The 72,089-nt window shown below is 37.9% G+C and overlaps 1 protein-coding gene across 1 annotated transcript; it reads left to right on the top strand.

Moving 5' to 3' along the window:
- The first annotated feature begins 30,221 nt into the window (after positions 1-30,221).
- On the top strand, positions 30,222-65,431 carry LOC150018892 (uncharacterized). Its single transcript, XM_090267337.1, has 4 exons — positions 30,222-30,301; positions 30,396-30,837; positions 54,009-54,091; positions 65,082-65,431. The coding sequence occupies exons 1-4, from the start codon at positions 30,222-30,224 to the stop codon at positions 65,122-65,124; spliced, it is 648 nt and encodes a 215-aa protein (XP_090123463.1). The 3' UTR covers positions 65,125-65,431.
- The last annotated feature ends 6,658 nt before the right edge of the window (positions 65,432-72,089 follow it).

Raw genomic sequence — 72,089 nt, 5'->3', positions numbered from 1 at the left:
ACACTGTCAGCAGCAAATGAGCCAGTATTAATATAGATGTAAAGAGATTAAAACTATTATACTAAAGGAAAAACATATAAAGGATGACTAACTGAAAGAAAGAAGATTTTTGATAGGGGAGGTGGAGGAGTAATAATAGTAGTGTTTAGGGACAAGCCAATGCAAGACAGTAAATAGAATTTACATTGTATTTTGAAAAAGGGAGGGAATAAAGCAGAATGAAGTAAGAGAGGGGAAGCATATATTAGGTAGGTTTATATAGAAGTTATGAAATATATATTTAGTGTGAGAGGGAACATAAGCAAAATAAATAAATAAATAAATAAATAAGAAGAAAAGAAAGAGAAAGTAGGAAAAAAATTAGAGAAAAAGTTTCTCCTCAATACTATGGAAAACCTTTGGTCTATGATTGATGTAGGTGGAATGGGAATAAAAAGGAAAAAAAGAAAGAAAGGAAAGTTTATGAGATGTCCAAAGGAAAGGGAAGTGAATTTGAGATGATATAGTGGATAGGTATACTAAGAATGAGGAATAAAAACAAGTTCAGAGAGGGGAAAATTTTCAAATTTAACCTGAAAGAAGGAAAGGGTTGGAGGAAGTTTTTAATGGAGTAGGAGAAGGGGCCTATAGGATTCGAGATTTGAAATACTAAAAGAGTTATAGTAAGAGAGAAGATAGAATTTAAGACAAAAATAAGAAGAGGAGATCAGCGGGGTAATAAAAGGGATGAGCAACATATGATATTTGGAATAAACTACAATATAACAACTAGTGACTTAAAATGCATAAACCAGGAGGACAAGAAAATAACTCATAAAGAATACTGTAGTGGAATTCATCTCAGCAATATCTGTTTTTTACCACTTCTCTTTCTGGATCAAAGTTCCATGGGTTTCATGCCTTCCTTTCTGACTGTCTGTCTGTGAGGAGATCTAGCTGGATTCCGGGGGTGCTATTCTCTTGCTCGTAGGTCTGCCAACATCTCTCCTTACTGAAGCTCTCCATTGTGAGCCGCACTGAGTTGGGTCCCCCAGACTGGTCCTGTGGTACCCTCTAGCCCTCTTCATTTTTGTTTAGCACTACTAGGCCAGTGAGCTGGTGTACATGCCCATAGTCCTTACCAAGTCTTGGGTCTTGTTTCAGCTCTTCTTCCAAAAAAGTGTCTGTGTGGCTTCTAAATGGCAGCACCGATTTGCATTTTGTTTAGCAGAGCCTTTGTGTGCACATGTGCAGGCTTGCCAGCCCTGGGGGCGTGGGAACAGCCTACCAAGTCTGGGTTCTGCTTCAGCTTCCCCCTGTGTGGGCCTCTCTTTGTGGAACCGTTCTGCTTTTTTTTTTTTTTTTTTTTTTTTAGCAGAACCCTTTTGCAGGCGCACACCGACTTGCCAGCCTGGAGGTCGCTATCAAGTCATAGGCCCCATCTCAGCTTTCCTCTGTGTGTGCTTCTAGACCCCTTGTGCACATGCATAGGCTTGTCAGCCTGGGCATTCCTACCAAGTCTCAGGTCCCACCTCAGCTTTACTTCTAAGAGTCTCAGTTTGGCCCTCACACTTCAGCACCAGTCCCTGTGGGCCCTGCTCTCTGTGCTCTCCCCCATTTCAAAATTCACAGTCTCTCACATTCAGGGCTGGCCTCAGTCTTCCTGCACTCCTTCGACTGTTATCACCAAAACTTCTCGCTGACTCCCTCCTGGACGTCACTGGACAGGGTGCCTACAGCAGGAGCACAGTTTCCAGGAAGAATCCAGCTAATGAGCCGGTCAGCAGCTGACCCTATGCGGTGCAGTGGAGACGCTGGGCTGGGAAGCCTAGCAACTCTGCTTGGAGAGTGCAGGCCGTGGTTTCTGCCCTCTCCCACACTACTCCCATGCTCCTGTCCCTGTTTGCCCTATCTGAAAGCCACTCTCACTCACTCTCCACTCTGTGTTTGTACTCCAAGTCTTTCCATGATGGGAGCAAGCAGACAACAGTGCTACTTACTCCACTGCCATCTTTCCTCCCACCACTGATCTTTTGATTACCTTCATAGTTTTGTCTTTCATGAATGTCATATAGTTCAAATCATATAATATGTAACCTCAGATTGGTTTCTTTCACTTAGTAATATGCATTTACACTTCCTCCATGCCTTTTCCTGATAGCTTGTTTCTTTTCAATACTGAATAATATTCCATTGTCTGGATGTACTGTTGTTTATGTATCCATTCACCTACTAAAGGACATCTTGATTGCTTCCAAGTTTTGACAGTTATGAAAAAAACTGCCATAAATAATGGCATGCAGTTTGTGTGTGTGTGTGTGTGTGTGTGTGTACATAAGTTTTCAACTCCTTTGGAAAAATACCAAGAAGCATAATTACTGGATCATATGGTAAAAATATGTTTAATTTTGTAAGAACCACCAAATTGTATTCCAAAATGACTGTACCATTTTGCATTCCTAACAGTAATGAATGAGAGTTCCTGTTGCTCTGCACCCTCATCAGCTTTTGGTATTCTCATTGTTCTAGATTTTAGCTATTCTTAAAAAAAGGTGTAGTGGTAGCTTTTTTCAATGTGCATTTCCCTGATGACATATAACATGGAACATATTTTTATATGCTCAGTTGCCATCTGTATATGTTTGGCGAAGTACCTGTTATGGTCATTGGCCTATTTTTTAATCTAGTTATTTATTTTCCTTTTGTTGAGTTTTAAGGTGTTTTATTTTTGTGTGTGGATATTTTGGATAATACTCCATTATCAAATGTGTCTTTTAGAAAAATTTTATCCCAGTTTGTAACTTATCTTCTAATTCCGTTGATATAGTCTGTTTTAAAAGAGAAGCTTTTATTTGTTTGTTTATTTACTAATTAATTTATTTATATTTTTTAAAGCCCTCGCCTTCAGATACATTTTTCGACTTTGGAGAAAGAGAAAGGGGGGGAAAGAGAGAAAGTGAGGGGGGGAGAGAGGGAGAGAGAGAGACATCATTGTGAGAGATAAACATCAATCACTTGCCTTCTGTACATGCCCTAACCTAGGATTAAACCTGTAATGTTTTAGAGTATGGGACAATGCTCCAACAAACTGTGCCATCCAGTGAAGGCAGAGGAGAAGTTTTTAATTTTAATTAAGTCTAGCTCTTTAATTATTTTTTTCATTGATCTTATGCTTGATATTGTATTTAAAAGGGCATCACCATACCCAAGATCATATAGGTTTTATTTTATATTATCTTCTAGGTGTTTTATTGTTTTGCATTAAACATTCAGGTCTATGATCCATTTTGAGTTAATTTTTGTAAATAGTATATGATCTGTGTCTATATTCCTTTGTTTTGAATATGGATGTTCAGAAGTTTCAATGCAATTTGTTTAAAAAAAACCATCCTTGCTCTATCCTTTCTCCATCATATTGCCTTTTCTCCTTTGCTAAAGATCAGTTGACTATATTTATGTGGTTATATTTCTGGGTTTTCTATTCTATTCCATGACTCTATTTACCTATTCTTTTACCAAGAGACAGTTTTTTTTTCAACTTCAGGTGACATTCAATATTATACAAGCATTACTTTCAGGTGTACAGCATAGTGGTTAGGCATTTATATAATACAAAGTGATCCCCTATAAAAATTTAATACCCACCTGGCAGCAAACAACAGTATTGACTATGCTGTACTTTACAGCCCCATGACTATTTGCTTGCTGCCAATTTGTACTCTTAATCCTCTCACTTTTTTCAACTAGCCTCTTAAACCCCCTCCCATCCAGCAACCATCACTTTGTTCTCTGTATGTGTATATGTGTCTCCATTTCGTTCGTTCACTTATTTTTTTATTTATTTAGATTCTACATGTAAGTTAATAATATGGTATTTGTCTTTATCTGACTTATTTCACCTTCTAGGTCCATCCATGTTGTCACAAATGGTAAGATTTCATTTTTTATGGTTGAGTAATGTTCCATCGCATACAACGGTGGGCAAAAGTAGGTATACAATTATTCATATAAAGAGAGATATACAGGTTATAATGTTTACAATAGTTTTATTCACTCAAGAATGTCACAACGGCACAGTGCACTTAGATATAATCTTGTATTGCTCAAATTGTCATCCTTCATTATGGTCTACTTGCTATATACTCAAGCATACTTTGGTACAAAGTTCTTTATTGTCATCAATTTCTTGATGTGCTTTTCTTATGCAGAAAATTATATCACCCACAGTATCTGACTTTGGTAAAAAAACTTTATGTCTGATAAATACCAAAAGAAGAAGTCCATTAGGGTGAGAAGTCTGGTGATTGTGGTGGCTATGCTACCAGCCCTCATCATCCTATCCACCTGTTGGTTACTCAAGGCTGGTAAACCTACTTTTGCCCATTCCTGTATATGCACCACATCTTTTTTATCCAATCATCTATTGATGGGTGCTTAAGATGCCTCTATATTTTGGTTGCTGTAAATAGTGCTGCTATGAACATAAGGGTGCATATATTCTTTTGAATTAGTGTTTTGTTTTCTTCAGATAAACACCCAGAAGTGGAACTGCAGGGTCATGAGGCAGTTCCATTTTTAATTTGTTGAGAAACTTTCATGCTGTTTTCCATAGTGGTTGCACCCATCTCTGTTCCCACAAACAGGGGTCCTATTTCTCCACATCCTCACCAGTGCTTGTTTGTTAATTTATTGATGATAGCCATCCTGACAGGTGTGAGGTGATATCTCATTGTGGTTTTAACTTGCATTTCTCTAATAATTAGTGATGTTGAGCATCTTTTTATATGTCTATTGACCATCTGTATGTTCTCTTTGGAGAAGTGTCCATTCAGGCTGTCTGCCCTTTTTAAATGGATTCTTTGTTTTTTTGGTTGAGTTGTATGAGTTCTTTATAAATTTTGGATATTAGCACCTTATCAGATGTATCATTGGCTAATATCTTCTCCCATTAGGTCTTTTCATTTTGTTGACGGTTTCTTTTGCTGTGCAAAAACTTCTTAGTTTGATGTAGTCTCATTAGTTTATTTTTCCTTCTGTTTCCCTTGCCTGAGGAGATATATCAGAAAACAGAAAACATGACTAAGAGCAGTGTCAGAGTTTTCTATCAATGTTAGTTTCTAGGAGTTTTATGTTTTCAGGTTTCACATTTAAGTCTTTAATCCATTTTGAGTTTGTTCTTGTATGTGGTGTGAAAACATGGTCTAGTTTCATTTTTACATGTATCTGTCCAATTTTCCCAACACCATTTATTGGAGAGACCATCTTTATGCCATTATATATTCTCACCTCCTTTGTCATAAACTAATTGATCATAGGCATGGGTTTATCTCTTGGCTCTCTATTCTATTCCATTGACCTATGTGTCTGTTTCTATGCTGTTTTAATTACTATAGCCTTGTACAATAGTAATGTTTGATATCAGGTTAGTGTGGTACTTCCAACTATGTTGGTCCTTAATAAGATTGCTGTGGCTGTTTGGGGTCTTTTGTGGTTCCATATAAATTTTAAATTATTTATTCTAGTTCTGTGAAAAATGCCACTGGTATTTTAATAGAGATTATATTGAATTTATAGACACTTCAGGTAATATGAACATTTGAATTATGTTAATCCTTTCTATCCATGAAGATGGTATGTGCTTCCATTTATTTGTCTTTTCAAATTATTCCTTCAGTGTCTTGTAATTTTCTGAGTGCAGGTTTTTTACTTACTTGGTTAAATTTATTCCTAGGTATTTTTTAATAAAATTATAAATTGGATTAGTTTATTTTTTAAGTATACTTTATTGATTATGTTGTTACAGTAGTCTCAATTTTTTCCTTTTTCCCTGCTCCACCCAGTAAGCACCTTTCCTCCAGCAATCCCAATCCCCTTAGTTCATGTCTATGGAGCATGCATATAAGTTCTTTGGCTTCACCCTTTCCTATATTATTCTTAAATTCCCCCTGTCTATTTTGTACCAACGAATTATGTTTCTTAATCCCTGCATTATTTCCCCATTTCTCCCCTTACCCCCGCCCAGCTGATAACCCTCCAAATAATCCTCATACCTATCACTCTGTTCCTATTCTGGTATGCTTAGTTGAACGTTGTTTTTATTTTTTAGATTCAGTTGTTGATAGTTGTGAGTTTGTTGTCATTTTAATGTTCATAGTCTTGATCTTCTTTACCTTAAATAAGTCCCTTTAACATTTCATATAATAATGGCTTGGTGATGATGAACTCCTTTAGCTTTACCTTATCTGGGAAGAACTTGATCTGCCCTTCCATTCTAAATGATAGCTTTCCTGGATAGAGTATTCTTGGCTGTAGTGCCTTGCTTTTCATCACTTTGAATACTTCTTGCCAATCTCTTCTTGCCTGCAAAGTTTCCTTTGAGAAATCAGATGATAGTCTTATAGGCACCCCTCATAGGTAACTCTCTGCTTTTCTCTTGCTGTTTTAATATTCTCTCTTTATCGTTAACCTTTGGCATTTTAATTATGATGTGTCTTGCTGTGGTCCTCTTTGTGTCTAGCTTGTTTGGGACTCTCTGTGCTTCCTGGATTTGTATGTCTATTTCTTTCACCAAATTAGGGAAGTTTTTCTTCATTATTTTTTCACATAAGTTTTCAATTTCTTGATCTTCCTCTTCTCCTCTGGGACCCCTATGATTAGAATGTTGGCACATTTAAAGTTGTCCCAGAGGTTCCTAAGCTTCTCCTCATTTTTTTCAATTCTTGTTTCCTCATCCTGTACTGGCTGACTGTTTTCTTCTTCCCTATGTTCCAAATCATTGATTTGAACCCTGTGTTTCTTCCCTCCACCATTGGTTTTGTGTAGATTTTCCTTCCTTTCATTTAGCATAGCCTTCGCTTCTTCCCTTATGCGTTTGCCATACTTAAGCATATCTTTCAAGCCTGTGAGCATCTTTATCTTTTAAACTCTGCATCTATTAGGTTAGCTATCTCCTCATTGCTTAGTTCTCCCATTGGAACCTTGATCCTTTCCCTCTTTTGTGCCATCAATTTCAATCTCCTTATCTTGACTGGTGCCTGTGTTTGTTTGCCTCTGTGTCTTAGGTAGAGCTATTACACCTGTTACATTGCGAGGGGCAGAGCCTTAAATATTTATCAGTATGGGTGACCAGTTTCACCACATTGTGGTGCTGTATGTGGGTGAGGGATATGAGTGGGAACAATGCCATTTGCTCAGCATTCGCCCATTTGTTCATAAGCTGAATTCGTTCTGATGGGTGAGACCCCCCCGCCCCCAATCCATTGGAGCCCTAGTGATCAGTATGCTGTCTATTTAGCATCCCAACTAACAATAAGAGTAAGCTATAGGGGAGAGTGTCAATATTTTGTGTGGCTAGAAAAGCCACAATCATTTTGTCTTTGCACTTTGGATGCTGAAATCTTCCTGTGTAACATAGCCACATCTAGATAAATATGACTATTTTCTTTTATTAAAATTATTTCCAATGTCTGTAAAAATACTTTCTTCTATAGAACGTTTATGACCCATATTGACCTTTGTCTGTAAAACACATATTTGGAATATATGTGGAAGTGCCATTATCCAGGCACTTCTCCCACATTCTATATGGGACTGGCACCTCTCTAGCTGTTTCCCTAGCTGTGGATCCCAGAATGGGTGGGTTTGCAGATGTTCTAGGACTGTGGGAGCCCTTTAAATAAGCAGACTCTGTTGAGAGACCAGCAATTTCTTCCTCCACCCTCACCCCCACTGCTTTGCACAGTCAGAAGCAGTGAAGCTTTATTTTTCCCCGGCACTGGAACTGTGAGCTGTGCGATCTGGTCTGGTGGTGGGGGTGCTCCCCAGGTGTCCCTCCCTACTTTTTAAAACATGTGACTGCGCTTTCCATCCACCTGCCACTGCTGATGCTTCTGCTGCCACTACACCATGTCCTCTCTGCCCTGGCTCCGCTCCTCCTACCTGTCTGGCTGAGTATTTCTTCTTTATATCTTTGTTTGTTGGACATCCATGCAACTTGATTTTCTGGAACTTCTGGTTGTCTCTAGTTGTGAGGTAGTTGTATTCCTTCTTAGTTATGGAGGGAGATGCAGTGTGTCTGTCTAGGTCTCCATCTTGGCCAGAAGTCTATAGATTATTTTCTTAATTTGTATTTTTGATAGCTCATTATTTGTATAAAAATGCAACTGATTTCTACACATTTATTTTGTATCTTGCTACTTTATTGAATTTATTTATCAGTTCAAGTAGTTTTATGGTAGAATCTTTAGGGTTCTCTATAGTATCATGCCATTGGCAAATAATGACAGTTTTACTTCCTTCTTCATAATTTGGATGTCTTATTTTTCTCTTTTCTGATTGCTATGGCTAAAATTTCAAATACTACATTAAATAAAAGTGGTAAAAGTGGACATCCTTGTCTTTTCCCTGATCCTTTAGCTTTTCATTGTTGGGTATGATGTGAACTGTACATTTGTCATATATGACTTTTATTACGTTGAGATATTTCCCTTTATTCCCACTTTGCTAAGAGATTTTTCATCAATGTTGGATTTTGTCAAATGCGTTTGCTGCATCTATTTATATTATCATGTGTTTTTTATCCTTCAATTACATTAATTGATTTGCGGATAATGCACCAACCTTGTATCCCAGGAATAAATCCTATTTGATCACGGTGTATGATCTTTTTAGTGTATATCTGAATTCAGTTTGCTAATATTTTGTTGAGGATTTTTGCAACTATGTTCAACAGGAATATTGGCCTCTAATTTTCTGCGTTTTTTTTTTTTTTTTTTTTTGTAATATCTTTGTCTGGTTTTGGAATCAAGATAATGCTGGTCTGGTAAAATACTCTTAAGAGCTTTCCCTCTTCCTCAGGATTTTTTTTTTTTATTTGAATAGTTTAAGAAAGATGAGTGTTAATTCCTATTTGGATATTTAATAAAATTTTCCTGTGAAGCCATCTGGTCTAGGACTTTTGTTTGTTCTGAGTTTTTTTATTACTGATTCAATTTCATTAGTAGTTAGCAGTCTGTTCAGATTTTCTGTTTATTCTTGATTCAGCAATAAAAGATTATATGTTTCTAAGAATTTATCCATTTCTTCTAGATTGTCCAATTTGTTGGCATACTGTTGTTCAAATAACTTTCTTATAATCTTTTGCATTTCTGTGATGTTTTTGTCACATCATTTTAATATCCGATTGTATTTATTTGGGTTCTCTCTCTTTTTTTCTTGATGAGTCTCATTAAAGGTTTATCAATTTTGTTCCTCTTTTCAAAGAACCATCTCTTGGTTTCATTAATGTTTTGCATTTTATAGACTCTATTTCATTTATTTTCACTCTGAACTTTATTATTTCCCTCTTTCTACTACTTTGAGCTATGTTTGTTGTTCTTTTTCTCATTCCTTTACATGTAAGGTTAGATTGTGTATTTGAGATTTTCCTTGTTTCTTGAAGTAAGCCTGTTGCTATAAATTTCCCTCCTAAAACTGCTTTTGCTGTATTTGAGATTTTGGGTCATTGTGTTTTCATTTTAATTTTTCTCAAGGTAACTTTTACTTCTTTCTTGATATCATTGTTAATCCATTCATTGATTATTAGCCTGTATTTCTTTTTGCCTTTATGCATTTGTGTGTATTCAGTTTGTTTTTACTTGTAATTGATATCAAGTTTCATACCATTATAGGAGAAGATCCTTGATGTGATTTAAATTCTATTAAATTTGTTGAGACTTATTTTCTGGCCTAACATGTGGTCTGTCCTGGAAAATGTTTCATGTGCACTTGAAAAAATGTACATACTTTTGGATGAAATTTCAAAATCTATCAATTAAGTCCATCTGTTCTAATATGTCATTAAGGTTGCTATTTCTTTGTTGGTTTTCTGACTGGATGATCTACCCATTAACATCAATGAGGTATTGCAGTCCCCTACAATTAATTATTACCATTGATCTCTTTCTTTATGCTCATCAATATTTCCTTTATATATTTAGGTGTTCCTACATTGGGTACAAAAATGTTTACAAGGGTTACATCCTCTTGTTTGATTTATCTCTTTATCATTATGAAATATCCTTCTTTGTCTCTTATTATATACTTTGTTTTAAATTATATTTTGTTTGATACAAGTATTGCTACTCCAGTTTTTTTTTTCATTTCCACTTGCATTAGATATATTTTTCTATCAATTTACTTTCAATCTGTGTATGTCTTCTGATCTGAAGTCGTCGTCGGCAGCCGTCCGTCTCGAGAGACGATGGTGTAGCTTCTTAAGTGTCTATCTGCACCGCCGAGAATGGCTGTGCAGTCCGACTCGGGAGTGACACAGCATCTGTCTCCTCCTGTGTTGAATCGACATCTTGCGATGACGCTGGAGTGTCCTCTCCAGTGGAGCTGAAGCTACAGAGCCTGGGCAGGGTGATATGGAGGGTCTGCTGTTGCCCATGCAGCAGACCCCCCCTCTCTTCGCAGCTGAAGGGTCCAAGGGAAAGACGGAGTCGATACAGCTTGGGTTTTCTGATCTGAAGTAGATCTCTTATAAATAGTATATTTTTGGATATTGTTTTCTTATCCAGTCAACCACACTAGATTTTTTACTGGTGCATTTAATCCATTTATATTTAAAGTGATTACTAATAGGTGTTTGTTATTGTCGTTTTATTATTTATATTTACTTTTTAAATTTTTTTTCTTAAAATGTCTTTTCACATTTCTTGTAATACTGGTTTAGTGGTGATAAACACCATTAGCTTTCTCTTTTTATTTTTTTAAATATGTTTTATTGGTTATGCTGTTACAGTTGTCCCAATTTCTTTTCCTTTTGTTCCCCTTCACCCAATGACCCTCCTCCTTCCAGTTGTTTCCCCCACTTAGTCCATGCTCATTGGTTGTGCATATAGTTCTTCTCAACATCTTCCTTTCTACTCCACTCTCTCCTACTATGCTTCTTAATTCCTGTACCATCCACCTCCCTTCCCTCCGTCCCTCTCCCTGACCTCCCCCCATAATGTTCCCCATACCTACAATTCTTTTTCCACCCTCGTTGCTTACTTAGTTTGCTTTTGTTTCGGTTCCCTAGTTTCTGTTGTTGGTTGTTGTGATACAGTTTTCATGTTAATGTTCATAGTTTTGATCCTCTTTCTCCTAAACAAGTCCCTTTAATATTTCATATTTCAGTGTTTTGAATCTGATAAACTCCTTCAGTTTTACTTTGTCCTGGAAGCACTTTCTCTGCCCTTCTATTCTGAATGACAGCTTCACTGGATAGAGTAATCGTGGTTGTAGGTGTTTGCTTTTCTTTCCTTTGAATATTTCTTGCCAGTCCCTTCTTGCCTGCAGAGATTCTTTTGAGAAATCATTTGATCATCTTATTGGGACCACTTTGTACATAGTTCTCTTCTTCTCTCTTGCTGCTTTTAAGATTCTCTCTTTATCCTTAATTTTTGACACTTTGATTATAATGTGTCTTGGTGTGGTTCTCCCTGCGTCCAGTTTTTCTGGAACTCTCTGTGCTTCCTGGACCTGTAAGTCTTATTTCCTTCCCCAAATTACAGAAGTTCTGATTCATTATTTTTTTAGATAATTTTTTAATTTTCAGTTCTCCTTCTTCACTTTCTGGCAACCCTATGATTCGGATGTTGGCCCGCCTACAGCTGTCCGATAAGTTTCTGAGCCTCTCCTCATTTTCCTCACTTTTTGTTTCCTCTTTCTGCACTGGTTGACTGTTTGTTTCTTCCTCACGTTTTGATTTGTTGATTTGATCCCTGGTTTTCTTTCCCTCACCACTAGTTTTGTATGTGTGTTTGTTCATTTCAGCAGGACTAGCCTTCATTCCTTCCCCGTCTTGTTTAAGATCTGCTGTTAGATCTGTAAGCATTTTTATAACCAAAGCTCTGAACTGTGCCTCAGAAAGACTTCCTATCTGCTGCTTTGTTAGATTAGATATTTGCTGTCTGGTCAGCTGCATCACCGGGATCTCTATCACGATCTGTGCCATCCTGAGAGTTTTGTGTTTACTTTCGCATCCTGGGCAGGGCTATCACACCTCCTACACTATAGGGGGCAGAGACCCATGCACTCATCACAATCAGGCGACCCTTCTCACCACGCTGTGGTGTTTTCTGACTGGGTGGGGTCCAAGATGGATTCCTGCTGTTCACTCTCCACTGAGAGACTGGGACCCTCCTCCTCTGTCCTCACCCCCTCTGGGCCTCACAGTCCAAGGCAATGGGGGTCTGCCTTCCCTGGCGTTGGAATCGCGAGCTGATGGGTCTGGTCTGCAGCCAGGGGTGCTCCCCAGGTGTTTCTTGCCTCCTCTTAAATGCAGGTATCTATGCTTACTGCTGTCCCGCTGCCGTTGCTGTTGCTGCCACCACCAGCACAGCTTGACATCTCCGCCCCTGCTTCGCCCCCCCCCCCATCTGTCTGGACGAGCACCACTTCTTCATAACTTTATATGTTGGACTTCCATTTATTTTCTGGAACTTCTGGTTATTTCTGGTTTTGGGGTAGTTGTATTCCTTCTTAGTTGTGGAGGAAGATGGACCATGTGAGTCTAGGCCTCCATTTTGGCCAGAAGTCTTTATGTGACCATTAGCTTTTTCTTGTGTGGGAAGCTCTGTAGCACTCCTTTGATGCTAAATAATAACCTTTCTGGGTAGAGGAATCTTGGTAATATCTATCATATTTATTATGATTTCATATTTTTCTATTTTTTTAAACTTATTCTTTGTTTCTATTTTTGTCCACTCTTCTTCTGCTTTTCCTGGTTCTGAGCATTTTATATACTTCATTTTCTCTCCTTTCTCAGAGTATCAGTTATACTTTTTTTAAACTTTCTTTTAGTGGTAGCTCTAGAGTTTGCAATATCCATTTACAACTGAAACAAGTCCACATTTATGCCATTTCACAGGTAGTATTGAGTACTTGTAATAATAAAATAATCCTAATTCCTTCATTCTATCCCTGTATCATTGTTGTTATTCATTTCATTTATGTACAAGTATACAAAAACATTTATAATATATGCATAAGATATACACATAAACATATATAATCACATGATCACACACATCATTGCAAATATTATTTCTAACAACTTGTATGTTAAAACAATAATAAAAAGCAAATGTTTTTATTTAATCTTTACTTATTCTTTTCTTGATGCTCTTCCTTTATGTAGATCTGAGTTTCTAAACAACATAATTTTTCTTCTCTATGAAGAACTTCTTTTAACATTTTTTGTAAGTCACTTGTTTTTTGTATGTTTTATTGATTATGCTGTTACAGTTGTCCCAATTTCTTTTACCTTTGCTCCTCTCCACCCACCAGCCCTTTCTCCAGCAATCTCATTGCACTTAGTTCATTCCTTGGGTTGTGCATATAAGCTCTTCTCTACACCCCCCTGTCTATTCTTCACCCTCCTACTAAGTTTATTAATTCCTGCACCATATCCCTCCTTCTTCCCCCTCCCATCTCCCAGTTGACAGCCCTCCACATGTTCCCCATATCTATAACTTTGTTCCCACTCTGGTTACCTGCTTAGTTTGCCTTTGTGTCCATTCCCTAGCTTCTGTTGTTGATAGTTGTAATTCTGTTTTCACTTTAATGTTCATAGTTTTGATATTCTTTTTCTTAAATAAGAAAACATTTAACATTGCATATAATGGCTTGGTGATGAAGAACTCCTTCAACTTTACCTTGATGGGGAGAATTTCTCTGCCTTTCCATTCTAAATGATAGCTTTGCTGGATAGAGTAATTCTTGCTGTAGGTTTTTGCCTCACATCACTTTGAATATTTCCTGCCAGTCCCTTTTGCCTGCAAAGTTTCCTTTTCAAAAATCAGCTGACAGTCTTATAGGTAACCCTTTGTAGGTAATTCTCCTCTTTTCTCTTACTGCTTTTAAGATTCTCTTTTTATCCTTAACCTTTGGCATTTTGATTATGATGTGTCTCGGTGTGGTCCTCTCTGGGTGTAATTTGTTTGGGACTCTCTGTGCTTCCTGGACCCATATGTCCATTTACTTCCCCAAATTAGGAAAGTTTTCCTTCCTTACTTTTTCACATAGTTTTACAATTTTTGGTCTTCCTCTTCTCCTGCTGGCACCGCTATGATTCAGATGCTGGCACATTCAAAACTATCCCAGAGGTTCCTAGGCCTCTCCTCGTTTTTTTTTAGTACTTGTTTCCTCCTTCTGTACTGGTTGACTGCTTATTTCTTCCTTATGTTTCAATTATTTGATTTGAACCCTGGTTTTCTTTTCTTCACCACTAGTTTTGTGAGGTTTTTCTTTCATTTCACTTAGTATAGCCTTCATTTCTTCCCTGTCATGTTTAATCTTTTCTTTCAGGTCTGTAAGCATCTTTATCACCAGCGGTTTAAACTGCAACTGTTAGGTTTGTTATCTCTTCATTGTTAGGTTTGTTATTTCCTTGCCACTTAGTTCTCCCACTGGAACCTTGATGTGACCCCTCTTTTGAGCTTACATCTCTGTCTCCTCCTCTTGACAGATTTCTGTGTTTGCCTCTGTGTCTTGGTAGAGCTGTTGCACCTCTTATGTATTTTTCATTGCTGGGTGACCCATTTCACCACACTGTGGCACTGTACATGGGGAGGGGTCTGAAAGGGAACAATGCCGCTTGCTCAGCATTCACACCTTTTCCAAGCATGTCTCCCCCTTCCCATACTAAGCAAGCTGCCTCCTTTGAGAGACCAGTAGTTCCTTACTCGGCCCCAACTCCTGACTGGCTTTCACGGTCAGAAGCAATGTGGCTCTATTTTCCCCAGCGCTGGAACTGTAAGCTACATGGTCTTGTGTGGGGCTGGGATCCATCTGGTTTGGGGCTGGGAAAGCTTCCTGGGTTTAATATGTATGACTTCTTATCACCATCGCTACGATTGCTGTACTGTTGGCAACACAGCCAGCTGCCACGGCCTCAAGCTGCCTCTGCCTCCAGCCCCACCGCCAGCAGCCGCTGCCTCTAGTCTCACTGCCAGCTGCAGCCACCAAGCACCTCTCCAACAACTGCTGCTCTGCACCTCTTTCTCTCCATCCCAGCTCTGCCCCTCCTACATTTCTGGCTGAATATTTCTTCTTTATTTCTGTGTTGAACTTCCTTGTAGTTTTGACTTTCTGTTTTGGGTTTTTTTTGTTTTGTTTTGTTTTAGTTTTGAAGTGGTTGTAAATTCCTTCTTAGGTGTGTGGGAGATGCAGCATATCTATTTACATCTCCATCTTGGCCAGAAGTTGCAAGTCACTTTTATTGGCAGTGAACTCTTTATCAATTTTTGTTTGAGAAAATCTTTATTTCTCCTTTGGTTTTAAAGGCTAATTTTGCAGGGTATAGAATTTTACATTAGTGAGGTTTTCTTTCAACACCAAATATTTCACTCCAATGTATACTTGCTTGCATGATTTCTGAGAATTTGAATGTAATAATTTTTATTCCTCTATAGGAATAAAAATTCCTATAGGAAGGTGTTCCCACATCCCTCTTACTTCTTTCAGGATGTTTTCTTTATCTTTGATTTCATATAACTATGGTTTTTTGGTATTTATCCTGCTTGATGTTTAAGCTTCCTGAATCTATTGTTTGAAATTAATTTGGAGAAATTTTTAGTCATTATTGTTCCAAATATTTCTTTCTGTCTTTCTTCTCATTCTGGTATTCCTATTATGTGTATGTTTCACCCTTTGTCAATGTCCAACAGTACTTGAATATGCTATACTGGGTTTTATTTTTCAGTCTTTGTTTTCTTTTTGGCTTTTGAATATGCCATTGATATATCATTTAGTTTAGAGTTTCCTTCCTCAGCTCTGTCCAGTATACTAATGAGGCAATCAAAGACATTCTTCATTTCTATTACAGGGTTTTTATGTATAGCATATCTTTTTTTATCCTTTCTTAAGATTTCCACCTCTCTGCTTACAGTGCCCATTTGTTCTTGCATGCTGTCTACTTTATCCATTATATCCCTTAGCATATTAATCATAGTGATCTACATTCACCATCCTTGTCATGTTTGAATCTGATACTTGCTTTGTCTTCAGATTGTGATTTTTGCATTTTATGTCTTGTAACTTTTTCTTGATAGCCAGACATGATGTACCAGGTAAAAGTAACTGCTGTAAGTAGGCATTTAATAATGTGATGGTGAGGAGTGTGTGTAGAGGGGAGTAGCATTCTATAGTCCTATAATCAGGTCTCATTGTCTTAGAGAACCTGTGCCTCTGGGCTGTGAACTTCACAAGTATTTCTTAAGTTTTTTCTTCCCTTAGGTGAGTCAGGTGACAAGAGTGTGCTGGCATTAGGTATTTCCTTTCATCTTTGATAATACACAAGATTAAGCTCTAGTTAACTAGTTTCTGTTGAAGGTATGTCTTGTTAATAAAAAGTGCTCTGGTACATTTCAAAGTGATTTCTTTACCCCTCTCCCTGCTAAAAACAGGAGGAGATTGTTTTCTCTACTACTTAGTATGGGAACCTGGTCAAAGTCCTGGAAATAAATCTCACAATATTGTGGAACATCTCCTCCCCTTATATCTGAATCTCCCTGGAGGTAACTTTTAGAGTTTTCTGCAATCAGCCTCCAAGAATTCACTAATCATAGTTCAGGTTTAACTACCCTGGCACTGGTTCCTGCAGTGGCTTCTGCTGATGAGCCTGCTCTCTGGCAAGCTGTGGCCCCTGTATTCACCTGTCTGACTCTCTAATATTGGGGACAGTGGTTTGCCCAGTATCTTCCCACCATTTGTGAATCCAAGAAAAGTTGTTTATTTTTAAGTCTGTTCAGCTTTTTATTTGTTATAGGATTGAGTGGTGACTTCCAAACTCCTCATAAGTGGAACCCAAAATACCATAACTTTCTTTTAATGAATGCATAAATGAAAATATCTTTCTTCATTCTTTCATTCACCAACAGATTTTTACTGAGTACCTACAAATTGCCAGACAGGGTTCTAGGCACTGGCAACATCAGTTACTAGAACAAACTGTTGCCTTCATAGAACTTGCATTATTGGGAAACCTAGAGCTTAGCAGTATTTTTTCCTTTTTTCATTGCTTAGTCTACTACAGTTTTCCCAATTTGTTTCCCTTTTGCCCCCTTCCACCCAATCCAACACTCTCTCCCACAGTCAATCTCCTCTCCATTGTCCATGTCCATGGGTCATTCATACATGTTCTTTGACTAATCCTTTCCCCTTCCTTTCCTCATTCACTCCTTCCTTATTCCGTCCTACAGCATTCAGTCTGTTCATGTTTCCATGTCTCTGGTTCTATTTTCTCATTAGTTTATTTTGTTCATTAGATTTCAATTATAAATTAGGTCATGGGTATTTGTCTTTTGCCAACTGCCTTATTTCATTTAGCATAATAGTTTCCAGTTCCATCCACGATGTTACAAATGGTAGGAATTCCTTCTTTTGGAGTTTAATTTCCAGTTTCAAGCCATTGTTCTTCAAGAAGAAGCTTGACATGATTTCAATTTTCTTGAATTTAAGAATTATTTTGTGTCCTACAATGTGGTCTGTCTTTGAAAATTATCCAAGTACATTTGAAAAAATGTGTATTTTTACTATTTTGGGGTGAAATATTCTGTAAATATCAAATAAGTACATTTAACTTAGAGTGTCATTCAATACCACAATATCCTTGTTGATTCTTTGTTTGGAAAATCTATCTATTGTTGACAGTGGGGTGTTAAATTTTGTACAATGATTATATCACTGTTAGTCTCTTTCTTAAAGACCTCCAAGATGTTTTTCTTATATACTTAGGTGCTCCTGTGTTGGGTGAATATATGTTTACAAGCATTATATCCTCTTGTCGGGCTGCTCTCAGAAGTATTATGTAATGACCTTCTTTGTTTCTTGTTATGGCCTTTGTTTTGAAATCTATTAAATCTGGTATTAGTACTGCTACCCCGGCTTCTTTTCATGTCCATTTGCTTTGAATATTTTTTTCCATCTTTTTGCTTTTTACCTGTGTGATCTTTTGTTATGAGATGGGTTACTTGTAGACAGCATATATGTGGATTGTGTTTTCCTATGCATTCACCTACCCTGTGTCTTTTGATAGAAGTATTTAATGCATTTACATTTAAGGTTATTATTGATAGGGACTTGTTCATTGCTATTTTTTCCCTTTACACCTTTGTTCTTCCTTCCCTCCCTTTCTTCTTCTTTTTCTCCTCCTCCTTCTCCTTCTTCTTAAAGCAGTCCCTTCAGTATCTCTTACAATGCTGGTTTGGTGGATATGTACTCTTTTAGCCCTTTGTTTTGTCTGGCAAGCTCTTTATTTCACCTTCAATTTTAAATAAGACCCTTGCTGGGTAAAGTAGTCTTGGCTGTAGATCTTTGCTTTTCATTACTTGGAATATTTGTGCCATTCTCTTCTGGCTTATAGTGTTTCCATTGAGAAATCAGCTGATAGCTTTTTCAGAGCTCCCTTGTATGTAACTAGCTGTTTCTTCCTTGCTGCCTTTAAGTTCTTTCTTTGTCTTTAAATTTTGCCATTATAATTATGATCTGTCTTGGATGGGTCTCTTTGTGTTCATCTTTATTGCAACCATATGTGCTTCTTGAATTTGTGTACTTTTCCCCTCAACCAAGTTAGGCAAATTCTCTGTTATTATTTTTCAAAGAATTTTTCTCTCCCTTGCTCCTTTTCTTCTCCTTCTATTACTCCTATGATACAAATGTTGTTACATCTCATGTTGTCCTGAAGTACCCTTAAACTATCCTCATTCTTTTTTAGTCTTTTCATTTTGTTCTCTGACTGGGTGTTTTTTCCTATCATGTTTCCCAACTTGCTGAACCAGTCCTCCACTTCATTTACCCTGCTTTTAATTCCTTCTAGTGTGTTCTTCATTTTGGGTATTATATTCTTCATCTCCATCTGGTTCTTATTCATAGTTCCTATGTCCTTTTTCATGTTGATATAGTTCCTACTTGGTTCTTTGAGTTCTCACTGAGCTCTTTGAGAATCCTTATAGCCATTACTTCGAACTCTATGTCTGATAAATTGCTAACCTCAATCTCACTTAACTCTTTTTCTGGGGATTCCTTCTTTCCTTTCAGTTGGGGGTTGCTACTTTTTCTCTCCATTTTAGGTAACTCTTTCTGTTTGTCTCTGCATTTCAGGTTGCTCTATTTTTACTACCTGTCTTTGGGGACTAGTCTTCTGTGGTAAGAGATCTGTGTAACTCAGTGGTGCAGTCTCTTTGATCTCCTGAGCTGATGGTCTAGAGATGCCCTTTATTTAGTTTATGTGGGCTCTCTTATTGTAATTGGGCTTTGATTATTGATGGTTTATTCACTAATGGGTTGTCCCCTCTGGCTGGCTGACTGATAGTCACAACTTCCACCATGTCTTGTATGCTGTTTTACAGGTGCTGGCAGAACAAAGCAAAACTACCCAGAAAACCAAACCCACACTAGCAAAAATACCCCCCTACCATATCATCAATATCAACAGAAAATGAGTAAAGGTTAATAAAGGTGGAAAGAGATCAAGAATATTATTATAAGATAGTAAAAAATGAATATGGGATGACTAAAGGAAAGAATAATGATTTTGAGAGGGTAAAGAGAGGAGAAATAATGAAAGTAAGCAATATAAACAAGACAAAGAAATGGAAAATATAAAATTAAAAATGTAAATAAAAGGGGAAGGGAGATGGAAAAATAGAGTAAGAAAAAAGGAAGAGTATATTATGACGTTTGAAATAAATATTTAAAAAACAGCGAACCAATAGGAATAAAGCTGAAAAAACACAACAGGAGCAATAATAATGACAGATGAGCAAAGATTAATAAAGGTGGAGAGAGAATAAGAATATTATAACAAAGGGAAAAGAGAACCTGAGAAGTTTAAAGGAAAGAAAAATGATTGCAAGAGCATAGCAGGAGGAGATAATATGAATGAAGAATAGAATCCAGGCTAAGAAAGGGAAAAAAATAAAATTTCAAACTCAAATAAGCAAGGGCAGGAAGAAGGCAAAATGAAGTAAGAGGGGGGAGAGGAAGCCATGAAATTTGAAATAAAAAATAGTGAACAAATAGGTATAAAATTGAAGAAAAACAGCAATAACTCCAATATCCATGGCAAACAAGCAACAATTAATAAAGATGGGAGGAAAATAAAAATACTAGAAAAAAGGGGGGAAAAGAATGTGAACTGACTAAACTGCTTTGCTGGTTTTTGTTTTTGTTTTTTCAATTACAGTTGTCCCAATTTTTCCTCCCTTGCTCTCCCCTTCCCGCACTCTGTCTCTGCCTTGCTCCCACAGTCAGTCCCCCCCCCCCCGTGTTGTTCATGTCCATGGGTCCTTTATACTTGTTCCTTGATTAGACTCTTCCTTTTCTTTCCCCCATTATCCTCCTCACCCCTTCCCTTTGGGCACTGTCATTTTGTTTCTTATTTCCATGTCACTGGTTCTATCTTGCACATTTCTTTCTTTTTGTTCATTAGGTTCCACTTATAGGTGAGACCATATATTTGTCCTTCACTGCTTGGCTTATTTCACTTAGCATAATACTCATCAGTTCCATCCATGCAGTTGCAAAGGGTAGGAGTTCCTCCTTTCTTTCTGCTGCATAGTATTCCATTGTGTAAATGTACCACAATTTTTTAATCCACTCATCCACTGATGGACACTTAGGCTGTTTCTAGCACTTGGCTATTTTAAATAATGCTGCTATGAACATAGGGGTGCATAGGTTCTTTTGAATTGGTGTTTCAGTTTTCTTAGGGTATAATTCCATCAGTGGGAACACTGGATCAAAAGGCAGTTCCATTTTTAGTTTTTTGAAGAAATTCCATACCATGTTCCAGTGGCTCCACTAGTCTGCATTGCCACCAGCAATGCACCAGGGTTCCCTTTTCTCCACATCCTTGCCCACACTTGTTGTTTGTTGATTTGTTAATGATGGCCATTCTGACCAATGTGAGTGGTATCTCATTGTAGTTTTAATTTGCATCGCTTTGATGGCTAGTGATGTTGAACATCCTTTCGTACACCTAAGGGCCCTCTATCTGTCCTCCTTGGAGAATTGTCTCTTCTGATCCTTTGCTCAATTTTTAATTGGGTTGCCTATCTTCTTGGTGTTGAGTCTTATAAGTTCTTTATATATTTTGGAGATCAATCCCTTGTCTGAGGTATTGGCAAATATGTTCTCCCATATAGTTGGCTCCCTTTTCATCTTGCTGATGTTTTCTCTTGCTAAGCAGATGCTTTTTAATTTGATGTAGTCCCATTTATTTATCTTCCCTTTCGATCCCTTGTTCTAGAAGATATATAAGTGAAAATATTGCTGCGTGGGATATCTGAAATTTTACTGCCTGTGTTTTCCTCTAGGACTTATCAGCTCACCTTCACCTGCTTATAGATGGGGCACTTCTATCACAATTAGAAGAGTGGGATCCCTGAGCTCCCCTAAGAGGCACTGTTTGGTATTCTGGGAAAATTGTGGGTGTGTTCCCCTGCTCTTATGCCGCTCATCTTGGTCTGTCCCAGCTTATTTCCAATAATGAACAGTTTTGATGAACTAGCTGTCCGTTTCAAGGAAGGGGCCAATCTGTGTAAAAGGATCAGCTTTTTCCTGCTTGGCACTGATGGCAGCTCTGTGTGAGCAGAGAAGCCGGGCAGGGCCCTGATTATATCTTGCTGCACTGATTTCCAACCACACTGCCTTGCTAGCCTCAGTGGAAGAGGGCCCGAAGAACGAGTGTATTTTGTCTGCCTGAGAGAAGTTAAAAATGGGCCCTTCTGGAGTTTCTCTTCCTGTCTTTCTCCTGTGGATGGATATACACCAGCAGGGAGTTCTTGAGTCTGGCCTGGCTTGTTCTGTAGAGCTCCCCTGTTGGATGTGGTGCTTGCAATCCTGCAGGAGGTGGAGGCTGGGTATGTCCTTCCTTTCCCAGAGGTTTCTCAGCCAGGGAAGGGGGTTCTGCCTGGCTGAGGAGAATTTTAAATGCTCAATCCTTGCCCGTCTAATTCCCAGCCCACTGCCCTCACATTAGGCACAGTAGCCCCAGTTTGCTAGCTGCACTGGGCTGGATCCCAGAAATCCCTTTGCTGTGCAACTTTCTGATCTCCCTGCACAGCTGTATTCAGTGGGAGCAAACTGCACTTTCAATTTTGTGCCTTTATGCTTGCAAGGCAGCTGTGCATGGGGTCCCTGCCCAGCATGTTTCAGCTCCCCTTTTGAAGTCTCTTTGTGGCACACCCACTGCAGTACCAAGTCACTGTCCAGTTATCCACTCCTACCACCTCTTCAAAAAGCCTAGTTTCTCATGGTCATGGCTGGCTGCAGCCTATCTCTGCCCAACCCCAGTTGCAGCCCCTGGTCATTTGGGAGATAGCATCTCTCTCTCTCTCTCTCTCTCTCTCTCTCTCTCTCTCTCTCTCTCTCTCTCTCTCTCTCTCTCTCTCTCTCTCTCTCTCTTTCTCTCTCCCCCTCGCCACTCTCCTCGGCTTCAAAACTTCATAGTAGCTAAGATTCCATTGATTGTGTAGGTTATTTGTTGGAAGATCAGCTGAGAATCTGAGTTGGGGACAAGACCAAGTGGACTCAGCTTCTACCTACTCAGCTACCATCTCCTATTCATGTTCTAAAGCTTAACAGTTTAATAAGAATATGTCTTGGTCTTAAGTGTTCTGCATTAAATTTACCAAAAACAGAGAATGCTCTTTTGATCTTCAAATTAAGTTTTTGTGTCTAATTTATTTATTTGTTCTATAATGACACTGGTTGGGCACCTACTTTTTTGGGGGGGCATGCAACATTTCGTTTTATCTGTCGTCACATCTTTGAGCTCTTGTTCATTTAATGCTGGTTCTCATTAAATTCAAAAAATGCATGCAATGCATGACTTTGTGGTGCTATAGTATTTTTGCATAGTTTCCATGTCATTTTGTTTCATCTTGCTTGTTCTCTACTGACTCTTCTGAGACTTTATTATTCATTACATATGATATCTCTTCTGATATTTCATTATACATTCTAGGATTTTCTGCTTCTAGTTGGGGTAGAGGATAGTACACTATTTCAGTGTTGAAAAGCTTTTGATCACTTCTCAAATTCTAACTCTGGAGTCCTCCTTTCCATAAGAGAGAGAGGCAGCTTCATTGTTCATTTTTATTATCACCTGCTTGTCTGCAGTGGTAGTTCGTGCTAGTCATTTATTAGGAGAGAAAAATGAGACTTAAACCCATTTTTTCCTTTCTATATTTAGTTGATAATAGGGAGAATTATATTTGGCCAGTTCAGAAGTTTGCTCTTGCAGGATTTTGGGTGAGGTAAGGAACATAGCACTGCTGCTCTTCAGAATCTTTTATCACTCCTTCAGTAACCAGGTTTTGGAATTATTTGCTTAGGTCAGTGGTTTTTAACCTTATATGGAGCTCTGGGGAATAAAAAATCCTGACATTCAGGCTGCATCCCAGGTCAATTAAATCAGAATCCATGGAGACTGCAAATATGTTTTAAAGTGCCCAAGATAGTATGGAGCTTAAGAACTGCAAGCTTCGGTCATACATCTTTCCTTCTTTGTTTGCAGTAATTTTTTTAAGGAAAGTTTTTGCTCACACTGGCCAGAGTGGCTCAGTTGGTTGGAGCATCATCCTATAAGGAGTTTGATTCCTGATCAGGGCACATACCTATGTTGCGGGTTCAATTCCCAGTCGGGGCAACATGCAGTCCCTCATTGGGGCGTGTATGGGAGGCAACCAATTAATTTTTCACTCTCACATCGGTGTTTTTCTCTCTCTCCCTTCTCCTCTCTCTAAAGCAATGAAAAAAATGTCCGTGAGTGAGGATAAAAGAAACGTCATTTTTGCTCATTCTGTGGTGTTTTTGGAGAGAAATCCTGTAAAAATTTTTAATAGGCCATCTTCCTATTCACTTCTTAACAGGAAATTGAAAAATTCTCAGTAACTATTTGCTAATTACTTAAGAATCACTTTCTATGTATATGATAAGTTCTGCCTTTCCCTCATCAACATATACCTACTCATCTATTCCATCTGTGGATTATAGAACAATACTTATTTTGAACAAAAATAATAGTACAAGTGCTATATTTATATCCAGTATTAGTAAAAATAAAAATTTACTTATTCAACAAACAGTAGGAAATAAGGTCATGATTCTTCTCTTCAACATTTGAGTGTGTGTGCTTGTGAGTGTCTGTGTGTCTGTACATGCACATATATGTTGGGAGGGAAAAGAGAAAGGACAGAACCTTGAGAGACGTCTATATTATACATGTGGATAGAGGATCTAGTAAAGGCGATTTAGAGAATTCAGAGAAATAAAAGAGCAAATGAAATGCCATCTTCAGGAGGGTAGGAACCATGTTTACAGTATTCATTTTGTACCTTCAATACCTAACATTGCTTGGGTGATTGATATATATTGTGGAATGAATGAATCAGAAGTAAGTGTCGCAATTGGCAAAAGAAAAGTGGCAGGTCATATGTTACGAAAGTCATTCTTGAAGTGATTGTAGAAGCTATTGCATTTGATCACTAGGAAATCATGGAAGAGACCTCATATTTGCAAGAAGAAAAGGCAATAAAAAAAAGTGGCAGTGGTAAATATGGATTTCTTTCTTCTCCAAGAGCCGGCAATGAAGAGAAGAAGAAAGTGGAGGGACAGTAGTAATAACTCAGGAGGGTACCATGATGAAATAAAGTTTTATTTTAAAACTTTAATGACTAGAGTACATTGTGTGCAAAGAGAAAAAAGCCACTGAAGAGGAAGTGATTAAATGGGACATGCCCCATTCTCCCATCTCTACTCTTAAAATCTGTTGCATGCCCAGCAATGTTCATATGGGACTATATAGAGGCAGAAAAAATATATAAAGCAGAGATTGAGCTTAATTAAGGATTATTTTTTTAACTACAGAATTTACCAATGATTTAATATGCACATTTTATAATATACATTATCACATTAGCTTGTTTTGTTAGGCATGCAACAACCCTTAGAGGTATTTCCCATAGAACCCTTAACGATGGACCCCCCCCCCTTTTTCTTCAAGAGCATTTTAAGGTACTAGTGTTGCATATAACATGCCTTGGAAAACATGCTTTAAAATAAAAATTTGTTCAGAATGTCTACATATAACTTCTTTCTTTCCTTTGATGTATTTCTTTGTTTACCAGTGTCATTTTCTGTTCTTTTCTATTGCAAATATTCAACAGTTAGTTTTCACTCATAATTTAAATAGAGCTTAAGGGCAAGGATTTAAGTGTCATACTTTCAAGAGTCAAGACTGAACTGAAATGCTCTTCCACCACTTATTAGCTGAACAATCTTACACAACTTACTGAACCTACTCATGGACTGAGCTCCCTAACTCTTCTATATAAGCACCAATAATAATCAACTGTGTAGCAGATATGAGGTATAATAGTGAATTAGGGGTACAGTTAAAGGGTTAATTCCACAAAGCTTTGGACAGGATTTTAACATAACATATAGGAAGAACTAAAAAATATGCAATCAATTGAAATGCCTAGAAAAAAAAAAAAAAAGAAAAAAGAAACTCAAAGTGATTTGTGGGGTAGAGAAGTGTCATAGATTGTGCTCACCCTTGAAGCACAAGGCATGTGGTAGAAAATAAATGATGATTAGTTAATTAATTTGGTCTGGTTCACAGAGCGACCTAACTTTGATGGGAAACAGATATTTCTTCTTTTTGATGTTTCTTATTAAAATACTAAGTTGCTTTGTAAAATATGTAAAATACATTTTTTAAATGATTATGCTAAGCCTCTGACCAGCAAGAAAGCTGACCATGGACTAAGTGGAAGGGTTTGGAGTCACACATATTTTACATGGATGCAACACAATTTATTATGTTTTTCAGTCATAAGGAACAAAAAGAAGATACTATCAAGTGTAGTGGTTAAGAACATGGGTTTTGGTGTCCTGAGTTTGATTCTAGCTCTTGTATTCAGTAACCATATGATCTTTAACAAGTTGCTTTATATCTCTTAGTACCAAGCTCTTTGTCTAGTAGGCATAAATATACAAGCCATTGGGGTTGTTTGGAAGATTATGATAGTAGTGTTTCACTACTAAATTTATATCTTCACATCCCTCTCAATGAGTGGTAGCTGTTACCAATAGTAATACTGTTGACATTATAAATATTTGGTCTTAGTACTCAATCATATCTTGGTTCAAGTCCTGGCTCCATCTATAGTTGTATGACCTCAGAAAGCTGCTTAATTTCTCTGAGCCTCATCTTTATACTTAAAATGAGTTCAATAATGCCTACCTCTCTGGTAGACAGTGATGGTTACATGAAATGTATGTAAGGTATATATGACACATGGCAGGCACTCAGCAGATGCTGGTTCCCTTTTTACTGCTTTCCCAAGAGAATAATGTCCAAATTTTTACCATGGAGTCCAAGGACCTTCATACTCTGGCCCCTGGCTCTCTTTCCAGTGTTAGCTTCTAACACCCTCCCTGTATCTTCTTCTTCCCCTTTCCTAACTTCTTTGTCTCCCACCTCATTAGCTTCTACCCTTAGAACTGGGATTATGTTCTTTGAGGAAATATCCCATTTTTAGATTCTATCTAAGAGAAGAGAAAATACCACATCTTGTCTTTATAATTAAGTAAAATCAATAGCTCTCTTTTATCAATGCTCATAGTGACCTCAGAGATAGCTTGATCTCTTAGAATATGATACAGTAAACCATTTCTCTTCTTGAAAAACTTTATTACTTTGCCTTTAAAAGGTGTGCATGTGTGCACACACACACTTGCGTTTATCTGGCCTCCTCTCTCTCTTGATAGTTTTGCATCTTCCATTACCTTATTTGTTATTAGATCTCCAGCACTAGGAACAGAGGCATCTATGACAATCATAGGGTTGTTGCAAGCATTAAATGTAATAACACAGTTACAACTCAGTTTTAACTGATTGTTGTGTTGGAGAAATTGAGTCCAGGGTTGCCAATATTTTCAAGAGACTGTTTTCAAGAGAACCCAGATTCCTATGTGAAATATTCTAATTTTTAAGGTTTGTAACACATTTAAAAATTAAAAAGTGCATTTTGAAAAATATGCCTAAACTCACTCTGTGGGACATCAGTTTTTAACCTCTGCTCTAGAATATTTGGAGAGCACTGCCAATGGTTCTCGTGTGCATCCTGCGACTTACAAGGACTATATACCTGTAGGTTCATCTTGACTGTACTCTAAGCACTGCACAGCATCTGTCACATAGCAGGTACATAATAAATATACCTTAAATAAATGAGTTGCATGAACACCTCTTTTCATAGTTAAGTTTATTCATTATATTATTCAATGTAATGCTTGGGAAACATTTTGGTTTCATTCTTAGTTTGGTTCCTGTTAAAGGTCTGCCATTGATTTTTCCCAGCTGTTAAATGTTACTATTCTTAGTACTTTGCTTTAGAGTTTGTTTCAAAATATTCTGGATGCATTCTGCTTGTGTCAGACTTGGTCACCACTCCTTCAGCTGCCCTGTCATCACTTCTGTATAGCATCATCCTTTTCTACAACATAACATTCCCAATGCAGAGAAAATGGTGTCACTGTCTAAAGAATAACAGGACTAGTCCAGGATTGTTCTTTCCCCATCAGAGCATTCTTCCTCAAACTGTAGAGCATAATAGAGATGATTGTTTCTAATCCTTGATTCATTCATTCAAAGGTAAGTCATTAGAAAAAAAAATCATTGAGAGCATACTTATGAGCCTGGTAGAAAGAAGTAAACACTAATAAAATACAATCTTTAATTTCAAGGAGCTTATTGTAAATAAAACAGATAGTAAAAGTATAGTGTAATATGTACTATAAAGGAAATATACACAGAAAAGGCAGTATAACCAACTGGTTAAGGGCACTTCCCCGGTTCCAAGCTTCACTACTTACCAGCTGTTTGAGCAAGTTATTTAACATGTGGTTTGATTTTTCTATCTGTAAAGTGAGGTGTAAGAGAATACTACCTGGTAAGATTAACATGAAGATTTAAGTGAATTAATGTGTGAAAAGGGCTTAGAACAGTGTTTAGTATGTAGTAAGCACTCAACAAATGTTATGTTACTATAACTGAAGATACACATAACCCTGTATATGTGTGTGTGTGTGTGTGTGTGTGTGTGTGTGTGTGTGGTTAGCTAGGTAAAGAGAAATAAAGATGTAAGTCTTGAAGACTCATTTCCTCAACAAATATCTACTGGATATTTACTATGCAACATGCACTACATAAAGAAATGTAAAGCAGCAGGGATTGGAAAATCTAGAAGAAAAACTTCCTAGGCTATGGGAAGAGGAAGTTCAAAGTCAAGGCAAGTTCTTAGAGGTGCAAATAGCTCAGTGAGGCAAAGGAGATAGGGTGAGACTTGAAGAGAGAAAAGAGATGATAAGAGAAAGAAGTGGAGGAGAAGGTGTCAGTTTGTAGGCAGCCTTGAATATCACACCATGCATTGAAACCTATTCCAGAGACACAAGTTGGCAAAGAAGGGTTTAAGCAGGGGAGTGATGGGATCAGAGCTGTGCTCTTAAAACATTACTCTAGTGATAATATTAATCTGAGCTAACTCAATTTTCTTTAGGAAGTGAGACCTCCTGCAAAACTCCTTATCAGAGATTAGTAGGATTGTTTTGTATGCAAATCAAAACTAATTAAGTTTTAAATAAAAGCACTTTGAAATTAAGAAGTGAAAATGAGTTTTCCATATGTGCAGTATAAATAATACTTTGGTTTGGAGCATGAAGTATTTATCACAAAAAGAAATACCTGATAGTATATGGGACTCTGAATGAAATAACCACTCTAGCTTGGCCCTTCCGTATCTATCTCCTTGTGTGTGTGTGTGAGAGAGATACAACAATGAACAATAACAACAAAAACAAATCAAAGATTCCTACCCTCTGGAATACAGAGAGACGGATCATAAACATTAATAAGTAACTTACATAAAATATTAAAATGACATAGTATTACCGAAATAAAAGATCAAGGAGAGTAAGGAAAATTGGGATTGTTCATTCAAGGTAGGAATCATAAAAGGATGATTTGAACAAGGAATGAAAGAAACTGCAAAACCCTCTACAGTGTAGAATTCACGATTAACTCTATGGCGGTTGCAAAGTCCTGTCACTGCACATGGGTCTTTTTGCACATGAGCAAAAAGAGGGTTACCCTGATAAACTTTATATATGATTTCTATATTAGCATGATTTGTATAATTATATATAATAATCATGCATGATTTATAAAGACAGTGTAAGTCTATTTTAAGCAATGTGATGAGGACAAGGCTTAAAATGGGCTGGATCATATTCTCCCCACTACTTCCACAATAAACAATTCTGGGGTTTGGTGATGGTGGTAGTGTGTGGGTGTGGGTGTTTTAGACACCATCTCCTTCTTGGAACAGAGCCTGCCGAGCCCTATTCTTCTACAACCTGTCCTGATAACAGCCCAACCCAGCAGGAACATCGATGCTTTTCTTTTTCTTACCGCAAGAGCAAGAACAAACAAATCTCCTTCAACAACCTAGTATTATAGAGTGGTGTCCTTCACCACTTATCTGCACTTTAAGAAGGCCTGACTCCAAAGAAAGAATGCCACCTACCGAATCAGCAGCACCAGTCAGCCAGTCCTGCAAAGTGCAGTAACACTCAACCAGGTCGGCTCCAAAGCCCCTCCCTCTGATTATTCCTTTTTTTTTTTTTTTTTTTTTTGCCACTATTTGGGCTGACAGGAAGTTATGCTCTCGGCGCAGATATCTGATAAACACTTCCACATATTGTAACCTGCTCAATAGCTAAGTCAAATTTCAGTCCTCTGTGCCTGCATTTTGCTTCAGTGCACTTTCACGTTTGGAATGCCCGTCTTTGCCCGCGCACAGACACCGGGAAACCGCTGGTGTAAATTGTGCAGGGGCTGGTGACGGGAGGCTGCAGAAAGCAAGGAGGGTGACCCGGAGCTAGGCTAACATTCGGGATTGCACAAGAGGTCAGGCGATGCTGTGGGCTTCCACATTTGTACAGCTGCAGCACTCTGCAACGTGCAACTCCATCCGGAGGCCTCCAGGGTGGGGTTTGGGACGAGGGTCGGGGTACTCCTCTGCAGTTCGTTGAGAACGAGACTGGAATCCCTGCAAAGCCTCGGTTCAGGCTGAAGTCACCACAGCTGCGCTGATGCACACGCTGCAGTGGCGCCATCCCCCGCGGGCGCAGCCTGGGAAGGGATGGGGTCGCTGCGAGTGGGCTGGGTGGTGGGAGAAGCACGTGTCCGTGCACTAAAGGCCCAGGTTCGTGACACCAAACCGTGAGCTCCTTCAGGCTGGACTCACCCAGAGTGGCTGCCTGGGAAGGTCAGTCAGTTGCCTTTGCCCTAACACACATACAAAAAAAAATGACAGGCCGCTGCGCCGCAAGCCGGGCGCTGCCGGTAGTTCCCGGCTGGAGGAGGGCGGCCGGGGGCGGGTCCCAGCGCCCAGCGCAGAGGGGCGGGCCCGAGGCGGGGCAGGCCGCGGCTGGTGCGCTGGCGACGCTGCAGTCGCCTCCAGCCCGCGGTGTCCAGCTCAGGCGGCAGTACATGGCCCCGACGGGAGGCGCGCCATCCGCACTCGGAGCCTGGCTCCCTGCCTGAGCGCCGCGGCTGCCTCGGCCCGCGCATCATCGCCGCTCCGGCTGCGATCCTGCGGCTATGACCGCGTAGCCTCCTCCTGGGCTGGGATTTGCTTGAAAGTCTTCTTCATGGAAGCGATGTCCCCCCAGCAGGAGACTCTAGGGGGGCAGCCGGGGCGCTCCTTCTCCCTGACAGGAATGTCTCGGATCGCAGGAGGCCCCGGCACCAAAAAGGTGAGGACACTGCGAGGGGCCCCACTCCTGTCGTTGCTGCCGCAGCAGCAGATCTGCTCACCGCGGGTGCCTGCTGCGCCGGCCACCGGGGCTCGGGGACCCGAACGCCGTGGGGATTTAACGCTAGAGGCTAGAGGCTCCACTGCCTTAGTTCTAGAACGTCCCCACCTTACTTGTCCTCACTCCCATGGTCACAGCAGTCTCCCAAATCACCCCAGTACCCTGTTCGGTCTAGAGTCGTAATCGCTCTAGGAACAGATCAGCAGCCCCCCTCATCTCCATCCGCCGCAGGGTCTGCAGGCGGCCCAGCTCCCCAGCTGGGCGTGGGGCCTCGTATTGGGGCATCGCCTTTCCTTGGTACCGCCGAGGGCTCAGCCCCTGATCTCCCCCGAGGTCCTCCAGGCGCTCACCGTCTCTTGACCGAGTCAGCCCCGAGGTCCCGAAGGGCGGAGGCGTCCAGCCACCCGCGTTGAAGAAGGCAGGCGGCGGAGCTGCGGGCCTAAGGAGCTCAGTCCTCTCACCTGGATGCGGCATCCGAGGGATTTGGGTTGAGTGGAAAGGGGTTTGAGGGGGGAGCGTTATTGTGCCCAGCGCTGGGCTCACAGAAAGACTCCGGGTCTCTGAGGTGGTGCTCAGACGTGTAGGTAAGCTAGGGATGCTAACGGTCGACAAAGCGAAGTCCTGGAGGTTTGGTTCGGCCTAGAACCGAGGTGGGTGGGGCCGGTGGGCTTTGGTCAGGGTCGAATGGACCGAGGCCAGGGGCCTTCACCCTACCCATGTCCCCTAGCCCTTGGGATTTGGTGGGGCTGGAGAGGAGTCTGGCTGTAGCTGTGGGCGTGGGGGCGCGTGCGTGTTCCCTCCCAGAGCGATAGGGAGGGATGCAGGCAACAACTTGTAGCATTTCGCTAGGATACATGCAGCCGCTGTGCCGCGTGCTGATTCCGATCTGGTAAGGTTTCTTTGGAACGGTTTCCTGAGCAAGTGCACGTGGCCGCCGACTGCCGGCCTCTACTGTTTTGTCAGAGGAATTGATTTGGGTGTTTATAGCCATTGGGTATTTCTGTTCTTGCTCCTCCCCTCCCCCCCAAGACTTTAAGATATTTGGCCATTTTTACTCTGTCTTGGTGGTTCCCTTCCAGTTTCTTTGGAACAAATTGGATTAGAGGGATCATCCAACTCTTTTGTAAAGAACTGTGTTAATGCATTGCATTTATATAATTAGAACCGTAACGGGTTGTGCAGGCTCCCAGATTGTCCTGATTTTATTACCTTTCACGACTCTTCCCTCCAGCATCCTGGGTTGGCTAGAGGTCAGTTGAAGACGTGAGATCTGTGTGGGGAGTACAGAAGTGTGTGTGAACTCCCAAGGACCTTGACCATGCCACAGAGCCATTTAGGAGTGAACTTGATGCATCAGCTGTAGTGTCTGCTGAGCTTTTGATGTGTTAGATTGTGGTTTGTCCTTGTTGCTTTTCCCCTTCAGAGATGCAGGGAGTGTGTGTGTGTGTGTGTGTGTGTGAATTTACCAGGTTAACACTACTTTTGGGAAGGTAAATGGTCAGAAATTGGCATAGATTTTAAAGCAATTTTTATCCTTGTAAACTTAAGGAATTGGAGGAAATCAAATATTTGTATTCCTGAACAGTTCTCTTCCTGTTTTAACTAAGTAATTAAGCTTAAGCATTACTGGTAAAAAGAGAAAGCATTGGAGTGGCTTGATCATTTATAAGATAGTACTTATTCAGTAAATGAAAGGTTGCTTTACATCTTAAGCCATTGTCCTTAAGATGCTATCCATTATAAACCATAATGGATTATTACGTTGCCAGTCTAGTCTTTTCCTTTTCCTTTTCTTTAAACGGAATAGATTTTGTCAGTATGGTCTCTCTACAGCTTTTTACTTCCTTTGGAATTGGGGTGAGGTTGAAGAAACATTTTATTTTGCTTTTAATATGTTTTCCAGAAAAGCACATCTCTGCTTATTTTAAAAAGTAGGCATATCTCTTTGATTTCAGACCTCCATATTAGCAACAGAAAGTAAAAATAAAATATTTCCAAAGTATAGTTCATAGAATCATCATCATTTATGCTCTTATAAATCAGTCTTCATGTATTCCAAATACTCACCAGATTCATCTTTTTTTGTTTTTTGTGTTTTATCTCGCCTTTTTGGTGTCTGGTAGTCTTAGTGAATCATGAGACATTTCTAAAAACAAAGGCCACTTATGTGGTTGTAATGTTAATTATTAAGGCTTGAGTCAATGTTCAAATTGCCAGGTACAATCAACATTTTAAAAAATAAAGTAGAAAATATTAGTACATTAGTAAGGGTAAAGGCTGTTTTGTATAACTCTTTCCCTCTGTTTCATATACGTTATGTTTATTTTGGGTAGTGGTATAAAATGTGTTTTTTATTGAGTTGTCAAAAATTTTAAGGGCAGGTTTATTGGCCTGACCATTGTATGGAATAAGTTCACTTGGCTTTTAGTTCTAGCTCTATTACTATCTCAATGATCTTGAGAAAAATCACTTCACTTGTTTCAGTTTCTCATTTTTTAGACAGGAATCAAAGAGATAATGCTGGAGAAAAAGTATATAGTTTACAATTATATCTTGTACTCTGTGAAAATAAGGTGATTTTTAAATAACAGGAGTTTATAAAGAAAAATTTAATCTTTCAAGTTAGTCATCCTGAGAGTCTATTAACCCAGGGGTACTGTCATTGCCTACAATGTAGATCAGATTCCCAGAAACTGCTGTCACTGAGGCAGTTTTATATAGTGTGGTAGAATTTAGAGACTGATGACTTAAGGATGTGTGTGTGTGTGTGTGTGAATTTACCAGGTTAACACTACTTTTGGGCCAGTAAATGAATGGTCAGAAATTGGCATAGATTGTGTTGATACTAGTTTTCTGACCTAAGTAAGTTGCTTATCCTTTTTCGTTGACTATTTGTAAAGTTGAAATAACAATAATACCTGCCTCTTCAAGATTGTTGGGAAAATTAAATGGGCCAGTGGGTGAGTATTGGCATAAAATAAGCCCTCAGTAGATGATAACTCTTACTGTTTGTAATTTCCCACATATCTGTAATTCATACTACTGTGTCCAAGTTACTCAAGCCAAAAATCTAGGAATCATCTTCGACTCCTCTCATTTCCTCACTCTACAATAACCATCAGAAAGGCCAATCCAATATTACTTTGAAACATATCTTGATTTTGTCCATTTCATCTCCACTGCTGCCACTGTGGTCCAAGCCAAACCAGCACCATCTTTCACCTGTACCTTTGCAAAAACTCCCTAACTTGTCTTAACACCTTTCTTTTTCTTCCCTGATCCAATCTCCATTTAGCAGCACTGGAGTATAAATTCATCATGTTGCTCACCTGCTTCAAAACCTGTAGTGGCTTTTCATCATATTCAAAGTAAAATTCAGACTCCTCTTAGGCCTCTCTACTTCTCTAACCTCAGCTGAACTTTTGCCACCTTGTTGTATTCTCCAGCCACATGTTCCTTCTTTTTCAAACATCAAGTCATCAATTCATTTTTATTCCGAGGCCTTAGTTTTCCTATTCCCTCTGCTTCTGCCACAGGTATTTGCAGTACTGATTCTTTTATACTATTCAGATATTAGGTCCTCCCAGAGGCCTGTCCTAACTACCTAAGTGGAAGTTGCCCCTTAATAATCTCTATATTTTGTTTTATTTTCATCTTAGCATTGATTCTTGCCTGATATTTTCTTATTTATTTCCTGATTATATTATCTGAATCCCTCACCATGAGAATAGGGACCGTATCTGTATTGTTCAAGGCAGCCCCCCCCCCGCCCCCCAGTTCCCAGGACAGTGCCACATTTTAGGTACTCAATATTAGTTGGGTTATGTACTGCAGTGAACAGGAAAGATACTGGTCCTTGTATTCACTTTATGATTTAGAGCAGGGTCAGCAGACTTTCTTAAAGGGTCAGGTAGTAAATAATTTAGGTTGATGAATGATAGGTCTCTGTTGCAGCTATCCACTCTGCCATTGTAGTGCTAAAGCAGCCAGAGATAATATGTAAATGAATTGGCATAGCTGTGTTCCAATAAAACTTTATTTAGAGAACAGGTGGTGGGTCCCTGGTGTATGGTTTGCCGACCCTTGGTCTAGAATGTCACTGTTGGCTAGAACTTTCTATGATGATGAAACTGCCCTTCATCTACAGTGCCTAATTTGATAGCTACTAGCTACATGTGGCTACTGAGCACTTGAAATGTGGCTGGTACAACTGAGGAACTAAAAATTTCTAATGGCTTCACTGAGTATAATTGACATACAATAAGTTTTACAAATTTAAAATATATAAATCAGTAAGTTTTAATGTATGTATACACCTGGGAAACCATTACCACAGTCAAGATACTGAACATATTTGTCATCCCCCCAAAGTTTCCTTATGTCCTTTTCTAATACCTTTGTTCCTGCTCCATTCCTAGGTAACTATAGATTAATTTGCACTCTCAAGAATTTTATATAAATGAAATCATCCTGTACATTCCTTTTTGCATTCTTTAATTCAATATAGTTACTTTGCAATTTATCTCTGTTTTTTGCATGTATCAGTAGTTCATTTCATTGCTGACCAGTATTTGATCATATGGATAAACTGCAGTTTGTTTATACATTCACCTGTTAATGAGTATTTGATTATTTCCAGGTTTTGACTATGCAAATAAAGCTTCTGTGAACATTTATATACAAGGCCTTGTATGGACTTATGCTCCCATTTCTTTTGGGTAAATTCTTAGGTGTTTAATGGCTGGGTCATATTTTAGGTGTATGTTTAATATAAGAAACTGTCAGATTATTTTCCAAAGTGGTTTTACATTTCCACTAGCAGTGTCTGAGTCCAGTTTCTCCACATCTTTACCAGCACTTATTATCTATCTTTTTTATTATAACCACCTAGAGAGTATAAAGTGGTATCTCACTGTGGTTTTGATTGACATTTCCCTTATAATTAATTATACTGAACATCTTATCACATGCTTTCTTGTAATCCATATGTTATGTTTAGTGAAGTGCCTGCTCAAATATTTTGCCCAATTTTAGTTGGATTGTTAATTTTCTTATTATTGAGTTTTAAGATTTATTTATATATTTTGGATTCAAAGTCTTTTATCAGATATGTGCATTTCAAATGCTCTCTCCCATTCTGTGGCTTGTCATTTTCTTAACAGTGTCTTTCAAAGAACAGTTCTTAATTTGTATGAAATTGAATTGATCATTTTTTAAATTTAGTTTTACTTCATTGTAATTGATTTGAATTTAAATTAAAATAGCCACATGTGTCTAGTGAGTACTGTATTGGACAGCACAAGTTGAGAGGAAGAGACAAGAACAATTTTAAAAGCCATAAACAATAATAACTGTTATTAAAGAAACAAACATGACACTGATTTAGACAAACATAGATATGAAGCTAGACCACTCTGGATTTAGGGTGTTCCGGGAAGGCCTCTTTTACATGCATTTATGGGTGACAAAGAGCATACTCTAAAAAGATTCCAAGAACTGGGAGCAATTGTTCAAAGCTTCTGAGCTAGAAAAGAGCACTATGTGTTTGAGGAGCTAGTTTGTAGATGCTATGTAAGAAGTCAGTCTCTTTATTTTACAGCCACATTTAACCTCAAGTGGAATTACCTAGTCGGTCCATCCAGATAACTTTACTATTTCCAAAAACCAAAGATTTTTCATCACTGAGACTCTTCAAATGAATACACAATAAATTTGTACATTAATTTTTTAAAATGTGGCTCTAAAATATAATAGCATCATCTAGATAATTTGTTCTGGATAAGAACTAAGGCTAATGCATCCTTGAGGATATACACATTTGAATAAAAAAAGTTTTTATGAAATGAAGTGGAAACACATTAGAATAATTTCAATTCGGGGTAATTTGTTTCATACTCAACCACAATGACCCTTTGGTTTCACATACTAATTGAAACTCTTTAAATAAGATGAGTACTATTGGGATAGTAGAGAAAGACACAGAAAGTAAGTCACAGCAAAGGATTTTAAAATAGCTCCAACATTTTAAAATGTGGCAGCTGCTGTTGTGTACACTTCATTCTGTCTTTTTTTGTCTACATTCTCTGGGTCCAAATCTGTTTATAGCAACTTATGCTAGAACACCCCTGAGAGCTGACTTTGGCCATGTGTGTGTCTTGTGCTGGGGTTTGAATGAAACATCTTGGTGAATAAGCTTCAGTTTTACTCTTAAATATTGAGGAAAATATTATGCCTGTAGTTAAACCAGCGTAAAGTGCATAAAATCAGGCACATAACATTGTTTTGGCTGAGAGGAGTCTGGAATTATCAAAAACTGAGTTAAATTGCTCAAAAATGGCCTTTGTTATCACTGGTATGACCTAAGAACTTCTGACTGTACTATATTTCTTTGTCTGTAAAATGGGGGTGATAATCCATATCCTGTGTATCTCACAGGTTGTTTTTTATGGATCCAAAGAAGAAAGTATACAAAAACACTTTCAGAAAAAGTGCATCAGCTGTTAGTATCTTTTACTAGTAAAAGTAGGTATAAAGCAATAAAAAGTGGTATTTCTATGAATTTAATACAAGAACATTTACATACAGACGAGTGAATCCTGTCTTATTTAACTCAGGCTGCCATAACAATATCATAAACTGGGTGGCTTAAAACAACAGACATTTGTTCCTCAGTTCTGGAGGCTGTGAATTCCCATGATCTGGATGCCAGCTAATTCAGTGCCTGGTGACAGCCCCCTCTTCTTGGCTTGCAGTTACCATCTTTTTGCTGTATGTGTGGGGGGTGGGAAAAGAGAGCAAGGGAGCAAGAGGGAGAGAGAAGGAGGGGGAAGGGAGGGGAAGGGGAAGGAGAAGGGGAGGGGAAGGAGGATAGAGATGGAGCTAGATAACTCTGGTTTCTTTTTATACAGGCACTAATCTCATCATAGGGGCACCACTCTCATGACCTCATCTAAATCTAATCACTTCTCAAAGACCCCCATCTGCTAATATCATTGTATTGGTGGTTAGAAAATGAATTATATGAATTGAGAGGGGACACAAACATTCAGTCCCTAACACTTATCCTTCAAAGCAGTCACTCTTGAATGTCATAAATATTAAATATAAGGTAGCAACTTGAGCAAAAAGACTTTACTATTTGTAATTTATGCAATAGTAAAGGGAGTTTTTAAAACCTCTTTAAGTGTTTTATATGTAATACATATAAATTATATGAGATGGGTATTATTAATTTACTCTTGTGTAAGAAGGAACTGAGCCCTGCCAAGAGTACATGTGGTAAGCAGCAGAGCTGGAATTTGAACCCAGGTCTTCCAACTCTATTTTTATTGCCAGCTAGACTATAGGTGTATTTGTTATTATTTGTAACATAAGATGTAGGAGAGAGTACATTTGAATTTTATATAACCAGCTGAGGAAAACTTGTATGTATTTCTTCTGAGAAGTAACTTTACTCTTTGGAGAACAGACTTTCTACCCTTTCCATTTACCATTGAATATTATATCCATTGTTGCCAATAAGTAAACGTATTCTTCAGGGTTCTCCAGAAAAACAAACTAATAGAAGTGTCCAGGAAAGCCAATGGTGTAATTCACCACCACTTTTTCCTGAGGACAAGAAAAGATGAGATAAGACATCCCAGCTCAACACTGAGGGGGTGGGCGGGGGAGGTTGGAGAGAGGGGAGAATTCCTCCTTCCTCCACTTTTTGTTCTAAAAAAACTGGTTCTTAAGGGATTGAATGATGCCTACTCACTTTGGTGAGGATAATCTCCTTTACTGAGTTTAGCTATTCAAATATGAATCTCATCCGAAGTAGCTTTACAGACATACCTGGAATTGTTAAATTAACTATCCCAGTCAGTACTGACTAACAGCAACAATGATACAATCATTGGTCTAATTACTTTGGAAAGTTCTGATTTTTATGCCTTGATATGTCATTTTCATATGTTTTATCGAAAGCCTTTCTGTTTCAGGAGCTCTTCAGCCAGGCTTGCTTCCCATGCTGGTATGTAAGTCTTGCTTTCTGTTGGAAAGCTTGGCATATTCTCCAAACTCATAAAATTATTCAAAGTTATGTAGGGGTGCACTGAATCCGATGCCTCAGATGATTCCATCATGGAAAATGATATGTGGGAAACCCAGCTGAAAACTTATCCATTCAGTGAACATTTCATATCATGAATCTTAAATACAGGAAGAAAACTTGCTTCCATAGATGTTTTTACTTAACATGTGAACACAATAGTGCACTTTAACATAGCAAAAGAAAAATTAATTTTTTGTAACTCTATTGTATGCTTTATAACATGCAAGTTAAAGACAGTTTTAATTTTACACATTTGTGTATAAAGTAATTATTAATTTTGAATATTTAGCATTCCAAGTTAAAGTAGAGAGTTATAACTATAGACTGAAAATTCACAGATACCTAAATAATGCAGTTGTTGCTTTTGGTTAAAGTAAAGATTGTTGTGAAGCAATTTTTCACTTCCTGTGATTTCAGCATCGTTCCAGGTTATGATTTGGTAAAAAGTCTGCCTTGCAAAAGGTGGAACATGTTCAGTAGATTGGAAGAAGTGAGGTAACTGATAATACCTGCAGAAAATGAAACCTCCAACTTTAATAATTTAGGTGTCTGATTCTTTCATAGTTCTCCTCCAGCTATCCAGAACTTAGTGGATGTTCTTATCAAAGTAAAGACATCTTGTGCCTTATAGTACCACATATAATTTAACAAAGATATGTGATTATAAAGTTTGCCTTCCTAGAAGCTGTATTTAAAAATATACTAGGTTTCAATTTAAAATGCCACCAAAACATGTTATATACTATATATATACCTAAATGTCAGAGAAGGAAAACTCTGATTCCAAAAAACCTCCGCTGCCTTGCGGCATACCTCTTCAGAGGAAAGGCTAAGGGAGTAAACCCCAACAGAAAATCCGGAGCCGGAGTCCCTAAGGCGGTTTGACGTTGTAGTCAACACCGTCAACACCGGCAACTCCTGCGGCGCACCTGAAGCCAAGCTGTATTGACTCCGTCTTTCCCTTGGACCCTTCAGCTGCGAAGAGAGGGGGGGTCTGCTGCATGGGCAACAGCAGACCCTCCATATCACCCTGCCCAGGCTCTGTAGCTTCAGCTTCACTGGAGAGGACACTCCAGCGTCATCGCAAGATGTCGATTCAACACGGGAGGAGACAGATACCGTGTCACTCCCGAGTCAGACTGCACAGCCATTCTCGGCGGTGCAGATAGACTCTTAAGAAGCTACACCATCGTCTCTCGAGATGGACGGCTGCCGACGACGACGATACCTAAATGTATATATATATATACTCATATACATAGTGCTTTGAGGATAAATATGTATATATATACACACACACATTTAATTGTGATTTGATAGAGTCTCATGACTCAAACCCTCATATCTCCAGAGTATTTGGCAGAAACCTCTGCTATGGACTGAATGTGTCCCTGCAAACTCATATGTTGAAGCTCCAATCCCCAGTATGATAGTATTTGGAGGTCGGGGCATTTGGGAGATAATTAGGTTAGATGATGTCATGAGAACCAAACCCCATGATGGTTTTAATGCCCTTATCAGAGACCAAAGAGTTTGCTCTTTCTCTCTCTGTCCCCCATGTGAGGATAGAGCAAGAAAGCTGTTGTCTGCAAATGAGGAAAAGGGCCCTCACAAGAACCCAATCTGTGGGCACCTTGACCTTGGGCTTCCCAGTCTCAAAATTGTGAGAAATGTCTGTTGTTTAAAATAACACCCAGTCTATTATTTTGTTATGGTAGCCTGAGCTGACTACTCTAAAATAAACTTTCATTGAGTGAAAGGTTGGCTCTTCTGTTCTTTCTGTTGTTATCTCAAGTGTTCTAGATCACGGGACTATCCAGATTCTGATGCGTGGAGAAAGCCTGCAGGGTGAATGCTCAGTTTGGTAACGGCAACTGCAGCTGCTTTCTGAAGCAACCTAGGATAGAGATAATGTTTAGCTTTACTTACGGAACTTAGCCTCAGTGTGGGAGTCTGGAAAGGGAGCAGAGGCAACAGCTTTCTGTCAGCCCCCAATAATGGGGCATATAGGCAACACTGCCTGGTTTATTTTATAATTTTGTTTCAGTCTTATTTTCTTTATCTAGGACACTTTTAGATTAGAAACATCCAACCAACAGCAGAAATAGCCCTATCAGCACTGTATGTCAGTGCTGTGCTGAGCAGCTTTGACCTAATTTTGACAGACAGCTGTCACATGGCACAACTGAAAGGTAAAACCATTTTTGGATATCTGGTCACTGGTGTGTGGACTCTGAAAATGGAATGTGCCCACATCAGCTCATATTTCAAAGATCTGAAGAGCTCAACTGTTCTGCAGCCTTTTTCTTTCCCTGTTTACCTGGGTCCTACTTTATACCTAAGACAGGTGTCTGTATTTTCTTTTATACCCCTATATTCACCCTCTTGAACCTCAGCTCCAACAGTAGCAATTACTAGGTTATTCTCTATCTGAATCTGGATAGACATGGGCCTGTTTTTGTATTCTTATTTGATATATTCTTTTAGCATTATGGTTTTTGGACTTGATCACCATACTGTTTGACTCTGTGGGAGGAAAGTGGGAAGTTGCCTTAAGGCAGTTTCCCAGCCATTGCAGATGTATCTGATACATTCAGCCTCTTAGCCTTCAGGCAGGTAGATAAGTACTGAGGCAACCAGAGCTTTTTTTGTTATTATTATAGTGTCATGGATGTACAAATAATATCACTTTGTATGGGGCATAATGTGAAAAATGTAGGGAAGCCATGCCCTGAAAGGGATCATGAGGGACTGAGCGTTGGTGAGTGACCTTGCCTACTGCAGGGGGCTGCTGACAGGGAATTGTGACTGCATGTTGAAACTGTTGCCTTTGCCGAAGAAGAAAGTCCAGCCAACGTGAAGGTCCATAGTGGTACTCCAGAAGACTGCATGGGTGGGGCAGAGGCAGAGAAAGAATAATGTATAAGGGGAGTTCTACTGTCCTCATGTGTATTTATGTACAGTACTTGTGTACTCTAAAGCATTACACCATCACGGTGCTTTCCACATCTATAACCTTAATTTGATCTTTGTCGTAGATTAGATAGTTATGTCATTTTACAAAGAGGACTCCGAGAAGTTAAGTGATAGAATCAGGGTCTAGAATTTAGGCCCAATGTCTGCTAGAAAACTTTTATTCCTTTACAGTAGTCTGTGTTGTGATGACATTTGTTTTAATTAAATTTCAAAGTGATTCTGGATGGGATGATCATGAGTAAATAGGAGATCGTACTCATCAGAGACCAAACTGACAATAGTGAGAAGCTTCAGCTCACCCAGTGGTCAAAACATTTTTGTGATAATAGGACCTTAGAAGCAGGGTGTAAGGTTAAGAATAATTTTCTTGTTACCTTGCAGAACCAGTGTCTTTGAGTTTTGTCTCCACAAATAAATGCTGCAGGCATCTAGGAAGATAAGACGAGGTACAGACTAGCCACAGAAGGATTAATAGGCAAGTTTGAATAAGCTAATTTGCAAATGTGATTAAATATTTTTTCTAGCCTTAAAACTTTAGAATATTTAAAAACTTCCATCAAAGACCTTATTTTAATTCTATGCTAATTTTAAATGTTTGAAAGCGACTTCAGCACATGTAACTTAAATTCAACTGCAGTGCTTGAACTTTTCCTCATAAAGTGACTGGAAAAATAACAAAGTATGAAAAATCACAGTGCACCTGACTTAAACCTTTCATCCTGCTCCTTTCTTTTGATAGGCTTTCTTTTCCTTTAATATAAACTAAGAATAACCATATTTAGATGTTTCAAAAACTACTGTATCTCTTGGTTGACATGAAGTTCAAACTCTAATGAGAGACTACATCAAGTTTTTTATGTGACAGTGTTATCTGGCTTGTAGAAAACAGAAGAAAAAAAAACTTTTTTTCTTAAGTTACCTGTTTACAACTGCAGTTTCCTACAGAGGCACACTCTCGGATACAGTCGGTGTTAATTCATTGACTTACCACACAGGCACTGAGAATTTACTCCATGGAAAGACTGAGCAGGGCACTGGAGGAATGGGGTAGGAATGGTCGCAAGTCACAATAGACAGCCAACCTTGTTCCTCACCTCTTCAAGGAATTCAAATGGGCAGCCACTCAGACATTTAGTACAGAAACATGTTGGACAAAAAGCAAATAAATAAATTCTATCCTTATGTATTATACTTCAGATGACTGTTATACAAATAAAGAAAATTATATCTTCTGCTTATGACCCAGTTTGCTGGAATGGAACCCAATGATTTAGGAATTTGATAGTTGGCATTTTTAATAGCTTTATTGAGATATAACTTGCTTACCATACAGTTCATTTACTCAAACTGTAAAATTCAATGGCTTTTAATCTATTCACAGAATTGTGAATCCATCCCCATAGTCAATTTTAGAATAACCCCCAAAAGAATCACCACACCCCTTAGCCATCACATCCCAGTCCCCTCATCTCCCCAAGTCCCAGGCAAACACTAATCTACTTTAAGTTTCTATGGATTTGTTTATTCTGCATATTTTATATAAGTGGAATCATATAATATGTGGTCCTTTGAGATTGACTTCTTTTAATTAGCATATGTTTTCAAGAGTCATTCATGTTGTTGCACATATCAGTACTTTTATTGCCAAGTAATACTCCATTTTATGTATATACCACATTTTGTTTATTCATTAGTCAGTTAATGTACATTGGAATTGTCTCTATTTTTTTACTGTAAATTAATACTGCTGCTGTGAACATTCATGTTTTTGTGTGGACATGTTTTTATTTCTCTTGTATGTAGCTAGGAATTGCAGGATCATATAGTATCTATCTTTAGCCATTTGTAAAACTTCCAAACTGTTTTCCAAGCAATGGAACCATTTTACAGTTCCCACCAGCAGGATAAGTTTAGATTAGAAACATGATTGGGAGATGGGGGGTCCCATGTATTCACATCCTTGTCAACAATTATTATTTAGCTGTCTTTTCTATTATAGTCATATTTTTTTTTAATTTTATTTTTTGGTTTTTCAATTACAGTTGTCCCATTTTACCCCATTGCTCCCCCCCACCCAGCCCACCCGTTCTTCAACAATCATATCCCTCCCTGTTGTCCATGTCCGTAAGTCATTTATACACATTCCTTGACTAAACCCTTCCCTTACTTATCCCCCTTCTCTCTCTTCCCCCTCCCCCTTATTGACTGTTATTCTGCTCCTTGTCCTGTTTAGTTCGTTTGTTTATGTTGTTCTTTGGTTTCCTGTATTAGGTGATATCATATGGTATTTTTCTTTCTTTGTCAGCTTATTTCACTAAGCATAATTCTCTTTAGTTTCATCCATATTGTTGCAAATGGCAGGAGTTCCTTCTTTCTCTCTGCTGCACAGTATTCCATTGTGTAAATGTACCACAGTTTTTTGATCCACTCATCTACAGATGGGCACTTAAGCTGTTTCCAGCACTTAGCTATTGTAAACAGTACTGCTATGAACATAGGGGTGCATAAGTTCTTTTGAATTAGGGTTTTAGGATTTTTCAGTATAATCCAGGCAGTGAAACCGCTGGTTCAAAAGGCAGTTCCATTTTTAGTTTTTTGAGGTAATTCCATACTGTTTTCCATAGTGGCTGTTTTCCATAGTCTGCATTCCCACCAACAGTGCAGTAGGGTTCCCGTTTCTCCACATCCTCGCCAGCACTTGTTGTTCATTGATTTGTTGATGATGGCCATTCTGACTGGTGTAAAGTGGTATCTCATTGTGGTTTTTATTTGCATCTCTCTGATGGCTAGTGATGTTGAGCATTTTTTCATGTGTCTATGGACCTTCTGTATGTTCTCTTCAGAGAGTGTTTGTTCAGGTCCTGTCCCCATTTTTTAATTGGGTTGTCTGTTTTCTTGATGTTGAGTCATATAAGCTCTTTATATATATTGGAGATCAGTCCCCTGTCTGAGATATCATTGGCAAATATGTTTTCCCATATGGTTGGTTTCCTTTTCACCTTGCTGATGTTTCCTTTTGCTGAGCAGAAACTCTTTAGTTTGATGCAGTCCCATTTGTTTATTTTTTTCTTTATTTCTCTTGCCTTAGGAGATGTATCCATGAAAATATTGTTACGTGGGATATCTGAAATTTTCCTACCTATGTTTTCCTCTAGGAGTTTTATGGTGTCACAGCTTACATTTAAGTCTTTGATCCATCTTGTTTCATTTTTTTGCACGTCCCTGTGCAGTTCTCCCTGCACCCTTTGTTGAAGAGGCTCTTCTCACTCCATTTTATGTTCCTTTCTCCTTTAGCAAGTATTAGTTGACTGTATAGTCCTGGATTTATTTCTGGACTCTCTATTCTGTTCCATTGATCTATATGTCTGTTCTTATGCCAGTACCAGACTGTTTTGATCACAGTGGCTTTGTAGTATTGTTTGATGTCTGGTATCGTGATTCCTCCTGCTATCTTCTTCTGTCTCAAGATTGCTTTTGCTATTCGGGGTCTTTTTGGTTCCATATGAATTTTTAGAGTATTTGTTCTAGGTCTGTGAAATATGTCATTGGTATTTTAATAAGGATTGCATTGAATCTGTAAATTGCTTTGGGTAGTATGGCCATTTTGATGATGTTGATTCTTCCCATCCATGAACATGGTATTTGCTTCCATTTATTTGTATCTTCCTTAATTTCTTTCTTCAATGTTACGTAATTTTCCGAGTACAGGTCTTTTATCTCTTTGGTTAAGTTTATTCCTAGGTACTTTATTTTTCTTGTTGCTATAGTAAATGGTATTTTCTTTTTTGCCTCTGTCTCTGATATTTTATTGTTGGTATACAGAAATGCCTTAGTTTTCTGTATATTTATTTTGTACCCTGCTATTTTCCCAAATTCACTTATTATATCGAGTATTCTTTTATTGGAATTAATAGGGTTTTCTATGTATACTATCATGTCATCTGCATATAATGATAGTTTTACTTTTTCTTTCCCAATTTGGATGCCTTTTATTTCTTTGTCTTGTCTGATTGCTGTGGCTAGGACTTACAACACTATGTTGAAAAGAAGTGGAGAGAGTGGACATCCTTGTCTTGTTCCTGATCTCAGCATGAATGCTTTCAGTTTTTGTCCACTGAGTATGATGTTGGCTTCAGGTTTCTCATAGATAGCCTCAATTATGTTAAGGTATGCTCCCTCTATTCCCATTTTGCTTAGTGTTTTCATCATAAATGTGTGTTGACTTTATCAAATGTTTTTTCTGCATCTATTGATATGATTGTGTGATTTTTGTTTTTCATTTTGTTTAGGTGATGTATTACGTTTATTGATTTGTGAATATTAAACTGTCCTTGCATCCCTGGGATGAATCCCACTTGATCGTGGTGTATGATCTTTTTGATGTATTGCTGGTCCTATTTTCCAGTATTTTGTTGAGGATTTTAGCATCTATGTTCATCAGTGATATTGGCGTGTAGTTTTCTTTCTTTGTTGTGTCTTGACCTGGTTTTGAAATTAGGGTAATACTGGCTTCATAGAAAGCGTTTGTGAGTCTTCCCTCTTTTTGGATTTTTTGGAATAGTTTGAGGAGGATAGGAGTTAGTTCTTCCCTAAATGTGTTGTAAAATTCTCCTGTGAAGCCATCGGTCCAGGGCTTTTGTGTGCCAGGAGATTTTTGATTACTGTTTCAATTTCCTTCTTTGTTATTGGTCTGTTGAGACTTTCTACTTCTTCTTGATTCAGTTTTGGAAGGTTGTATGTTTCTAGAAATTTGCCCATTTCTTCTAGGTTGTCAAATTTCTTGCCATACACTTGTTTGTAGTAATTCCTTACAATCCTTTGCATTTCTGTGGTATCAGTCTTGATTTCTCCTTTTTTGTTTCTGATTTTGTTTATTTGGGTCTTCTCTCTATTTTTCTTGATAAGCCTGGCTAAAGGCTTGTTGATTTTGTTTATTTTTTCAAAGAGCCAGCTCCTAGTTTTGTTGATCTTTTGAATTGTTTGTTTGGTCTCTATGTCATTTAATTCTGCTCTGATCTTGATGATTTCGTTCCTTCTTCTTGCCCTAGGCTTTGTTTGTTGTTGTTGTTCTAGTTCTTGTAGCTTTAGGGTTAGGTTTTTTATTTGAGATTCTTCTAGCCTTTTCAGATATGCCTGTATTGCTGTGAACTTCCCTCTTAGGACTGCTTTTGCTGTGTCCCATAGGTTTTGGGCTGTTGTGTGTTCATTGTCATTAGTGTCTAGAAATTTCTTGATTTCCTCTTTGATGTCATTGTTAACCCATTCATTATTTAATTGCATGTTATTCATTCTCCATGAGTTTGGGTGTCTTTGGTTTTTTTCTCTGAGGTTGATTTTTAGTTTCAAGGCATTGTGGTCTGAAAAGATGCTTGATATGATTTCAATTTTCTTGAATTTGTTGAGGCTTGTTTTGTGTCCTATCATGTAGTCTATCTTTGAAAATGTCCCATGTTCCTTTGAAAAGAATGTATATTTTGTTTCTTTGAGGTGAAAAGTTCTATATATATCAGTTAAGTCCATGTGGTTTAGTGTGTTGTTCAATGCCTGTGTATCCTTGGTGTTTCTTTGCTTCAGAGATCTGTCTATTGTTGATAATGGAGTTTTAAAGTCCGCTACTATGAGTGTGTTGCTCTTAATATCCTTCTTGTGGTCTTCTAGTATTTGCTTTATGTATTTGGGTGCTCCTATGTTGGGTGCATATATGTTTACCAGTGTTATATCTTCTTGATGGATTGTTCCCTTAAGTATTACGAAATGTCCTTCTTTGTCTCTATTTATTGCCCTTGCTTTGAAATCCGTTTTGTCTGATATGAGTACTGCTACCCCAGCTTTTTTTTCATGTCCGTTTGCTTGGCATACTTTTTTGTATCCCTTTACTTTCAGTCTGTGTAAATCTTTTGTTTTGAGGTGTGTTTCTTGTAGACAGCAAATATGTGGGTCCTGTTTTCTTATCCATTCTGTTACCCTATGTCTTTTAATTGGAGCATTTAATCCATTTACATTTAAGGTTATTATTGACATGTATTTATTCATTTCCCTTTGTACCTGTGTTCCGCATTTCTTTTTTTCTTCTTTTTCTTAAACATTCCCTTTAGCATCTCTTGCAATGGTGGTTTGGTGGAGATGTATTCTTTTAGTCTTCCTTTGCCTAGGAAACTTTTTATTTCACCTTCCAATATGAATGAGAGCCTTGCTGGGTAGGGTATTCTTGGTTGTAGGCCGTTGTTTTTCATTGCTTGAAATATTTTTGACTACTCCCTTCTGGCTTGTAATGTTTCCGTTGTGAAATTCGTTGATATCTTTATCAGAACTCCCTTGTAAGCTATTTGCTGTTTTTCTCTTGCTGCTTTTAGGATTCTGTCTTTGTCTTTGAATGTTGCCATTTTACTTATGATGTGACTTGAAGTGGGTTTTTTATTATAATCATCTTGATGAATGTATCCTGATGAGTATAAAGTGGTGCTTCATGTTTTTGATTTGCTAATAATGTTGAACATCTTTTCATGTGTTTATTGGCTATTGTATGTCTTTCTTAGAGAACTGTCCCTTTAGATCCTTTGCCCATTTAAAAATTGGCTTGTCTTTATTGAATTGTAACAGTTCTTTATATATTCTAGATACAGATCTCTTGTGAATGGCAGAAATTTTCTCCCATTTTGTGGGTTTTATTTTCTTAATAGTGTCCTTAGAAGCACAGAAGTTTTTTCTCTTGACAGTCATTTCTAATTTATTTTTTCTTTAGTTGCTTGTGCTTTTGGTGTCATATCTAAGAAACCATTACCTAATCCAAAATCAGAAATATTTCTGCTTGTGTTTTCTTCTAAAATTTTTATAGACTCTGTTCTTACCTTTAAATCTTTGAACCACTTTGAGTTAAGTTTTGTATGTGGTGTGTGATAGGAGTCCAGCTTCATTCTTTTGCATGTGGGTAACCAGTTGTCCTTGCACCATTTATTGGAAAGAAATTAAACTTATCATCAGACAGATGTTTATCATGTAGCTCAAAGTGGTAAATATCAACAGTGTCAAAAGATGTAGTTTGCATTGTGCAAACATGACTCTTACCATTCTGTTCCATTGCAAGTATTTACGTTTTGTTAATGATCACCTCCAGCAGAGCCCCCAAAGTTTGGTTGGTTTGTTTTCCTGTGTGTGTATTTGAGGACAGTGGTATAGATGTGGAGAATGAGTGGATTTTAAAGTTGACATAAAAACTTCACTTATTGGGTGTATAGTTTTTGCCAGGCATTGTACTGTGATTTGGGAATGAAAATTAGGCCTGCTGCAGATTAGAGTTCCAGTAGATGATTGTAGAAAGATGGGAGATAGTTTGGAAAGAAGACATAGTCCCTGCTTTCTAGAACAGTGCAGAAAAATAAACAATGTAATATGAAAGGCTATAACTGAAGCATAGTATGTAAAGCAAGCTAAGAATACAAGAAATTGAATATATAGTTAATCCAAATGATTAAAAGAGAGTTGAAGTGGAAAGCACCCAGCAGATTAGCTGGTGATGTTGCTAGAGTTCTGTGTTACTGAAATATTTTTTAAAAATTAATTATAGACATTTGTTTCTTATCTTTAATTATGACCTCTATTCATTTATTCTTTGGAAGAATAGGTTTTTTGCTTTCAATACAGAGGAGATAGCTTAAAAAATCAAAGATCTAATTCCTCTCTAGTATTCATCGTCTACTTTCCTAATAAATACCTCTTAGTAAAAGCACAGCAGTTTTTAAAATTCTATTGCTATTTATTTCCTTTTATAAGTTTTCCCAAGCTTCTCCTCATCCTTCCCATTTAGAGTGGAGGAATAAATAAAGGCTGTTTATGTTTGTTTTTTAGTTTATATAAAACTCTTGTTTAGTTTTTTGGGCTACATAAGACTAGATAAAGTGTATGATATAAAGAAAATTGTTCCCAAAAGATTAAAGCAATTGAATTTTTGCCTAATGTGTAGTTTATCAATTTAGAAAATAATATTGTCTTTTAAAAATATTCCGTTTCAGAATGACATTAAATATTTCTGAGGTCATCTGGATATGACCATTTTCTTATGGATATTCTGAAAAATCACACTGTGAGTTGTGATTTTTAAGCTAACACAGAAAATATACAGTTTTAAATCTACTTTCTGTTTCCTGTGAGGCAAAGAATCATAGTCTTTACTGTTACTGAACAACTGATAAATTTGTTGGTACTAATATAAGGATAGTCTCAACCTATCCCGACAAGTTTATACTCTTACACATTTGTAAAGTAATCAGTAGCCTTATTCTATTTCCATGCATTCTATTTCACACAGTGATTATAAACAGAAAGAAAATCCAAGTCTTTATTGCCTGAGAACAAATTCTTTGATGTGCAAATTTGTTTAAAAGTTACTATTGGCCCTTTATTTTGCTATACTTTTGAGCAGAAGAAAGAGATCTGGCCCTGGCTGCTGTGGCTCAGTTGGTCCGAACGTCTTCCTGTACCCCAAAAGGTTGTGGATTCAATTCCCGGTCAGGGCACATACCTGGGTTGCAGGTTTGATCCCCAGTTGGGGCATTTACAGGAGGCAACTGATGGCAAACAATTGATGTTTTCCTCTCACATCAATATCTGTCTGTCTCTCCATCTCTACCTCCCCACCCCATTCCTCTCTCTGTAAAAGCAATGAAAAATGTCCTTGGGTAAGGATAAAAAAAAAAGAGGGAGAGAGAGCTGTATGGGGACTGAACTGGGTGGAAGAGGACAAGGGGGAAAATTGGGACAACTGTAACAGAACAACAATAAAATATTTTTTTAAAAGAGATCTGTGTATTTTGAATGAATTAATACCTAAATCTACTTATTAAGCCCTCATGTTGGCAACTTCTAAGACTTACTACTTAGCAGAGAAGTGAATCTTCTGAATTCTAAATGTGTAATGTAGGTAATGTTTATTTTCTTGGAAATCCAGGGTGAGCCTTCGGTGGACACTTAACATGAGAATATCAGAAATAGAAGGTACCTAAGAAACTATGTAGGTCAAAATTTCTTTTTCTAGATAAGGAAATGGAGGGCTAGAGAAGTAACTGGATTGCCTTGAGTTGCATATCTCATTAGTGGTAAAGTAAATTTCAGTACAAACAATAGGATCTCAAAAATAATATTCTGCCTGTAGTTTGATTGCACTTTCCTGAATATGAGTACACTAGATGAGGTAGATACACTCCATTCTGGCAATGTTATAACTAAGAAAACACAATCTTACTACTATGTATAAAAATGGTCCTCTATATTAGGTCTGCATGGGAAACCATTTTAAAAGCATCTTTACAGAAGAAAATATGTCACCCGTTTTTGATTATCATGTTTAACAGCCATCAACTCAGAAAGATTTCTTTATATCAGAAGGTTTAATATTTGGGTTTCATGAATCCTTAAGGAATTCATATTATGTGAGTTTCTGAGCCATCTGAAATTATGTCCATAATTTAGTTCATAGCTTTTGTAAATATCTCAAAGAGCCACTACCCAAGACCAAGTTGGATTCACAGTCTACAGTTTAGCAATTTCTTTTTGCCTTATCTTCCTTGGAAGATAACTTCCTATCCTCCATATTATAATTCTACTTTAACTTGGAGATTGTTAATGTTTCCAAATGAAGAATTTCAGATCAGTTTAACTTTTCCCATAGGTCCTTTTTTCCCTCCACATTTTAAGTCATTTTTATGACTGTCTTTTGAACCCTTTCCAAATTCTTTATAAATGTGAAAGCCAAGGAGCTCAGAATTAGAAATGATATGTTAATGAAGATCTAGTTTAGGAGCTTGGAACTGCTGATAGTGAGTGGTTTCATGCAGTTATGGGCAGCAGAAATAAGACTACTGAGATAGGTCCAGAAATGATCTCCCTCCCCCACTCCATTTCAAGGTAGGCTGGGCAGAACCTTAAGGTCCAGAGAGTCAGAAGGTTAAGGGACCAAGACAAGTTTAAAAGGATTGGGCATATTATTTCAAAGTTCAAAGCATAGTGAACAGATCCTGAATAAAGGAGTCAGAATAGTGAGCATGAAGCAAGCCCAGACCTGAAGGTGACACAGAATCCCAGATAAAATCTGCACATGAACCAACTGCCACCTTTCTAAGTAAAAATTGATGCAGTCTTCCATTATTGAGACTCTTCACTTGGGGAGGTACTTGTCTTCCCAATTTCCCTTCTCCTGTAACCTCCAAAGTCCCACTAGCCTTGAGGCGTTAGGTTCCTGAGAGTTATGTTCCCAAGAGGTGTGACTAATGGAAACAGTGGATGAGGTTTACAAGCTATAATATATGAAGAAGGCTATCAAAATCATTGGGGTTGGGAGGAATTACAGACAATTATAGAACTCTGATGAAACTATGGGTGGGTTTTCTCTCCAGAAGGAAGGCACCAAATACTCATACATATTGTACAAATAATTGTATACAATTTAATCTGCCCTGAAACTGATACATGGTTAATAACCTTTTGAGAAATGTGTTATTCTGCATTTCTTATCTGTTTTTTTGTCCTTTATTAATGTTTTATATAATTGTTTCATTTGCTATCTGAGCTATATGAAGGAGGTTTGGGCATGCATTCCACATGTGAGCCAAAAGATTAATGGGAAACTGCAACCCTCAGGCCATGGCACTGATGACACCAATACTTTGGAGGAGATCCTTGAGGGGCATGGTGAGTTGGGGGATAAGAACTGTGCCAAAGAAGTTCACCACCCCTCTCTCACTGGATGATTCTACCTCTTTCCTAAGCTAGGGTCTAGGTTTTATTTTAGCAACTGTGAAGCAGTTCCTATATGAATCATGTCATGTGATGCTGATACTGAGCAGATTAGTCTTAGGTGGTTCTTCTTAGAGCAGCATCCAGTTCCCAAGCATGGCTGGCCTAGACCTGAGGCCGTGGGTGAGACCTCTGGCCAGGGAAGGGTGGTAGAGTAGAGCAAAAGGATGACTTTGGTAAGACATCCTGAACTTCACTCATGGCTCTTTGTGACTATTATTAATTTTACTCATCCATATTCACTGGCAGGCCCTCTTAGTCTATCTAGATTTATTAAATATATGATTGAATTTAGAAAGTAATTACATGGATAACTCAAGCTAAATAAAATCTCATTTACCACAAATTTAAGGTCCTCTGAAACAGAGTACTTGAATTATTCAGTTAATTCTATACTTATAGAATACCTAGAAAAAAGGGGAAAAGGTCCTTTTTATTTGTTTATTTTTAAGATTTTATTTATTTATTTTTAGAGGAAAGGGAGGGAGAAAGGGAGGGAGAAAGAGAGAGAGAAACATTGATGTGCAAGAGAAACATTGATCAGTTGTCTGTCACACACCCCATTCTGAGGACCTGGCCTACAGCCCAGGTATGTGTCCTGACTGGGAATTGAACCATTGACCTTTTAGTTTGCAGGATGATGCCCAACCCACTAAGCCACACCAGTCAGGGTGAAAGTCCTTTTTATAAAAATATTACAGTAAAAAAAAAAATATTTGGAAAAGGTATTTCCAAATCTGTGCATATTTAAAGGTCTATTAAATGAGTAAGAATCTATTCTCCATTTTGCTTTAACTGTTTTCTCCCCTCTTTACTTGATCTCTTCAAATCCTGTCTATTCTTGAAACCCATTTTGGGGCCTACCCTTCCTATAATACAGATAGTAGAACCTACTTTGATGACATTTTGGAGTAAAAATGAGATAATCCTGTTCTGCCTTTAGCATAGGGCCTAGCACATAATAAGCAATATGTATGTTAGCTGAAAAGGGTGGTAATGGTTATGATAAAGCTTTCTCCAAATACTCTGATCAGCATTTGACCTTATTCTCAGACCATAAAAAATAATTTACTTCTGTACCACTTGCTGACACTTAGTTTCCTAGTTTAGATGTTATCATTTTATCTCCATGATGAGATTGCAAACATCTTCATAGACAAAGAGAGGCAATATAAAACTTGCTGGATTTGATTGAAGATTGGCATTTACTTTCTTACAAGCTGCATGGTCTTTATTATGATTCTTTTCTCAACAGAAAATGAAAACACTAGCAGAAAGGAGGAGGAGTGCTCCATCTCTCATCCTGGATAAAGCCCTACAAAAACATCCTAATACCAAGTAAGTGAAAAATTTGTATCATACATTTTGTATGTGCTACATATTTTTTATGTGTGGGGTTATTTACTTCTTTTTTTTAACAGCACCAGAATTCTCTGTTTAATAATAGAAAATATGACTTCTGTTCTGAGGTTATTTAATAAGGTCTATTTATTTTGTGAATCACAGAGCATTTTAGAGTTGGCACATATGATCAGTTGCTTTAAAACTGATTTCAAAAGTGGATCCCACATCACATAGTACACAAAAATTAAAGGTCCACATACTGTTAAAGTTTATATAAAAAAATGATCAAAAATAGGAATACTAATATATGAGTTATTTTAACCACCGTACATATTTGGTCATACACAAGCCTTTGTCTAGTTCTTTATCAAAAGGTGATCCCTGTGCATGGTTATAAGGGAAATTTTTACTAATTTTAGATATGAAGAAAGATTAAGATTGTTAAAAAAGGGAATGTTGATTTCTTTTAGACATTATTAGTTAAATTAATTAGTGAATTTATTAGTGAAATTTGAAGTGAAAAAACAAACTAAATATCTATTGAAATGATCATTTTACCTATTGAGGCTGAACACTATTTCAATGACATTTTACAAAAATCTTTCATAATGTGTAGAAATTGAATGGATATTCAATCATTAACTTAGTCATTAATTTTTTTCTCCAAGATGTCTATTTACTTTTTAAGTTTTTTTATTGATTATGCTGTTACAGTTGTCCCAGTTTTTTCCCTTTGCCCCCCCTTCCTTCCAGCAATCCATTACCCCTTAGTTCATTTTCATGGGCTCTGCATGTAAGTTCTTTAGCTTCACCATTTCCTATACTATTCTTTTTTTTAAAATAATTTATTTATTTGTTTATTTTATTTTTTTATATATTTAGAGAGAGGGGAAAGGAGAAAGAGAGGGAGAGAAACATCACTGTGTGGTTGCCTCTCACTCGCACCCCCAACTGGGGACCTGACATGCAACCTAGTCATGTGCCCTGACTGGGAATCAAACCAGCTACACTTGGCTTGCAGGCCGACGCTCAATCCACTGAGCCACAGCAGCCAGGACTTTTATACTGTTCTTAACATCCCCCTGTTTTGTTCCTACCAATTATGCTTCTTGATCCCTGCACCATTCCCCCTTCTCCCCCTTTCACGTCCCCGCTGATACCTTCCAAATAATCCCCATACCTATGATTCTGTTCCTGTTCTGGTTACTTGCTTAGTTTGTTTTTGTTTTTTAGATTCAGTTTTTGATAGTTGTGAGTTTGTTGTCATTTTAGTGTTCATAGTTTTGATCTTTTTCTTAAATAAGTCCCTTTAACATTTCATATAATGAGGGCTTGGTGGTGATGAATTCCTTCAGCTTTACCTTGTCTGGGAAGCACTTTGTCTGCCCTTCCATTCTAAATGATAGCTTGGCTGGATAGAGTAATCTTGGGTGTAGGTCCTTGCTTTTCATCATGTGGAATACTTCTTACCAGTCTTGTATTGCCTGCGAAGTTTCTTTTGAGAAATCAGCTGACAGTCTTATAGGCACCCCTTTGTAGGTAACTCTCTGCTTTTCTCTTGCTGCTTTTAAGATTCTCTCTTTATCTTGAACCTTTGACATTTTAATTATGATGTGTCTTGGTTTGGTCCTCTCTGGGTCTAACTTGTTTGGGACTCTATATGCTTCCTGGACTTGTATGTTTTATTTCCTTCGCCAAATTAGGGAAGTTTACTTTCCTTATTTTTTCAAATAAGTTTTCCATTTCTTACTCTTCCTCTTCTCCTGGCACCCTTGTGATTTGGTTGTTGGTACGTTTAAAGTTGTCCCAGAGGTTCCTAAGCCTCTCCTCATTTTTTTTTTTCAATTCCTATTTCTTCTTTCTGTTCTGGGTGAATGTTTATATCTTCCTTTTGTTCCAAATCGTTGATTTGAATCACAGCTTCCTTCCTATCACTGTTGGTTCCTGGTATATTTGTCTTTATTTCACTTTGTATAGCCTTCACTTCTTCCTTTATTTTGTGGCCTTACTCAATCATTTCTCCGAGCACCCTGATCACCAGTGTCTTGAACTTTGCATCTGAGAAGGTGGCTACCTAAATTTGTTCAGTTCTTTTTCTGGAGTTTTGTTCTGTTCTTTCATTTGGGCCATATTTTTTTGCCTCCTCAATTTGGCAGCCTCCCTGTGTTTGTTTCTGTGTATTAGGTAGACTTGCTTTGACTCTATATATTGGTAGTATGACCTAATATGATAAGTGCCTTTTGGGTCCAGTGGCACAGCCTCCCCTATCACTCAAGCTGGGTACTTGATGTGTGCCCTTAATGTAGGCTGAGTATATCCTTCTCTTGTAGTTGAGCCTTTGTTGCTGTTGACAGATCTATGGGAGGGATTTATCCAGGCCAGTCAGCTGCAAGAACTGGCTGTGAGCACTTATCCCCAACCTCTCTGCCTGCTGTGGAGAATCAGCTGTGCAGGGGCAGGGTGGTGGTGCTCCTGCTTGGTCTGTAGCTGTCCATAGGGTATGCTGACCCTGGAGTTTTCTGGGTGTTGCAGGCCAATGTCAGCCCCCATCTGTGTTTTGCCAAGGGCTCCCAGCCTGAGCTATAAATCAATCTGAAATGGCTGCTACTTGTGCTGGGCTTGGAGATTCCCAGGCAAAGCCAAGCTGTGAATCTAAGCTGACTGCTTGTAGTGCTGGGCCCGAGTCACTGAGGCCAGCTGTTGTTTGTTTGATAGTATTTTGGAAGTTGTGAAGCATGAGCCAAGATCAGCTATTCATATGAAAAATTGGCTTGTGGGCAGGCAGAGCGCAGGGTGGGGATGGGGGGGAGGGTTGGGAGGTGCGGGGTGGTGTCTGTAAATTAGGTGCGGCAGGGTCTCTGGGGATCTCCATGGCCAGTCAAATAGTGTTAGTCAGGTTGATGGAGTCTCAGATATGGCACCAGCTTGCCAGCTCTGTGGGGGGAGGGTTTAGAAAAGAGACAATGGCCTCTGCTTGCCTTGGTGCCAGACACTTCAGTTCCTCCCTGTATGCCACTGGTGCCTCTCAAGCTGCCACCCTGGTGCTGGCATTCAGAAGGCATGAATCTGAGTAGGTGAGTCCATGTGCAGGTTCTTTAAGAGGAACTGCTGGGGTCTCCAGAAGTTTCTTCCACCGACCCAATGCCCGCTGGTTTTTGCAGCCAAAAGTTGTGAGGATTCAACTTCCTGGCACTGGAACCCTGGGCTGGGGGAGCCTTGTGTGGGGTTGGAAGTCCTTGCTCCCGAGATATCCTACCTGAATTTTTATTCACCACACATGGGTGAGACTAGCCTGTTCCACACTCTGCACCCCGTCTCAATAATGTGGTTTCTTTAATTCTGTAGTTGTCAGACTTCCATTCAACTCAATTTCGGATGGCTCTGGCTGATGGTTGTTCTATATTTTAGCTGTAATTTTGATGTGGTTGTGTGAAAAGGCAAGCCATGTCTGCCTACAGTGCCATCTTGACTGGATGCTCCTATTCATTAATTTTTAAGTGGCATTATAACTCAGAAGTTTTATGTCCAAAGGAATCCTGTAATGATTTTCTACTAATCTGTGAATCCTTTTATGTAAATAGAAGTCTTATCACCTTTATTTAAATTGAGGGTATACCTGGTATTTCTACGAATGATGTGTTAATTTAACATAAAGTCTATATGGAAGCATGGCAGTTTTTTCAATGCCAAAAATAAATTATATAGCTAAATCCCAGTCTTGAAACTTTCAAAATACTTAGGTCATTCTCAGTAGTCAGCAACTTCTCAGACTCAGGCAGCCTGTACCCCAAAACACATGCTATAGTTATTGGGTTGATCAGGAAATGTAAATTACTTTTAATAGAAGCCTAATAAAAATTTAATTAGGAAGATATTCTTCTGCCAAATAACTAAACAATGCAGTAACACATTTCAGTACCATATTTAAATAACTTTTAGATTATTTGCATTAGTGTATGTATCTTTGCATTAGTATGGAGAAAAGAGTATGGTTATAGCTTCACAGTTTGAGCTTGCTTACCTTGAAAACTCAGGGGAAAGTAATTTTTTAGAAGAGGTAGAGAGGGGAGGCAGAATTATCAGTACAACTGTCTTTAATTCTGCTATATAGGTAAAAATAGCTTTATTATTGACTTTTCTAAAGAAATAAAAAGGAACAGTTAAAGGAAAATTTCATATTGGAAGCTTCTGGGATAGATGTGTGCTAGACTTTTCAATTAAAGTAACCCTTACATCAGAAAATCTATAGCCGGAGATCAGAGGTCATCAGTGGCCCACCTACTACCTAAGCCAGGGCAAGAATCTGTAACAATACAATTGTAGCACTGAAAGCTCATATAGACCAGTGGTTCTCAACAGGGAGGTACTAATTTTAAGAGGTAATTTTGAAATTTTGTAGAGCTTTTGAGTTTGTCTCAATGATTTAGTAGGCAGTGGTCAGAGATGCTAGACATCATGTAATGTACAGGACAAACCACACAACAAAGAATTGTGTGGTTCCTGCATAGCTTTTCAATGTCGCGTATATGGTGTATTTGTGAAGAAGAGAAAGCCTTTGTATAATTATCTATGCCTATAACTTAACTCTTTTATCTATAAATACTAAATGTTTTATATACTCTTGCATAGTTTCAAAAAACAGTAAAATCTCCAGAAATGCAGCTACCTTGCATATCAAGAGATAATTGTACTTTGTATTGTTTGAAACCATTTCAGAAAATCACTTGGCTTTGCTTCATTTTCCTGTACTTGTTGCATGGAATGGTTTCTTATCCTACTTCTCTTAAATTTAAATGTGTTAATTATAAATAGGTATAAGCATCTGACTACTTCATTATCTTTTAGTATAGTCGTGCCCGAACATATACATATTGAAATACATAATTTATTATTAATTACTTTCATTTCATTTTCTTTTATATTACTGTTAGGGTATTTAATTGATACATTTTCATTTCAGGATAAAAAAAGGAGGAATTGAAATAAATGTATATGCATACCTTTTACATAAAAAGGGGGCATATGGTTTAATAGGATTGAGAACAACTGATATATATGAAATGCCAGGTTAGAGAAAATGCTAACACTTACTTGCCTGACTTCCTGAGATTGTTTTGAGTTAGAGAACCAGTATGATAATGTGCAACCACCTCCTGCCCCTCGCCTGCCTCCTCATCACCTCTGCAACAATTGGTGCTTACATTAGAGCCAGTTCCCCTTATTCCTGACTCAGAAATACGGTGGAGTTTGTGTCAAAATAATCACAGGGAAAAAAGACTAAGTTGCAGTTGTATATCAACTGTAATCTCAGTCTATTTCCTATGAATTTCTCTGGGTCAGTAATAAGAGTACCTAGTGCTGGGGAAGAGGACCTTTACCTATCTTATAGAAATAATGTTTTTACCCTATGTAGTGTTGGTGGTTAATGTATACATCTGCCTGCCCCCCACCAAAACCTGTTGAATGTTGTATGTATACAAAATATTTGCAAGTAAAGTAATTCCAGGATTGGAAAGAATCTTAAAGGTCATCAGGTCCAGTGGTTTCTGAACCTAAGTCAGTATTCTGCAGTGGGACCCAGGCACGTTTTTCAAAAACTCTTCATAATAAAATAGTACTTTGTATATACCTTGTGTTCAGTTATTATTTGTTGTATGAATTAGTGAATGAGTGAGTCCATTTTCAAACCAAAATAGGAACTTATTAAGTTTCTGACAGTAGTTTCTGATTTTTGTGCCCTCCTTTAAGTAGTCGATACATAAGGGACTTCCTTTTTCATTTCTATTATTTGTGAAATTCTGGCTAGGGAAAAAGGGAGATTCCTTTTAACAAAATATTTCTGAGTTATTATTAGGAAGTTATTTCAGCATCAAAATACCACAAGAACTCATGTATGTGGTCTGGAAATACCTCATATGTTGGCATTCTTGTGGTATGTCATCATTGTTTACTTAGGGATAAATTCAAACTTTTCCTCCAGAAATTCACTTGTTTTGATTGGGTATTCAGCCTACCTTAGAGAATTTACACAAAAATGTACCCACTTTGGTTTAAAATTACAATCTGTTGGCACAGCTAAATTGGTATTCACCTGTCTTCCATCCTTACCTCCAAATTAGTTTCTTGTGTCTGCTGTTTGTAAGATCTTGTGCTAGGTTCTTTAAATACATTACCTTTTAAATCTCTGCTTACTACTACTAAGGGGAGAAAAAGACAATGCCAGGAAAGCACTGAGATATGGCAGAAGGTGCTTGGGCTTTGTCTACATTCAAATGCTGGCTCTTCATCCTGACTTTCTGTGTGGCCTCAGATAAATCAACCAATCTCTGAGTCTGTGTTTTCCTCTGTAAAATATTAATCTAGTTCTTACAGTATAGAGTATGACTTGAGAAAATAACAGAATGCTTAGGAGATTAACTTAGTTATTAGTTGCCTTCCTTTCCTTAGATATATTTAATTTTCAAGCTTTAGATGCCCTAACTCATCCAGCAAAATCAGGTTTCATAATGAAAGGCACCTATTTAATCATCACAACATTGTATAACTAAAAGTTAGTCATTGAGCCTGTCTCATTATATAGTGGAAATTCCGTCAGTGACTTGCCCTAAGTCACTCAATTAATTCAGGATTAGAGACAGAACTGGAAACCCAGGTTCTTGGTCTTGATGGAATATTCTTTGCATTACACAAGAAAAAGCTGTATGATATAGGGTATAAGAGCATGGATTTTATAGCCAAATTGCTAGGTTAGAACCTCAATACTTCCCCTTACTAGCTGTGTGATCTTGGGTAAGTTTTTAAACCAGGGATAATAAAGAAAACATACCTCATAAGGCTGTAAGGAAGACTAAGTGGTCTTACATATGTAGAGTAGTCTGTGGTCCATAATCTATGCTGTATGTATAAAGGCTATATATTATTATTAGTGGTGATAGTAACAGTAGTAACAACGGAAGTAGAAATGCACATTATCCTAGTAGAGAGATTCTTCCCATAGCAGATGGGAAATAAAAAACATGAAAGATGCCATCTGGAAGCCAGCTAGATTCTAATATTAAATTCATTTTAACAAGACAATTATATCTAGGTCTGGCCTTAAGCAAGATTAGCTCAGAACATTTTGGATTTATTCTTGGTGGACCCTGACAACTTTTGAGGTTTCCCTAGGAAGAAGTTCAAAGTATGCCTGGAATGATTCTGGGAAATAAGAACTTGAGACACAGAGGATTGACCTGCTTTGTTTGGCCACTTAAGATGAAGAGGCTCTAGGAGATTCCTATGTGCCAAAGCTACGAACCAAGATTAGACACACATAGAATTTGCTGGCAAGGATGCTAGGGTGAGAGAGCCAAATAAGAAGGCATTGGAGAACTAGGAAACAGCTGTTTGCTAACTGGCTTCTACTTTTTTTTTGGTCAGTTCACTCCAGTTGTTCATGACTACATACACACACACACCCATGCCAACATTGTCCTACTCAGACTATCCCGCATTATATGCTAAAAATTCCTCATCATTCCATTTCCTTTGTCTCTGTCTTGTTAGCATCATAATTTTTATATAAGTCTGAAGTAGACGATAACTTACCATACTTCCAAATGAAAGAAGAACATTTGTAGTTCAGAGTAGTTTAGTGAGGAGTGTGGTCAAATCTTTCATAACAGAATGGAAACAAAAATAAAAACAAAAAAACCTCTTCCTGTAATAGTTTAGTGAGAACTTTCCAGATATGGTAGTTGGGATGAACTGAATGACCTCCTAAAAGTCACTCTTATGCTGAGACTTTAAGATAATTATGGTACGTTTGATATAATTTAAAGGAAAAGTCAATTTAAAAGAGAATTTATTAGACTTTCTTTTGGAATCCTATAAATCACCTGTGCCCAGATATAAGATTTCAAATAGGACTTCCAGCCAAGATGGAGGCATAAATATACACTTTGTGTCTCCTCACAACTAAGAAGGCATTTACAACCACTTCAAAACTAAAAAATAAAATAAAATAAAATAAACCAGAAAATCGAAACTACAGAGAAGTTCAGCAAAGAAATAAAGAAGAAATAATCAGCCAGGAAGTAGGAGAGGTGGAGCAGCAGCTGTGGGGGCGGTGCTTGGAAGGCAGCATAGCTAGAGGCAGTGCAGCTGGTGGGAGTGGAGTGGTCGCGTACGTTTAGCAGTAGCCATAGCAAAAAACACGACAACACATTCATAGGGTTTAAACCGAAGAAGTGATCCCAGCCCCACACCAGACCATGTAGCTTGTGGTTCCAGCGTCAGGAAAATAGAGTCACATTGCTTCTGACTGTGAAAGCCAATGGGGGGTTGGGGGAGAGGAAGAAGCTACCAGTCTTGAAAAGGAGACAGCTTGCTTAGTACTGGAAGGGGGAGAAGTGCCTGGAAAAGGGGCAGGAGCCAGCGCTGTTCCCTCTAAGACCCCTCCCCCATATACAGCAACAAAATGTGGTGAAACTGGCGCCAGCACTAATGAATACCTAAGGCTCCACCCCCTATAACATAAGAGGTGGGACAGCCCCACCCAAATCACAGAGGCAAACACAGAAAGCGGTCAAGATGAGGAGACAGAGAAGTAGGGCCCAGAAGGGGAGGGCAGATCAAAGTCCCAGTGACACAACTAAGCAAGGAGCAGATAGCGCACCTAACAGATGAAGAGATAGAGGACTTAGCAGATGCACAGTTTAAGGCATTGTTAATAAAGATGCTCACAGACTTGACAGAAAAAATTAAACATGACGGGTTAAGGATGTAGGTTATCCTGGCTGAAATGAAGGAAAAGCCACATGGAACAAGTGGTGAAAGAAAGGAAACCAGGGTTCAAATCAACAAATTGGAACACAAGGAAGAAACAAACAGTCAACCAGTAAAGAAGGAGGAAATGATAACTGAAAAAAATGAGGAGAGGCTTAGAAACTTCTGGAATAGCTTTAAACATGCCAACATCTGAATCATAGTGTTGCCAGAAGGTGAAGAGGGAGAGCAAAAATTGAAAAGCTATGTGAAAAAATAATGAAGGAAAACTTCTCTAATTTGGGGAAGGGAATGGACATATGGGTCCAGGAAGCACAGAGAGTCCCAAACTAGACCCAGGGAGGACCACACCAAGACACCTCATAATTAAAATGCCAAAGGTTAAGGATAAAAAGAGAATCTTAAAAGCAGCAAGAGAGAAGAGGAAAATTACCTACAAAGGGGTACCTATAAGACTGTCAGCTGATTTCTCAAAAGACACTTTGCAGGCAAGAAGGGGCTGGCAGGAAATATTCAAATTGATGAAAAGCAAGGACCTACAACCAAGACTACTCTATCCAGCAAGGCTATCATTCAGAATGGAAGGGTAGAGAAAGCGCTTCTCAGACAAGGTAAAGCTAAAGGAGTTCATCATCACCAAGCCATTATTATATGAAATGTTAAAGGGGCTTATTTAAGAAAAAGATCAAAACTATGAATATTAAAGTGAAAACAATATCACAACTATCAACAACAGAAGCTAGGGAATGGAAACAAAGGCAAACTAAGCTGATAACCAGAGTAGGAACAGAATCATAGGTATGGGGAGCACGTGGGGGAAGGTCAGCTGGGAGGGCGAAGGGAGGAGAGGGAGGGAAATGTTGCAGGAATTAAGAAGCATAGTTGAGGGTGCAGAATGGACAGGGTGATGTTGAGAAGAGCTTATATACATGACCCATGGACATGGACTAAGTGGGTGGGGGGGCTGGAGGGAGGGGAACTGGTGAATGGAGGGGAGCAAAGGGAAAAGAAATTGGGACAACTGTAACAACATAATCAATAAAACGTACAAAAGAAAAAAAAGACTTTAAATAAAATTTTGAATTTTAGTTTTTTTAAAATAATTTTAAGACCTTTAAAAAAAATTACAATAAACTACAGTTGACCCTTGAACAACATGGGTTTGAACTGCATGGGTCCACTTAATCCTGGATTTTCAAAAATATACAGTTGGCCCTCTTGGTCCTCTGTATCCCTGAGTTTCACAATCATGGATTCAAGCAACCACAGGTCTGTATTTTCAGTGTTCAGTTGGGAATCCACGGATATGGAAGGCCATCCATATACATTGTTCTGTGCCATTTTATATAAGGGACTTGAACATCTGTGGATATTGGTATCTGTGAGGCCCTAGAACCAATGTCCTTCAGATACTGAGGGACAACTGTGGGAGATGGAAGTTATAGATGGATTTAGAAGTGCACTGTTCTTGCCACTCCTGACCTCTGCATTGTCCAAGGGTCAGTTGTATACTGGCATGTTATCTTAGAAGAAAAAATTTGACCCAAATGCTATTCACTGTGCTGCCTTGCTTACATGCCACTTGGCTCTACATAAGGCCTCTTCCTACAAGTTTTGGACAATGTGTTCTGAAGTTTTAATTGATAGACCCATGGATAATTCAAGATATGTGAGGAGAAGAACACAAAAATAGAAATTTATTACATGAAGATTGCCAACAATGCAATATCGCCTCTTTGCTGCAAGGAACATTTTCCAAAATCATAAAATTCAGATGTAAAGGAAAGAGACAGCAATTGCTTTATAAGGTGGCAAAGTTGGCAAATTTTTACCAGAATGGAATTCATTGCTTTAAGCAAAAGGTTTTCCAGGCCTACATATCAATTTATTCTTTTCAAACTACTTTTCATATTCATTAAAAATGATTGAATACATCTGTTCCTGGTGTGGTGTGTGTGCTGTTTTCTTATGGTATGATTCTGGGAGGAAGTCTTTAGAAGACTATATTGAATCTCCCCACATTCTAGTGGACTTTGACGGGATGAAATTAATTTATTTTTGCACTTACAGAACAGTACATCCATTTAATTTTTTCACTCCATCTATAGCCTAATTTGTTAATTGCAGTTATGATTCAATTTTATCTTTCATTTTGGCAGCAGGAAAGCACTACCTCATTAGTGACTGTTTCTTCACCCTTTCTCACCTCTCTCCACAGGGTTAGCAGGCTGTTCAGAGACATCCTTACTGTACTGGGCTAACTACTCTCTTCCCCAGTACAGCCAGGATTTCTCAGAGGAGCTTTTGAATTTTATGACTGACTTTCCTTCAGAACCCTGAACAAAAGTACATATGAAGGAAGAAGAAGAATAATTGTTACCATTATTGAGAAGCCTCATGCTTTCGTGATTAAGAAAAGTGCAGACTCTGGAGCCCTTCTTACTGAGTTTGTATTTGGCCCAGCTTCTTCCTAGGCATGAGAACTTTGACAAATGCCTTAAGCTCTCCAGCCTGTTCTTTCCTCGTCTGTAAAGTGGGGACTAAGAATTAATATTATAATGTAGTTATATCTGGCACATTGTAAGAATTATATACAATTTTTATTAAATAAAATTATTCAAAATATATTAATATTTATGCAGTCCTGTCACATGATGTCTGATTTTCATAGTGTTTTAGATTTAGGTCATGTCTTCTCAACTTGACTATGTGCTTTTTGAGTGAAGGGACCATGTTTTTCATTTTCAAATCTCCATGTACAATGTTGGGTACAGAACAGATATTTTATAAATACTAGCTAAGCTGAAGGAGTGATTCCTTTCTCCCCGTAGCTAAGTAGATCATCTCTCAGTTGGAGTGGAAAGAGGGTAAGAGGCCACTACTGCCTGAGAAAGTAATACAGTATAGGCAATGTCAAAAAGCCACACAAAAGGAGTGACAATTCTGGAGTTCAGCATATAGTGATTCAATGCTCTCATGTTTAACATGTCATCTGTATTATGAGTCTCTGCCATTGGTTTTCTGATGCATAGCTCCTGGTGTAATAAAAACATGCAGAACTGGATTTTAGTCCCCACACTTTCACCATATGATCCTGGTGGAGTCGCCTAGCCTTTCTGCAACTAGGACTCTTTCCTCAACCATCAATGGTAGGGGAGCCAGGTGAGAGTGCAGTTGACTAAACCCTTTGCATACTTCCTCCATCAGCGCCCAGCTCTATAGTTTTGTATTGCTTTATGCTAACCATTACTTAATCATAAGGAGAGTAGAAAATGGTATCAACAGTCATTCCAAATCCTTTTTTCGCAACTCTGAAAACATTTTCAAGAGTGTACCTGTGACCCTGCTGAAGAATAAGTATACCTTTCATTTCCTTTCAGATCAAAGGTCAAACATTTGCTTACGTGGGATTTTTGGTCTATTTATTGTCATAATGTCATTTTGATAGTCAGCCTCCACAATGACCCCAGTGAGTCTCACTTCCTGATATTCATTCCATTGTCTAATCCCGCCTCACTTGATCAGAATTGATCTGTGTAGCCAACAGGATATGGCAAAGTAGCACTTCTGACATAAGGTCATAAAAGACTGAGCTTCTGTCTCAATTACTGTCACATTCTGTCTGCCTTTCTGAGCACTTGCTCTGAGTGAAACCAGGATGAACATACCTGTGGGGAGGCCTACAAGGTGGGGAACTGAAGCCTCCAACCAATGGCCATGTAAGTGAGCTTGGAAACAGATCTTCCAACCACAGTAAAGTAAGTGTTCAGAGTGTAGCTCCTGCATGACTGCAACCTCATTAGAGACCTGCGCCAGATCCACCCAGCTAAGCCAGCCCCTGTTCCTGACTATGTGAGATAATATTATAAATGTTTTTTGTTTTAAGCTGTGATGTTTTGGGGTAATTTGCTATACAGCAATAACCAATATAGTCATCTTCAAGTTATGAAACTAGCTTTCTAGAATGTTTCTTCCATGTACCTTATGTCCTTATATCTAGAGGTAGAAAGATTGGAATGGATACTGTTTCCATTTATAAATGAAAATGCTTATTCCTAATATCATGTAATTTGTTGGAAAAGGGTCCCAATAACATTCTTTCTAAGTAGCTTTATTAAGATACATTTTATACCATATAACTTTCCTATTTAAAGTGTACAAAACCAATTAGTTTTTAGTATATTCACAGTGTTGTACAGCCCTCATCACAGTCTTAAAGCATTGTACCCCTCCTAAAAGCAACCCCATAGCCATTAGCTCTTCCTCATTCTTTCCCATGTCCCTTCTTCTCTTACCTCCAGCTCTAAGCAGCCACTGATCTCTTCTCTGTCTCCATAGCTTTGCCTCTTCTGAACATTTTATATAAATCCAGTCCTGCACTACATGGTCTTTTGTGACTGGCTTCTTTCAGTTAACATAATGTTTTCAAGGTTCACCCATGTTGTAGCTTAATTATTTTGAATTTTCAAATGATATTCCATTATATAGATATGTATACCACATTTTGTTTTTTTCACTCATCAGTTGATGGACATTTGGGTTATTTCCACCCTGTGGCTATTATGAATATTGTTGCTGTGAACATTCATGTACAAGTTTTTGTGTGGACACAATGTTTCATTTTTCTTGGATATATACCTCGGAGTGAAATTGTTTGGTCATATGATAACTCTGTGTTTAGCTTTTTGAAGAACTACTAAACTATTTGCCAAGGCAGATGCACCATTGTACACTCAGCAATGTCTCGGGGTTCTAATTTCTACACATCCTTAGCAGCCCTTGTTATTTTCCATTTTTTTTTACTATAGCCATTTTAGTATGAAGGGGTACCTGGGACAATCCTAGGGCTCACTTTATTTGTTTCTCTTCTCTTAGGAATCACTCTTCTATGTTCCTGTTGTCCAATATCTGAAATAACGGTTTCATATTTCCTTTTCTTTTTTGTTTTTTAAGAGTTTAAGTTATTCTAGCATGGTTGGGAACAGAAATCTTTATTTTAATAACTTTTTTCTCTTTAGTACTTCCTTCCTTTCACTTATTTTGAATTTATTTGTTCTTCTTTTCCTAACTTATAAAAATGGAAACTTGGATTATAGATTTTAAACCTTTCATCTTTTTCTACAATAGAAGTTTTTTCTAAGCACTGCTTTAGCTGCATTCCACAAGTCTGGATATGCTGCACTTTCATTCTCATTTAGTTCAAAATGTTTTCTGATCTCCCTGTGATTTTCTTTTATACCCATGGTTTAATTTCCAAATATTTTGGGACTTTCCTGATGTCATTCTGTTATTGCTTCCTAATTTAATTGTATTGTAATTGGAATATAGTATTCCCTCACTTATCGTGGGTATTATGTTCTAGACCCGCCCCCACCCCCGCGATAGGTGAAAATCAACAAGGTAGGAACCTTATATTATTTTAGTATTTTTAGATTTTTTAAGGTTTTATAAACCCTTCCCACACACTTCTGAACCATTCTAAGTCCCTTATTAACCTTTCCCACTCCCTTATTAACCTTTTCCACACTTTTATAAACACTGCTTATGTTCTTAAACATATTCTACACTCTTAAACCTACATAACTTTAACAACATATGTACACAGTACCACAAAATCCTGCAATATAGTGAAAAATCCACGATAAATAATTAAATATAATATTTTGAAAAATACCGTGATACAGTGAGGCTGTGATAAGTGAACCGCTATGTAGAGAGGGACTGCTGTACTCTGTATGACTTCTGCAAATTACCTACTGGGATTTTGATTAGTATTACATTGAATCTGTAGATCAGTTAGGGTAGAATTGATACCTTAACAGTATTGAGTCTTCTAACACATGAACAGGATATATTTCTCTTTATTTAGGTCTTCTTTACTATCTGTCAGAAGTGTTTTATAGTTTTTAGTGTACTGGTATTTTATATATTTGGTCATTTTACCCCACATCTTTCATATTTTCATGATATTTGTAAATAGTCTTTTTATTTAATTTTTTAAAGGTTTGTTGCCTGTATGTAGAAATACAGTTGATTTTTGTACGTTGTCTATCCTGCAACCTTTCTAAACTCACATATTAATTTTAGATTTTTTTTTTTGTTCTGTTGAACATTTTATGTAGGCTATCATGTCTGTGAGCAAGACTAGTTTTCTTTCTTTCCAATCTAAATGCCCTTTATTTCCCTTGCTTGCCTGAGTTCTCTGGCCAAAACCTGCAGTACAATATTGAAAAGGAGCAGTGAGGACAGACATCATTGTCTTACTCCTAATAGTAGAAGGAAAGGAGAAATTCCCTTCTACTCCTAGCTCACTGACTTTTTATCATGATCAATTACTGAATTTTGTCAGATGCTTTTTTAGCATCTGTGGAGATGATTACATTATTTTTTGTTTTTAATTTGTTAATATGTGAATTATATTGATCTATTTTAGGCCATTAAAGCAATTCTGTATTCTTAGTATAAAACTCCCTTGGACATGATATAATATCCTTTTCAGCTATTGTTGAATTTGCTGATGGGTGTTTTCAAAATCTGTGCTCTTGAGGGATACTGGTTCATAGCTTTCTTTCCTTGTAATATCTTAGCCTGGTTCTCATATCAGGGTAATGCTAGACCCTGAATGAGTTGGGAGTCTCTCTCCTTCAGTTTTCTGGGAGAATTTGTGTAGGGTTAGCACCATCTTTCTTAAATGTTTAGTAGCATTCACCTATGGAATGTCTGGGCCTAGAATATTTTTTGTTTATTCGTTTCTGGGAAGGCTTTAACTACATATTTCATTTCTTTATTAGGACTACTCAGGTTATTCTTTTGAGTAAATTATGGTAGATTATGTAGTTTAAGGATTTTTTTCATTTTATCTCAGTTGTCAAATTTATTAGCCATAAATTTCTTCATAATATTCCCTTATTATCTTGTTAACATCTATAGTGATATTTCCTTTTGAATTTCTGATCTTAGTTATTCTAATGTTGATGTATAGTAATATCATTGTTTTTTTTCTTTGATTCCTGATTAATCTAGCAGAGATTTGACAATTTTTATCAGTACTCTCAAACAACTTTTGGTTTCATTAATTTTCTCTATCATTTTTGTGTTTTATATTTCAATGATTTCCACTTTGATCTTGATTATTACCTTTCTGCTTGTTTTGAGCTTAACTTGCTATTGTTTTTCTTAACTTGCTTAAGGTGAAAGTTGAGGTAGTTATATAAGATATATCTTTTTAATACAGGGATTGAATAGCATAATTCTCTAAGTGCTACTTTGGTGGCATAACATGAATTATGATACATAGTATTTTCCTGTTCAGTTGAAAACACTCTCTAATTTCCCTTTTGATTTCTGCTTTGATATATGGGTTGTTTAAAAGTATGATATTTAGTATCACAAGATGTTCTTGGTTCATCTTCTGTATTTCCTGCCTCACACCTGGAATTGGTATTTCTCCAGAACTATACTCTGGACAGTGGGGGCATTCATTGCTACTACGTTGGTATTCATTTCTGGGTCTTTTCAGTGGATACATAAGAATATATATTCTTTAGAGACAAACATGTTGTAATGAATATAAATTGATTTCCAATTCAAATTTAGTACTATAAGTGTTTTACTTAACCTTCAGAACAATATTATCAATACTACCACCACCAATATGGTTACTGAAACTAGTTCGATTTTTTTTATTGTTGTTCTATTACAGTTGTCCCAATTTTCCCCTGCTGCACTCCACAGCTCCTGCCAGCTCCTGCTCCCACGGTTGACCATGTTCATGAATCATTTATACCTGTTCCTTAACTGGACCCTTCCCATTCTATTCCCCCTTATCCTTCTCCTGCATCCCTTCTGGTCACTGTCAGTCTGTTCCTTGTTTTTATGCCTCTGGTTCTATTTTGCTGGTTTGTTTTTTTTGTTCTTTAGGTTCATTTCATAGGTGAGATAATATAGTATTTGTATTATTAGCATAATACTCTCTAGTCCCATCCATACTGTCATGAAAGGTAGGAGTTCTTTATTCCTGCTACATAGCATTCCATTTTGTGAATGTACCAGTTTTTTGATCCACTCATTTACTGATGGGTTCTTAAGTTGTTTCCAGCACTTGGCTATTGTAAATAACTCTGCTATGAACATAAGGGTACATATAGGTTCTTGTGAATTGGTGTTTCAGGATTCTTCAGGTATAATCCGAGCAGTGGGATTGCTGGATCAAAAGGCAGTTTCATTTTTATTTTTCTGAGGAAATTCCATACTGTTTTCCACAGTGGCTGTACCAGTCTGCATTCCCACCAACAGTGCACTAGGGTTCCCTTTTCTCAACATCCTTACCAGCACTTTTTTGTTGATGTTAATGATGGCCATTCTGACCAGTGCGAGGTGGTATCTCATTGTGGTTTAATTTGTGCATCTCTGATGGCTACTGATGTTGAGCATCCTTTCATATATCTATGGGCCCTCTGTATGTCCTCCTTAGAGAAGAGTCTGTTAGGGCCCTTGCCCATTTTTTAATTGGATTGTTTGTCTTCCTGTGTGAGTCATATGAGTTCTTTATATATTTGGAAATCAAACCCTTGCCTGAGGTATCACTGGCAAATATGTTTTCCCATATGGCTGGTTCCCTTTTCATTCTGATGATGTTTTCTTTAGTCCAGCAGAAGCTTTTTAATTTGGTATATTCCCATTTTTTTCCCGTTATTTCCCTTTACCTAGGAGGTATTTCGGCAAAAATATTGCTGCATGGGATATCTGAAATTTTTTTGCCTCTCTTTTCCTCTAGGATTTTTATGGTGTCATGGCTTATGTTTAAGTCTTCTATCCATTTTGAGTTCATTTTGGTGTATGGTATAAGCTGGTGGTCTAGTTTCACTTTTTTGCATGTATCCTTCCAGTTCTCCCAACACCATTTGCTGAAGAGATTTTTAAAACTCCACTATATGCTCCTGCCCCCTTTGTCAAATATTAATTGAGGATAGAGACATGGGTTCATTTCTGGAATCTCTATTCTGTTCCATTGATCTATACATCTGTTCTTATGCCAGTACCACCAGCCTGTCTTGATTACAGTAGCCTTGTAGTATAGTTGGATATCAGGTGTTGTATTCCCTCCTACTTTGTTCTTCTTTCTCAAGATTGCTAAGGCTATTTGAGGTCATTTTTGTTCCATATAAATTTTTGAAATATTCTAAATCTGTGAAATATGTCATTGGAATTTTAATAGGAATTGCAT

The sequence above is a fragment of the Furipterus horrens genome, unplaced genomic scaffold, assembly GCF_987537825.1.
Source record: "Furipterus horrens unplaced genomic scaffold, mFurHor1.1.pri manual_scaffold_2, whole genome shotgun sequence".
Taxonomy (NCBI): domain Eukaryota; kingdom Metazoa; phylum Chordata; class Mammalia; order Chiroptera; family Furipteridae; genus Furipterus; species Furipterus horrens.
The sequence above is the reverse complement of the archived record's forward strand: the minus strand, read 5'-3'. Positions and strand labels throughout refer to the sequence as shown.

Bases quoted from the DNA above. Each gene is read 5' to 3' on its own strand.
- LOC150018892 (XM_090267337.1), top strand. From the start codon at position 30,222: ATGGGGTCGCTGCGAGTGGGCTGGGTGGTGGGAGAAGCACGTGTCCGT. The intron at 30,838-54,008 runs GTGAGGACACTG...TTTTCTCAACAG, and splicing joins GAGGCCCCGGCACCAAAAAG to AAAATGAAAACACTAGCAGA. The intron at 54,092-65,081 runs GTAAGTGAAAAA...CTCTCTCCACAG, and splicing joins CAAAAACATCCTAATACCAA to GGTTAGCAGGCTGTTCAGAG.